This window comes from Catharus ustulatus, chromosome 2 (genome assembly GCF_009819885.2).
Source record: "Catharus ustulatus isolate bCatUst1 chromosome 2, bCatUst1.pri.v2, whole genome shotgun sequence".
In the NCBI taxonomy this organism is placed as follows: Eukaryota; Metazoa; Chordata; class Aves; order Passeriformes; family Turdidae; genus Catharus; species Catharus ustulatus.
Genome location: NC_046222.1, coordinates 93044859 through 93116947, shown reverse-complemented (window position 1 = coordinate 93116947; position 72089 = coordinate 93044859). Strand labels below are relative to the sequence as shown.

The window sequence follows — 72089 nt, the reverse complement described above, 5'->3', positions numbered from 1 at the left end:
ATTTGACTAACTTTTTGGAGGTAGATGTGGGTAAAACAGTGCAATATAATAGGTAAGGGGATGTTTGGCTGCTCTGAAATACGTTCAAAATGGAAAGTTTTGAAATTAAACATAGAAGTAAACAATGCAATCAGTACAGGAATTCTGGAGTACTCAATTTTTTTGGTGTCCATGAAGAGTGCACATAGTGGGTTGTAGAATTCTGAGTGTTTGATGAGTTACAAGATGAAACTAAAAGTTTTGGCAGCTCAAAGCCAAGCAACTGGGTCTGTTGGCCCCTGGGAAAATACAGATAGCAGTCTGGGAGCCAAGTGTAAATGTATTCATAGATGTTTCTGTGAAAACAATCAGTAATGATGCTTCTGGTGAAGCTCAGACTTAAATAATCATTGTCTTAATTTCAAGGGTACCATTTCACTCTGTTCATATCTCTTTTAAGTCCTATTACTCTTGATGCCTGTACTCTACATAGCCTCAAAGGGTCCACAGAATTCCTCTTGGCAGTAGTAGCTTATCCAGTAGTTGCAAGAATGTAACAGAAAAGTGAATTAGAAGTCTTTAAACAGCAGATGATGTATCTGCTTTTGTGCTGCACTTTTGAAACACACTTTGGGAGCAAATTTCGCTGTAGACATTATTCTGTCAAATTTCGAAATAATCTAGAGGAAGATTAAATCAATGACTCAGAAATATGCATCAAAACAGGTATAAGAAATGAAGTGGGACTTTTTAGCAGTTTATCACCATTGGCTCTTAGTGACCTTGAATGAGTCTAGTGAAGTGTAATTACAAGAGTATTTACTTAGGGCAAATGTTTTTTAGCCAGCCTGTTGATGTTCAAAGAGAATGAGATAAAACAGGACACAGATTTCTTTGGTGTTTCTTCCAGTGCATTTTGTTTCTCAGAATTCTCAGGCCTGTGGTTCTCCATGCTCCCAGCTGCTTCAGAGCAGACTTCATCAGTCAGCTCCAGGAGAATGGGAAACCTACACGTGTATAAGCTGGCACATACATTCAGTGGTGTCCTCTGCCAGCTGGTTCTCTGGTGAAGTTTGTTGCTAAGTTAAGACAGAAGCAGCTTTCAAAAGAGTCCTTCAGGGAAAATTTCTTGACAGTACTTGACAGCACAACTTTTTCTTTTATGGAAACACTACATGATTTTAGGGATAATGTCTGAGTTTACAGGCAAGACACTCCTGAGAGTACACAGTTATAAAAGGTGCTTCAGCTCGCACTGCTAAGATACAGGCCCCATTAACAGTTTGTTTGTTCTATGTATAAAAATACACAATAGGTCTGCTTTTTTTCCTTTTTTTTAACAGGAGGGTGTTTTTTTTAAAGTAAATTTATTTTTAATGACATTCTTTAGTGTTGCATCCCTGAAAAGCTAAAAACTCAGTGTGTTTTAGTTTATTTTTTATCTGCAGCACATACAAGTTCTGGGCAAAGGAGACAGGTTGCATTTTTACTGCTTTGTATCTTAAAGTGGTGAGTGAGATGGGAAGATTACACAGTTCTTATTCTCCATGTCATTCTTCTTTTATCACATCAGCTTTGGCAACTCTTGCTATTTAAAGCAGAGGAGAATATAACAAAGGAACTGCTTCATCTTCTAAGTCATTGTCTAATACAATACAATCAGCTGCCTGTATTTTAGAATTATGGGGTTTGTTTGATTCTACACTTGAGAAGATTTCTTTCCTTCCTAAAATGGAAAATATTCTAGAACTGAACAAAGAAGCTATAAATACAATATAATGGGCAACTTAAAGGACTCAGGGCACTGTATGCCATCAAAATTAGTACCTCTTTTAATCTTAAAATTGTGACATTCTTTCCTTAATAGTGGAATCAGCATCACTGAGGTTTTTTTCAAGGTACTGGGAGGTTGGGCAGATGCAGGAGTTGCACTGCAGCAGCTGACCATGGAAACATGCAAAAGTTTCCATAGGTAATTGGACAAATTGGAGGTTAAGGAGGGACAGACACATGATCTGTCTATCTGTCCTTCTGACTAATTCCATCCCTAAAAGAAAAACAGATTGCTCATTTCTGCAGCTACAGGCCTTTTGAGTTGGTGTAGTGTTTAATGAATCACCATTGAGTTGACAGTTTTATAGGTAGCAACACTGTGCAAAACATCCCCTGTGGCTTAGGTCTCAGCTGATAAGACTACAGGATGGAGAGATTCCAGATCTACATCACCTTGTGTGTTGCTCTGCAGTGGAAGGCATCTATGTCTGGTCTATTTGAGGTCTGATTTTTATTTAATTATAAGTTAGCTTCAGAAAACTATACGACAGAAAAACATCAGGAGAGGAAGATAATTAATGTCTCTGCTTACATGTCCTAATCAGAGTACAGAAGTGGAGCATGACTAAAGTATATATGGCAGTATCTGGTGAGAATTCTCCATTAGGTCTTATAGAAACTTCAGATCTGGTTTCCATCCTGTTTACTGCACTGTAGAATAGTTGTGTAGTGTGTTCTGGCTCGCACTCTGGTGTTTGGAAGGAACTATTCATTGTGGTTTGGTAGATATTCACCTCAGAGTCACCCATTCTTCTCAGACCTTCTGAAAGCAGCCTCTTCATCAGAGAACATCAGATTATCCAAAACTGGGGAGATTGCTTGGTGGGGCTGGAAATCACAGAGGAAAGATAACAAAAGTGTGTCCTCCCCAAACATTTCATTTGACATTTTCCATGCTGGATGGGGTGATGTTGAAAGTTTTGGCAGAAGATAAACAATGCAATTTTTAGAAATTTAAATGCATATCAAAACTGTGCAGAAGTGGTGTGGTGTTCAGAAAGACTATAGGTGGCAGCATCATAATAAAATAGAGTTTATTTGATGTCATTAGTCAAACAGAAATCAACCCCTTCAACAGCATGTCATGAGCAAATATATAAAAAAAGAGCAGATGAGAAACCTGGAGTTGGTCATCATTTAAGCAAACAGTTAAAATACACCAATCAGTCTCTTAATCTGTGTGATGTCTATTTTTGTAAACATGAATGAACATGGAGACTTGCAGAGATCCTTCTCCATGTCTTGCTTGGTGCATTCAAGCTATCAGTGGTGACTGAATTTTGCCACACTGACGCATAATCCAAACAAGGGGGAAAAAAAAAAGGTATTCTCATTAGGATTGTTGTCTCAGGATTTTAAGAAGGAGCATTTGAAGAAAGACAAGTTGGTGTATTTCAGTGAAGTGTCCCAAATTTTCCTAGGTGGCTAATATCTTTGAGACATTGAAGATGGATGAACTAAAAGTTGATTTTTTTCATGGAAAGGAGTACACAACATTTTATGAAAATGGAGCCCATTTCATTTATTTTAGATTTAGCTTCCAAATTTAATTCTGAAAAAGAATTCTGTTGTTAAAATAAGGAGGACAACATTTTTTACTTTTGTCCCTCTTACTTGCCATTAAGGTTTATAGGAACTGTTAATGAGGAGCATTTACTTGTGTCAGTGCATGCTATAATTTCCTCCTAGTACTGGTTTATGGGAGAAATGAGAATTTTTTCCCCTGCAGCCCAGGGAGAACTGTCAGACCCATTTGGCAGGGCACAGATTCACTTTCTTTCTTGTCCTAATGCATTCCCCTCTAATCACTCAGTCCAAAATTATCCAAGTGAAGTCATATACTGAATCTGGTCTGTGAGTTTCTTGCTCCTCAGCAGCCTGCTTTATAAGATACTGTAGAGGTTACTGCTCTCAAATATTCAATTAAATATGTACTTCTCTCCAAAGTTATTTGATACAAAATCATGGGAGCACAGGTATAGATTTTTAAAAAAATTTAATCTTGCAGCCTAGCTCCTTTTCAAATCTTTTTGTGAGATGAAAGTATGGTGCAGACTGTAAACTCAGTTTGTCTAATTGCTACTGAACTGGCTGATGAAGAGTGCTGTGTTTCTTTGTTGGTTTATTTTTTAAAGTGAAGTGCTAACTGTACATCAGTGTTTTAAACCAGTTGTGCAGATTATAGAGTTCTGGGTAACTTGCATCAGTGAAAGGATGCTAGGGAAAAAAAAGTCAAATCACTGTGAAAATTGTTTGTTCTTTCTAATGACTTATGGTTCCCTTTTTCTGATTCTGTTTACAAAACATCTTTGACCAAATGCCAAACCAGTGTGAATTAAGCTACTTAACTATTTCTGCCTGTCTTGTGTCTCACACTACCAGGCAGTGTTGAAATTTACCTGAGCAGCTTCCACAGGACTTCAATTTGTTTGCTCAGAGATAGACAAGAAGCAAGATTGCAAAGCTGAAATATGCAGGTGTTATTTATTTTTACCCACAAGAGGGAGGAAAACACTTGCCTGTACTATTAGTCCTGTATATTTCTTTCTTTCATAAGCCAGTGTAATGGATTAGAGACATTGTACTTTCATGTAAAGCGATAACAAGGCATCACACTCAACACAGAGGCTTTTAACATCTTCAGGGATAAATCACAGTCAACTGCAATAGGAAGGAGACACCTAACCTCAAAATCCTACTGTGCATCTAATTGGATAGTAATTCCTATTCACTGTAAGAAGTGATTGCTCCTATCTCTGTTTAGGTATTTAATCACTGTGAAAATTTGACCCTCAATAACTACAAGAATTATAGTTATAAAGCACTATAAAGAGTGGGTGCTCACAGGGAGTGCTTCTGAACTTGTGAGCATTGGGTGTGCCCTGTCTGTAGTATAGCTCTGTCTGCACAGTAGCTGTATATGTGTGATTTTCACCTCTTTCCTTGTTCACATACCTTGAAAGGAAATTTGACTCTGTGAGCAAAGAAGGCAGCTGTCATGTACCTTGAACCATGCCTCAGATCTGAACAGGGTAAGTGGACAGAGATGATGCATGACTACTGAACAGTGCAGGAAATGTTCCTGGGTCAGGCTGCCATTGATCTTGGGTTATTGGAACAGCCCTGGACACAATTGTGGTTGGATAGGCTGGTGATGGTTTGCAACAAGCGGAAGGGATGTAGTCAGCCTCTTTTGAAGATCATGAGAGTTTAGCAGTCTGGTTTCAAGCATTGTCTCCAGTACCACAGAACAGTCTTGAGAGTGTTTCACATACAAGAGCAGATGCAGCCCAAGGCAGAAGCTCCTGGATATGGGCTAGGCTGTGTTAACTACATCAAGCAAAGTGATTTTGTTCTTACCCTGGCAGGTGTCAGTAGGTGAGCATTTAGGTACATTGAGGAGGAGGGTATATTGTGTCTTCTGTTTTGATGATTTTTTTTAAAACCACTGCTCTATTTTCTGTGCTAGCCTGCAGACTTTTTATAGCATGGTATGAATGATTTCTGTTTGATCCCACAGCTAGAGAGAGCACTTCCAGTCTGTAGGGCAAAGGAGGTCATTTATGTGTTGCTGTGAAAGGCTGTGGGAGCAAATGCCAATTTTCTCACAGTCACAGCTCACACTTCTCTTTACACTTTGGAGCTGGAGGTAAGGTCAGTGGGCAGCAGGGTGCTGACAAGAGTAGGAGTTCACTGGAACAAATGAGTATTCACCCAGCTAACACTTATTTCTGTCTTTTTTGCCATAAGATAGGCTCTAACTCAAAGATGGTCTAGTACAATGCTGTTCCAACAGCTGCTGTAAGCAGAAGATATTCTGGGTATAGTTGGAATTTGTACACTGATGACTGATCACACAAATCTGATAAATTCTTATGACAGGATCTGTGGCTTTGAGGTTCATTGTAGAAGCCAGATTGTGCCTTATTTGCTGTTAAGGCTTAATAGAATTGCCCATTGATTTCTCTGCAGCCACGTCCCCCAAGGGATTTATTCATTCAGGGATTAAAATTGTTCCACGGTTGTCTGATTTGTTTAAAGCTCATGCGTTTCTCTTAATTGGAGACAGTGACCTCAAAAATAGCCAAAACCTTTCATTATCCTTACGTGGAAGAGAAAGGTGTACCCAAAAAAAAAAAAAAGTCATATTCTAATTAATGAAGGCTCCTACATCTTTACTTTTGTACCTTCCTACTTCTGCTTGCTTAAGTAAAAAATGACTTGAAATATCTGTCTGATGAATTTGTTTGGAGTGGAAGGAAGCCAAGAATTATTTTAACAAATGTTTTAGCTTGACACTGAGTATGGAGGCTTAGTTTGTCAAGCTGGAAAAGTGAATAACTAGGCAGTTTTTGTGAGGCTTATATAGGGTGTGGGTCATCTTGAATGTCAGTTCCAATCTGTGTTACATATTTGTAGAGGAGCGTATATCGTGAATGAATTGACATGTTCTCCTCGTAAGTTTCATGTTTCTCTGAAACAGCAGATTAGTTTTGAGAAACTCTGGCACATAGTGCAGTTAGCTGAGAAGCTGAAAGGACTTCAGGAGATGGGCTTCTTCTATGTGCTGGACAAAATTTCTGAGGTACCTGCAAGTGTGTCTGGAGGAGCATCGTGTTGGCTGCCATGATGGTGCAAAAGGAACGTGTCTGGTAAGCTGGGGTGCAGAATACAGTGAGGAGCATTGGGAAAGGCTCCTGGATAAGGTGGATCAGCACAGGAGAAGGGAGCCTTCTAGCACAGATCCTGTAAGCTCCTGTGAGTGTGAGGTCCCATTGGTTGGTGTGGTGCAGAGCTGCTGTCCTGTCTGTGGCCTCTTGGCTGTAGAACAGGCTCACTTGCTTCTTTTGGCAAGTGTGGCAGTATTAATCCTTGCCACAGCTGTGAAAGAATTCAAAAAAAGCCACCTGAAATTCAAACTACTGCTGGTGCTGCTTCCACTTTTGCATGGATATTTGAGATCACAGTGTAGTGTGTATGAATAAAGCCATATGTAGGCAAGACAGAACAAGGATCTGCTGCAAGGTCAGAATTTGGTTGTGTCCCTGGATTCACTAGAGATCTGAGACTATCAAAACTTAGGTCAAAAACAGGTTTTTAGCTAATGTTAATCTGATGATGAAGCCAGATCTAATCCTAGCAGTTAAAAAGCCCTAAACAAACCTTGATTCCATGGATGAAGTAGAGTTCATTGAAGAGGAAGGAGGCTTCTCTGAGCATCACTCCCTACTTTTTCCTGCCACCAGCAAAGTACTCTTAGTCATAAGCCCTTTTCAGGAATTTTTTTTCAGTAACTCTTCTTGCTTTCCCCCAGAATTTCTACTGCCTTTACTATTGTTTTTTTCTACAGTATTTCACCTTCATTGCTTTCTCCTTTTGCACAGAAACATTTCTGCCTTACAAATATCTGCATTTATGATAGCAATCTTAAGGGACACCTCTTCTATCTATGGATGATGGTTCTGTTGCTTTCATTATGTTCTTGGATAAGGAAGCTCTGTTGCATTTTGCTTTGAATTCTTTCAGTAATGTTTAAATCAGTCACAACAATGGGTTATTAACTTGAAATTTAACAATGGAAGATGATAGAAGAAAACTTATATTTCTTTCCTAGAAGCAAGTTGAAATAATGGATTTGTAATAATATACTACTGCATATCTGATATTCCAGGATCCCCAAGTGGGCTTCAATCCTTGAAGAGACAAAGTTCAAAGTTTTATGACACTGAAGGTTAGTCCATTTCAGAGATACCTGAACTGAGTAAACAGTCTGGCTCTTCTGACATTTGCATTGAGTCTGCACTATACAGAAGGATAATAGTAGTTGGCCTGCTGTTTTGACAAAATTATGCTCTTTAAACTGGTTACCGATGCTTGTGTAACTCAACACTGTTAGCACAAGCATATGAGTGTTTCTATTTGGACTCTGATGGAGTGCTTTAAGGAAGTGCTGCCTGTTCTAGACTAAAGGGGTTGTTTCCATGACCTTTCTCACAGTGAGAGGATTTTTTTTGTAATTGCTAATCCTGTGAATCTGATATGAAGTGATTCTGTGAGCAGAGAGCACTGTAAATTGTAAAGTGTACACAAAAGATTTTTGGTCCATTTTCTTGAAACATTCTCTGCAATTCTTGCAATGAGCCTGATGTAGCAGGTTTCTTAGTCAAAGCAAAATACTGACTGTAACTTTTAAATCATATTCTGTAGTTTTTACTTATGTTGCTTCAACAGTGGTTTAATAACCAGCTCAGCTGCTTTGCAGTCTTACTCTGAATGAAAGTTGCAAGCTGTAGCTCAATCACAACAAGATAAGAGGACCTATAGGTACATCTCAACTTCTTGTTGAACTCCTAGATACTTTGGATCTGTGGATGATGGTGTGGGAATCTCCAGCAAGGGCTTCCGTGTTCCACCTCCACAAAACAAACTTGCAAATTCTGCTGAAGAGTATTTAATTGTTTTTTTCAACCACATCTGCTCCTATACAGCACTACATTTGTCAGCTGTATTTCCATAATATAAAGTCTAATTTCCTCCTAGCTTTTTGTATCTGACTAGTTGTTATTTTAATAGCCTCTATTTCTGAAGCATAGGGCAAAATAAAAGTGACCAATCTAGTTTTCTTCATAGTATTTATGAGTGATTACACCATTTTCTTTTCTCCATCCATTCTTCAGTATGGAATGTGGCTGGAATTTACAATAGCTCTGAGCATCATCCTAACTCTGTTTGTTTGGCTATTAGAATTGGACTGAGGCTGAGTGCTTGTATTAGCTCAGCCCAAGACTCTGCTGTGATGTTATTAAAACTTTTTACTCCCCAACAGTCTGTACAGCTTTTAGTGATCTGGAGACAATATCTGCTTTAAAGGGTTAAGGTAAGGAAGGAAAAGCCATTTACTAGTGAAGGTAAGAGTGCTACTGTGATAGGAAAATGCAAATGATCTAAGTTTTGTTATCAAAATGATCTTTAACTTTTAGCTAGTCGTTGTGATGCTTCTTATTACTCAGCCCCTGTTCTTAGGAACAGGAAATTGCCAAATACCGGGTGAAACCACTTAAGTTTTTAAATGTCTTAATTAATTGCATTGGATGTGTAATGCCTGATAACATACTGTGTGTTAAACCAGAACGCCCTGGTAATTTTGTGCAGACTGCTTGTAAAGAATATTATTTATTTTGCTGAGTCAAAGCACAAGGTTGAGTGTGTCAGAACCAAAGTTCATTGTGCAGCTGTAACCTGCCTCTTGTATGTGGGGTGGACTCCAATTACTCCAAATACACAAGTTATTCGTCATTTTGTCCCCCCATTCAAAGGACCTAAAAGTTACACCCCCTGCCAAAGTTATGAGGGACTGAGTATAATGAAGGAAATTAATGCAAGTATTGCTGTTATAGCTAATAAAACATCACTGGCTTACAGTGAAAACCGGGAGGGAAGTTAATGAAGAAATAAAGACATTGCATAGTGCATAAATCAATGCCAATTTCATGTAGCTGTAAAAGTGAAGGTGTAAATTGTTTACATGCAGCTGTCAATTCTAAGAGTTTCAAAACCAACTTAAATAGTAAATTAATTTTTCTTGGGCTTACATGTCATTGGAAAAAATAAAAGGTCCTTAAGTCCCATTTTCTTAAAGGTGCTGTAGAATTTTATGTCTTATTCCAGATTAGGAAAGTACTTTGCTCTGCTGTGTAATTATCAAATCATGCAATATTTAGTAACTAGATCACACCCAAATTATTTTAAAACAGACTATTTAAAAGCATACCATGTAGTTAGTATAGCATGGAAACAAGATATATTTTAAAAGAAGGAACTTTCTGGGTATGTAAAGGCTTTCTTTTCCTTAGTTTTCTTTCTATTCTTCTTTCTTTTTGATATCAGTCTTTCTTGCCTCTAGTAAAACCCCAGAAATAAGCTGGAGAATTGGACCATGTGCAGAGACTCATGTATCTAAAACTAGAGATCATGGCAGGGGCAGGATAATAAGAAAAATAGATTATTAAAAGAAATTGTATTTGTAGAAAATTTTCATCCTTTTGCTTCAGACATTATGTACAGCAGCTTGGAAGATAGTGCTTATTTCTTCTGTTCTGACTTCTGCCTGGCAGGTCCACATGCAGGCATCCAGAATCCAATCCAGATGGGCTTAGCTCAGTGCTGGTGGTAATACTGCCCTCCTGCTCCAATGATGGCTGTAAGGAAATGGAGATAGATGGCAGTTCTGTGAGTGTTGTTTGAGGAATGCAGAGCAGTTGGGAACTGAAGTGTTTGCCCTTTGAATCATTAGAGTAATGGAGTAGGCACATGTATGAGGACACTGGTATCACTCTGTGTTGCACAGAGTCTTTTGGCTTTCTGATTCTTCTGAAATTACTAATACTTTCTCTGGACATTGTCCTTCAATAGCAATAGAACTTTTATGACTAGTAATGAAACAGTAAAGATTGTTAAACGAGACCTAGAGGGGATGCAGCTGTATCATCATAAATCTATTCAGAACATGCTCATACACACAGAGGGAAATGAGCTACACTGGTACTTCACAATGCTAGATTAAAGGTTGGACTTGGTGACCTCTAAGATGTTTTCCAGCCTAAATGGTTCTATGATTCTGCCTAAATGCTGTATACTGAGAGGTGTATAAAAGGCCATTGTTCTTTCTTTAGTCTTCATATCCCAACCACCAGTATATGTCTTGTGTACTGTACTATATTATGTATATTTTAATGGGTTATTTGTACAGCCACTGGGTATGTTGTATCAGCTTCAGCCTAGATGGAACAAGAGCTGTGAATATGCAGAGACATGGACTGCAGTGCAGACTAGACAAGCCCCCTGAGGCCTGAAGATGCCATGTTCTCTTTTTCTTGTTGCTGTTATAGTCTGGAGGTGCACATGTCCCCAGCCTAAATAATTTCACTAGATAGTGGGAGCTATTTAGCCCTCAAAGATGAAAAGAATTCTTTGTTCCCCATCTCACAGCTCCTTTTCTCAGGAGGTCCTCTCTTAGTCACCATGGATATGCAAACTGGTGGTACAGTCTTCCTATTCTTTATTCATACACCTACTAACATCTGTACCAGTGTAGCTTTCAAATATAGACATGGCTTGTGCTGGATCTGGCTAAATCTGGAGCTGTTTTACACATTTCTTTGACACATTGGTTTTGGCTGGTCGTTCTACTTTTTTGAGCAGATGTAACATTTCATAACTTGTCACTGAATTTTTATCTTTCCATTCATGATGGTGACAACCAGAAATCTGATTGTGAACCACCAACATGAAATATATAAAGCAGCCTGAGAATTTCAAGAAATCTTTTTCTCAGAATCCCTCCCTTGAACATTGGGTGGTGTACAAAGTATCAGGTTACATGGAGACCTGGAGCAGGTGGGTCAGTTCCATACAGTTCAGCAGCAAAGGAATTTGCATTGCAAAAGAATTTATACATCTTATTCTTCAGTGGCACTCGAGCCTAATTGTGCTTGATGTGACACTAACTGGCTAATTAAGGAATCTCTTTTTAGGCTTCAATGGGCATTGGATGAGAGCTGCTGAGACCAAGGCTGCCCGAAGCACCAGGTTAGGTTTGTTACCTTCATAACTGAGGTAGGGAGCTCTGGAAAACTAGGACCAGCTCTGTAGTATCAGCATTTATCTAAGCCTTAAGATATCAAGACACTGCAAACCTCACACTGTTCCCATTTACTTGACCATGTAATGCATGGAGAAAATGAAAAGTAGACAGGCTACTGGATGTCAGCTAAACCACCAAAACCACGGGAGAAACAGAAAGAGACAAGTGTATTTGCAAATTTAAGTATACAGAGAAGCACTGAAGTAGGAGTTCTCAAGCTTTTCTTCACTTACACTGTTTGGATAAACTGTTAGTCTTTTGTGGCATTCAGATATGAAATACAGTTAATATTTTTTCATGTCATTTTTTCTGTCTTTGCCTTTAAAAGAAAGCCACAACGGTGATGAGAGGATGAGCAAATGTTTGTTGAGAGTATTTCTGTGGCTGTGATTTTTCCAGAGCCATGTGAGATCTTCTCAAGTATGAATAGCATCGAGCTTATTACTGCTCTTATTATTTAATTGTATTCTTACAGTATTCAAAGGACTCAGCCAGCACAAGAAGCTATTGTGCTTGGAACTGTGCAAACATTCAAGTGACAGAATCGTCTCTAAAACATTCTGAGTTTAATGTAGCAAGACAGGTAAAACATGCGCATTCAGGCAGCTCAGTAATAACTTGCTGTTATGCATTTAGGTGGGGTCACAACAAGATTTTTTGGCACCTTTCCCTTCCTCCTCCTCTCATGCTGCTTCTGTCCTCCTCCTGACACCCTTCTTAGCCAGCTGCTGTTGCAGTTTTACCATTGTTCTGGCACTGCCCCTGTAGCGCAGCTCAGGCTGGGTAGCCTGCAGGATGCAGGCATGGTCCCATATCCACATCAGTTATTTCACAAGAGTCCTCATACATTTTCACTGAAAAGAGCAAGGCAGTTGCTGAAGGCTCTGGAAAATTATTCTAAGGTTCCAAGTCAAGTTTTTTCCCCACACAGCATTTTTTTGTTTTGTTTTCTTTCACTTTCCATCGTTGAGACAACTTGGTTCAGAATTCTTCTTGGTACCTGTCTTTCGCTCTGGCTTTGAACTTTGTTCCCTCTTAAAAATTTTCCTCCTACACTAATAACTCTCAAAGGGACAAAGGAGAAAATTCCTGTTGGTGGAGCAAGGCCTTACCCAGACCTGCCAATCTGCCTGCCATACTATTTTGGATGCCAAATTGACAGCAAGAATGAATTTATGCTATGAGGTTGAAAAGGAAGTGTATCATTCAGCTGTTTGGACCAGCAGATGGCAAATGTAAAGAAAAAAAAAAAGTCTATCTAAGAGCCAATCCAGAGAATAGACATTAAATAAAGCCATCTGGCAAACATGAAGGAAAAGAAGATGATGAGACCAAGTTCTGCTTTAAATATCTGCTCACATTGAGAGGAAGTTGGTGGGAACTCATAGCATGGGAGAGCAGGCTTTGAGCCTGTAAGGAGTCCTGTGTAGTGTCAAAGCCTGTGGCAGTGTTAAGGACTTATAAGAAGGACCCTAAGCTATCAAGCAGGCAGAGCCTAAGCAGCAGCATTTCTGCCTGTGTGAGATCCTGATGATACTTCACATAGAAATACATATATTACATATACATATATTACAGAACTTCTTGGTCCCCCATAATGGGGTTGAAAAGACCACATCTAGGAACCTCGTTTGTAGAGAAGGACTAGAAGGATAAGCATGGAAGTAAGCAAAGAGGGTGATCTAATATAAATTGTGGATGCCCCATCCCTGGAAGTATTCAAGGCCAGGTTGGATGGGTCTTTGAGCAGCCTGATCTAATGGAAGATGCCCCTGCCCATGGCAGTGGAGTTGGAACTAGATGATCTTTAGAGTCCCTTCCTAACCACACCATTCTATGTTTGTATGATACCACAAATCCTGAAAGACATTGATAAATCTATTTTTATGCCAATGCCATGGCATTTTGCTTCTTTGCCCTACTGCATTAATTTCTGGAGAAGAAAGATGCGTGTGGTTTTAAACTCAGGCTTTTACGTAAAATTTCAAAAGAGAAACATTGTCCATTGAAAAGGAAATTGGTATCTTACATAAGTGCCCAGCCTTTCTTTTGGAAACTTGCTCTCAGGGAATGTGATTTCAGAGCCCAGAAGTCTAGCAGATGTTATTACTATTTCTGTTTTACAGGTCAGTGCTTTTGGTTTTTATGCTCTTGAGAAATGCCTACAGCTGCTAGCCTGTCTTTTATGCTATAAAAACAAGCAAATTCTGTATCCTATTCTTAATTTATACATGATTTTTTTTCTGGTAAGATGGGGATACTGTTGAACATTGCAAAACCATCTAGTAACCAACAATTTTGTTGGCAGACTGTGTTTTCTTCTTATTTCTATAAAGGGAAACAGTAGATAATTTTGCAGTGAATTTTTTTATATCCAGGCCCATGGCATTAAACAGGACAAATAATCCCACCATTAACTGCAATAAAAGGAAAATATTTCAATATTGTAACCTAATTTTTAATGCTTCTGTTGATAATAGGGTTCACATGCATGATGATGTAGTAGCAGTATTTTGTGCGTTTCAAACATTTACATGGAAAAAAGTTGCCAAGTCTCATTGAACAGAATTTTCAAATATCTATTTCCTTTACATTTCATCTGTGTTGTTACTGCATCTGAGAAAGTTTTCTTTAGTTTCCCTCAGCATCTAATAGCCATACTAACAAAAAGGCAGTATTCCTGTCCTTCTGCTCAGATGAATAATTCATTGCAGTGCATTTTTTGTGTAAAGTAAATTTCAACTCTTTCTTTTGTAAAGATGATTTGCAAGAGGTCCTGGACATACAGAAATCAATTTGCTGCCTTCAGGCATGTCATTATCTTTACTGAGAGGGAAGTAACAGGTTATTTCTGTTAAATTTTGGTTAAAAAATTTACTATGCCTAGTGTTAGAGCGATGGTATCCTTTAATTGAAGTTGGAGTTTGGCAGTTTTTTCAGTGCTGTTCTACTGCTATTCTCCCCAGCTCAGCTGAACAATGGGCTGGAGAGATGCTGGCAGTGTTGCTTGGTTACAATTCATCAGCGTGAATCACTGCTTCACGCAGCTCCTTCTGAACAACCGGGAGACTTCTCGGCACTGTGTCACTGATTCGAGTGGAGATGTGAGCAGATTATGGACCATCTCAATTGCTGTAATACTACACCTTTGCAAAGCGATTTGGACAGCAGTGTTTGACTTTTAATAGTTGAAGTCAGGCAATTTGGAGCCATCTGTTTTACATGGTTTTACAAGTATATAGCCAAGTAAAGCAAATTTTTAACAGTGTTTTGTTGCAAGGTATGTTTGACAAGTTTGGCACTTTGGCATCTTTCTGTGTTCATCAGGAAGATTAAATTCTTTATTAAGTATGTCCCCCTGGAGTAGACAGGCCATTTGCTGAAGCCTGCCTGCAGGCAAAGTGAAATATGTAAGAGGAACTTCCTCTAACTGCATTTGACCTAGTCTTAAGCTGGCATAAAATGAAGCTGGTGGAGTTATGCCCGTTTAGACAATAGGAAGATATGACCGGTTTTTCTTAACACTATGGAGTGAATTTTCTCTACCCCAGTCAAATCTGTTTTACCACTTACCTGTTCTTGCTGTTCAAGACATGACTGGAAGAAATGTTAAAAGAGAGAAGAGTTGTCCAGTTTGTGCTCTCAGTGGAATCAGCATTTTCAACGGCATTGTTCCCATCTACATCTTTTTTCTAACTTTTACATGAATCCTGTAATGACTTCCTTCTTCCTCTCTCTTTTCAGCTCACCAGTTGTCCATTTCTTCTCATATCTACCATACTCATTTAATTTCTCTTGGCCTCTATTAAGGGCCTCGCTAGAAAAAGCTTATATTTGTCACACCTTTCCTCTTGCCAAGCTTTCTGAAATCTTATATTTAAAGCTTGTTGCATGGCTGAACATTAAGACCATTTGGAAGAATCTGTAGGAAAAGATGCATTGAAGTGCCATCCACTTCACTTGGTTTGCAAAAGCTGGATTTATAGTTAAAAAAATAGTCTAGTGCTATCTAAAACATTTCCATGAGTAGATTCTTTGGACTGTTTTGCCTTCTGGTGATGGTATCTGTAAGATGGCCTTTCACCAGAGAATTGTTTCAGAGTATCTGCACTGCTTAAAAATCATTTGCACTGCACAGAGCTGTGATTTCTGATTTGTGCTGTGTTGTTACGTTTTTCAGTTTTTCTTTAGCAACAGGTGAGTATATAGTTAATATCTTAAATTTTCAGTCCAAATGTGTATTGGTTATCTATAGGGTTTTTATATTTTGACTCTGTTTAAAATCTGGCTTAATTTGCTCCTGCTGAATTCAGACTCTGTCATCCATAACTATTTTGTCTGGAAATGTAAGTGCTTATGGGATAGGACTTAACTCTGAGCTCTTCCTGTTTCTGCAATAAAATGACAAAAGGAAATGAACAAAAGAGCTATAATTTTCCTATCAATATGAAGCTTTGGCTCCTGTTCAGAAAGGTACTTGAAGCACCATAATACTCGTCTGGTTTTGGGTAGTTATAACTGCTGCAGGGATAGACTGATTCCCTGGATAAATAGGGACATTTATGGGGAGGGAGAGATCTCAAGCATAGCTAAGAGACTGCTTCCTGACCTTGGGCTTGTGCTGAACACAGATTTATCGGGCCACTGAACCTGGCCATGGTGCAAGGAGAGCCTTTTAGGGGACACACTACATGCATTAGGTGTTTTTCACATTCATTGCACAGCTGAGCAGGGCTGGTGTTCTGCAAGTACACTTGTGTGCCTTTCCCTTCCAATAAAGCATTGCTTTGTTTCTACCATTGTGGAGTTATTCCCTTTTAAGGTCATAGCTGAGCTTTTCTAGACATGAAAGGCTAGTTCTCCTGTCTGTGAGACCCTTCTTTAAGAGAGCAGTTGCCTGTGTGGTGGTTGGCCGGTAGGAACACCCACTGCAAACAGAGGTAGGTACACCCATTGCAAACTCATGCAGAGATAGGGGAGCTACTGCCCTGGCTGAGCTGGAGTCCTCACAGATATTCCTGTCTGGGACTGGCAGAATCTACTTGAGCAATGAGGGAGCTGCTCACATGTGAGAATGTGCTCAGATGTGATGGGGAAGCAGCTGGCTGGAATGAAAGGACTTGTTTCTGCACCGATACCCCTCTGCTCTCCCAGCCTCACATGCTCATCCAGCCTGTGGGAGCCATGCCACATGTGGTATGCTCAGCACTGCTTTCATGCCATTTTTGCCAAGATATTCCTTGGAGCAACTAGAAAGCAAACAGGCATCTTTTCCACATAATTTGGTCTTTGATATTTGTGTTATGTTGCATATGAGGAGGCATTATTTCCTTTTGCTTTACAGGATGATAGGGTTGGGGTATACCCCATCCAAGGGGCTCAGAGACACTTTACCTCTTCAGGTCTGGCTGAGTGTTTACTTTTCATCTTTTAGAAAATACATTCTGAGGAATTTACAAGCTAAATAGAGTAATTAATACAATGGCATGGCAATAACTTAAAATATTACATGGCCAGAAAATGCAGAGTTCTTGTGTCATCATAAACTTCCCTGATTTACTTCCTTTCATTTTTCTATATTCAGTTTGGCTGTAGATTATGCTTCACAGTATGGTGTATGGGATAACATTAATTTTTAAACTTTCATATGCTTAGTATTCTCTCATTGCATTTGTTAATGTTGAGGCTGTGAACATGGTGGGTGGTTTTTTCTGCTTTATGTAATGGCCAGATTTGAAATAGATCATATTTTAAGGTTAAAACTTTCTGGTTTCATTGGCATGAAAAGCAGAAAATACCACCCTTATGTGTGCTTCCTATTTTCACAACAGGTGCCTTTTTATCATAAAAATAGCTCAGCAGCTGTCCCTTTGTCCTGCGTGCTACGCAGTGGCCTTTACAAAGCCAGGAGTAACTTTTTGGCATGGCCCTCCCTATGCAGGAGGGAACCAGCTAAGCTTCCTGAGTAACATCAGCCTCCACTAAGAATTCAGGTCAGGATCTCCCTGCTTGTTACCTAGCAACTGGGGGATACTGGTGCTTTCTCCTCTGACCGACTCCTTCCGCGTTAGAAACAGGGATCACTTGGGGAAAGGTTCAAGGCAGTGCTCATAACTCATGCTTTGGGAAGACAGAGTAGCCCCCATGCTGAGTATCTGATGAGATGTAGGGTGCGCCTGTCCAAGTCGAACTGAATTGAGACTTTCAGAATTCTCTGTGCAAACTTGAAAGTGCCTCTGCTGGTTTTGCTACCACTTAAATGTTTGGCAAGGTGACAGATCCCTTCTGAAACACCAGTAGCCTTTTGTGGTGTGTTGAATCTGACAAACAGGAACCTACGCAGGTAAGCAGCTGAAGAAAGTTTATGTCTGAGTTACTTTATGGGTTGTTTTCCTCCAGGTGAAATGTGTTTCTTGGTTACACAGGTGCACAACATTCAATTCTGGGACTATTGACCTGCCTTTGTACTTGCTAAAGTTTCACTGAACGGTAAGTAAAAAGGTTAAGTAGAAAGATGGACTGTATTCCCTTGTTCTTTGTGGTGTGTGTTTATACATAAATAGTTGAAAACAACCTTTAAACTTCTCTAGTTAATTTATTGTAGAACTGGCTAATGAAAAATCTTTAAGTGATCAAGAGTTATTGGTTGCCATGCTCTCACTGCAATTCGCTGCTTGTGGCATAATTGCCACAGCAAATAGAAAGCAGCAAGTTCCTCTGGCTATGTATTGTTTGCAGAGGCCAGCAATCATTGCCTCTGGTTAGTAACACAATGGGATTTGTTACTGCTTTTTGTTTCCTTTTAATAGATTACAAGAAGAGGCCCTTTGTCAAATGTAAAAATCAGAGCAATGTGCTATTCTAAGAAAAATACTTACCAAAAAATTTTGTCTTCCTTGTGTTGTAGCTTCTCTTCTCTACTCACAGATAGTAGAGATGGTGGGAATCAAACCAGAAGATGTTCATATCTAGTGCTGGTACAGGGCTGGCATGATAGTTTTCTGAAGGACTACTCCTCACAGAAAGTACAGTTTTCATATTTTGGAAAACATGGAAATTAATGTTTCTAGGTGCATGCAAGGTGCTTAACTTGTCTTTTTCGGATGTCTATACATATAATTTTTTCAGAAATATGAATTGATACAGCTCCAATTAACTTGAGCAAAGGCCTGCTAAGTGACATCAGCCAAAGATCTGGCTGCACATCTCTAGGACAGGTAAACTGTAAACATGTTTATATGGTTTTTGCACAGAAGATTATTGAATATGGACATAAAATACCAGATTACTTTTTAGCAATATATTTTAATTAGCTCTAATATGGAGCTGTTTAATATGAGTGCTGATTCTAAGGTGTTCAGAAGCTGATTTCTTCAGAGATACAAAATGTTCCTTCAATTGATATTTTCCACATTTAGTATTCAAGAAAGCAATTCCCAGAGTCTCACATTGCATACTTGATACAGCAGCTGCTTTGTAAGTGTGCATGTCCAATTTGGTATCCCAGACTTTTTGTCTCTATCATACTTATGGGAGAGCTCATACATTCATTCCTAGGACTCACAAGGTATGTGTCCACATAAGAAGAGAGAAAAAATATATACCAGGTCAATATCCTCATGCAGTTCAGGATGTCTTTTATTACAAAAAAGCTCTCCCACGTGTGTAACTTCATACTACTGTCTGATTAGGTGATGTAGGACAGAGTAGGAGAAATATCTGTTTGAGGAGGTGCTTCACATTTCATTTAATTGTTCTGGTCTCTAGGTCAACCACTTTCAGGAGACTGTTAACAGAAGAAACCCCTTCAGTAGCTTTAATCTAGCTCTTTCTTTCAGTAAAATAGTGCCCTCAGAGCATAGCGTGGGACCAGTGAGATTAAGTCACCAGCACCTCCTGATCTTTCCCCTGTTCACAAAGCCTGGTAGTATCCTCTTAGTAATACTCTCCTGGCACAGCTAGGAGCTCTGCTAGATATCTCATTCCCTACCCATTGCTGTGACTCACAAATATTTCAAAATGTTTAAAATAAAGGAGGCCCCTAAGCAAAGAGAATCAGAATTTCCTCAGGCTTGAGCCTGAGTATATTTGCCAACTGCATGTAAAAGGCTAAATATTTTCCCATTATACCTGCACCAGAGACACTCTGTAGATACGCAGATGGCTGGGCCCTTGCAAATTCAGCCAAGGGAGCGTATGCTGGCACTTTGGCATTTGAAAAGAAGCTGGAATGGGTCCTGTAGTCTGGTATTGGCAGCCAGCATCAGCATCTGGGTGGTTGGACATAGGAAACAGCCAAGTCTGGAAAGACTATTGAAACACTGGCCTTGCACGAACAGTGTTTCTTGATAGTAAATAGCTCAAACATGTACTTGGACTCTGCAGTAGAGTAGTCAAGAGAAGGCAGGTGAATGCTTTCTTTCTATTTGTCTGCCAACATGTGCGAGCCTAACTAAGAGCTGGGAAGCTTAAATCCAAGAGCGATATTTGTATCATTTAGCTATAGAGGCTGCCTGGGACCCAGTGTGTGGTTCTGGGCATCTGGCTGGCAGAAGAGGTGAGCTTGGAGTAGGGCAGGTATAGAGAAGAGTAAGTAAAATGTCAGGACAGTAGAGAGCTTATATCTGTAAGGAGATTAAGATGCCATGACTTACTTGACTTTGCGGAGGAAGACTGAAAGGGGAGATGAACATCTTCTCTAAATATCTGTGGCAAAAGAAAAAGGCTCCTTCAAGGAAAGTATTACATTAGCACAAAAACAAACAGGTATACACCAGTCATTTAGTTTGGGATTTTCTAACCAGAGTTACCAAATTCTGGAATAGCATTTGAATTTTAATAGTTTTCAAAATAAGACTTTAATCAGATTGTGAAGGGATTACATTGAGTGCTTGTACTGAACACTCAGAAAATTCACACTGATAGTATGTTCCCAAATTTTATTCTGAAACATAACGAAGCTGTAAAATAGAGGTGTACCAAAATGTTCTGCAGGATTTTCCTAAGGAATTTTCACCATATGAGAGAACTCAAAAAGTCCAGGCAGTGCATGGAGCTCCTGCAATGAGAAGGGCCTGATAGATGGGATGCATGTTACAGTGATAAGTCTTGCAAAGTCACAGAGCTAAAGAGCCTTTGTGAGCAAAGTGACTCATCAATGCCTTTGGACCTGCTCAAAGGATCAGCAAAGGCCAAGAAGTGCTGGGACCCTTCTAAGATGCCATGAGACTAATTATTTTGGACTTGACTTTCTGATTTGTTGCTGCAACTAGCTCCATACACGCAGAATTTTCACCTACCTCCCTGGGAAAGCAAGCAAAACACAGTAGTTTGAGGCAGGGAGTTCCCTCCCTAGGAGTGATGGGGTAATCCTGGAGGTCTGTGCTGTGCCTGAGAGACAAGTCGGTCCTGACTGAAACCGCATCGGTGGTTTCACTCTGCACCACCTGCCTTTGCAGAAATTATTGCAGACCCAAGGAGGTGGGAGAAAAGCCCACACAAGTAGGTTTTGTTTGCACATTTTTCGAGCTTTGATTAGGAACACTGCTCTGCCAGCCTCTCTCCCAGTGGTGTCCCCTTTGCTGCCCATGGGGATATTGTCTGCTTCTCTGTTTCTCTTCCTACATCTGGACTCTTTCTAGCATGTGAATGTCAATGGCATTTAATTTATGAATGCTGCAGTACATTTTGTTGTGCTTATGTAAAGCAGGCAGAGATCAAGCATTGTACAGTCACATGTAAAGGTGATGGCAGATGAGTGCTCTTTGTCGTGATGGATTTCTGCTGCATACTTGCATTTATATTTGTCAAATTACAGGCAGGAATTTTTTGAATTAATGGCAAATATTTCCCAACAGTAGTTACTTAAGTGCCTGCACATGTTAAATTAACCATAATAATCTTGTCATAGTCATGAATTAATAACCTGCATGTCATTGGGCTTTTGAGAATTGAAGTAAAACATTTGTGGTATATTCAAAGAAGGCAGCCTGGGGACAAAGGGAATGTTTCCAAATGGCTTTACATCCCTGTCCCCACCATCCTATCCCCCCTGCCATGTAAGCCCCAAAGGATATACAGGAACCTGAAAAATAGGTTTAGAAGGGGCAGAAAGGAAGAGATCTCCTCTGCAGAGAGGTGTCTCTTTCAGGTAAAGTGAGTTAGACTTATTCACTCCTCACATGTCTTCCTCTCTCCATTGCTGAGAGGGAGGTGCTGCCAGAGGCAAACGTGCATGCAAGAGATTTCTGACAGAGATCTTAAGCATCGAGGAGCTTAACAAAAAAGGTGCTTATCATGTCAGAAGGAAATGGGGAGAACTGTCCCAGTGGCAGAAAGAAGAGGCTCAGAGCAAGTGTTGATGTGGGAAAAGGGAGATATTTCTCACAGTGTATTCCTTACCTGTCGCCAATGGAACCCCTTCCAGCAGAGACCTGGGGAGCATGATCAGGTTCCCTTTGCCTCCTGAGTTTCACTACCCCACAAAGTGCCAAGGGGAGCTGGGCCCTAGGCTGGAGAGGGCACCTCAGTCTATGCCACTGGCTCCAGCAAAGCTGGACCAAGGAACAGGCCTGGAGCTGAGCATTGCTTCTGCATGACAGACTCACTTTGGTCCCTGCTCTGAGAGTTGCAGCTTGAAGAACATCAGGAGAAGTATTTAACCTTTCTTGTGAGGAGAGGCTGCAGGAGCTGGGCCTATTTAGTCTAGAGAAGAGAAGAGTGAGAGGGAATCTTATTAATGGATATAAATGTCTCAAAGGCAGGTGTCAGGAGGATGGTGCCAGACTCTTTCCAGTGGTGCCCAGTGACAGGATGAGAGCAAAGGCTATAAACTAAACCACAAGAAGTTTCACCTCAACATGAAAAACTCTTCCTTATGTTTGAGGATGACAGTGCAGTGGAACAGGTTGCCCAGGGAGGTTGTAGAGTTTCTCTCTCTGGAGACATTCAAAAACCCACCTGGACATGTTCCTATTTCATCTGATTCAGGTGACCCCATCTTGGCAGGGGGCTTGAGCCAGATAATCTCCAAGGGTCCCTTTCAACCCTAAAAATACTGCGATTCTGTGATATGCTTTCTACTTCCCAGTCCAAAGGAGTGAGTGGGCTTGTGCAAGTGGCACACTAGAGACTTGCCTTTGGATTTCTGACAAGGTGACAGTGAAAACTAATAGGCTGCATTCAGGATTTTGACTTTCAGAAGTCTGCAAGTCTGAAGCAGCAGCTGGAGGTGATACATACAGAATGACTCGCCAGAGGTTATATTTGCTGAGATTATTGCTGCAGGAAAGGAGCAAAGGAGAAAACAAGAATCTGAGCTAGTGGCAGTTATTTCCATTTGCTCATATCCTTGCTTTGGAGCACAGTGTGGTTTGGAGCATAGACCTGCAAGTAAATGAGATAAGAGCTACAGAAAAAGGTTTCCTCTCTTTCAAATATAAAGAACAATTATATCCTGAATGGACAATAAGAATGAAAAGTTTTCAAGTTCATGTCATGAAGGGCGTAAATTACAAATAATGATGGCTCTTACATTGGTGAAATCCTGGCTGTTTTTCTCATAGACTGTGGAGAAAGGTTCCAAACAGAGATGAAAAAACTCAGCCGTGGTGTTTATTGTGGCAGGGACAGAAAGCAACATTCCAGTCTTTTTGTGTAGGAAATTATTTGGATTATGAAGTCCAACTTAACTGGACTCCTACCTGAAACCTCTGAGGAAGTAATGTATTACAGTGACCTTGTGTTAAAAATCTCATGCTCTTTTTTCTAGAAGTGATCTGAATGTTACTGGTGTGGAGGAAAGATAAAGGAGCCCGTGGCTCATCTGTCTCCCATCAATGATCAAGAAAATAATTATCATTTGAAGGCTGAGAGGGCCTAAATGGGAAGGGCCAAAAGAGGCTAAATAAGGTCCTTTCCAAGTAAAAGCCTGCCACATGTACTACCTCAGAGCAAGCCTTGTACAACAGTTAGACAAGAAGCTGTTCAGCTTTGCATTTGACCTGTGGGGTTTAATGCAACAGGAATGTGGAATGTGTTTACAAGGTAGCAGTTATTGCTGAAGTATGTGAGTGCTGTTGCCTGGGGAAGTTTCAGAGGATTGTGACTGTGCTGACAGTGGCTGTACCTCTTGAATGGACTGTGTGGATGTTGGGGAAGAAACTGTCCCCAGAGTCTGCAATCTACAGAGGGAATGCAGGGCATGATGCTCCCCTTCTCCACCACGTCCCACTGCCATCCCATGGCTTCAGCTGGATCTCACTCCATTCCTGCCGCTCCTTCGTGCTAGGATGACCCAGGGGGGTGAAGTGGCCCTTGTGCTGGAAATATGGCTTCTTGTTATCCCTGCATCCGAGGGGATTCCAGGTTAGCACGCGGCTGCAGTCGGTTCAGCAGAGCAGTCTGGTCTGGAATGAGGTATAGCTGAGGACTGAGAGCCTCTGATGGCACCTTTCCTGAGCAGGTCCTGGAAATCAGCCTGCTTATGTTCTGGCTAATCTCAGCTGGTACGCTGGTGTTTCTCTGCCTGGAAGGGCTCAGGCTTCTCCTAGAAATATCTATTTTGTTTTCTTTGCATTTCCAACTTTTTTTTTTTTTTCTATTTTAAATGTCCAATATTAAAACTATTCTGCACATGGTTTGTGGATGATTTCAATAATTACTTCATCCTTCCAGCACAGGAATTCTCAAGGAAGCTGGTAAAGCCCAGCTCTTTATTTCATTCACTTTCCTTCTTACATAACTTTGCCTAATTTTCATTGCACTAATGGTAAAATATTTGGAAGTAGGTCTAGGATATAACTATATTCTATATTCAGTTGAATCCAACATTTTAAAAGATTTGTCATTAACTTTTAAAGAAACTTAATAAAACTGTTGAAATTACACTGTTGACTATTCCACACATTATGGACCTGTGAAAATTGGGCCAAATTCAACTCTAGATGTTAGCAATTGATCTCCTTGTCTGGTTAACTTGGCCCACCAAGTCTCCTTCAGAATAATAGATAAAGATGAAGAAGGATCTCATTCCAGGTACTGCTAAACACTTTCTGCATCTTAAACTCCCATTAACCTCTGCACTGTACAAGAACACCCTTACATTAGGCTAATTGATGGGGCAGCAGGTGTCAGTGAGCCATTGCTCAGGGCTTGCTGTGCTTCCAGGGCAGATTTACTCTTTCTTCACCACAAAGGAAGTGTGTGTGTGTGTGTATGTGTGTGAGGTGAATAGACAATTTATTGTATTCATGGTTCCAAAAAAGCAAGGAAGGATCAATGGAAGACCTGTTATATTTCTGTGAATTTAAAGGCATGGAGACCTTATAACACTTGTTGATATTTCTACTCGTTCTGAATACCAAAAGACCTGGTATAATTATTTTTGTGAAATAGCTTCAGGAATGTTCCTAGTGCTGAATGCAACAGTAATTGCAATTGCAATATGTAGAATCAAATGTAATTTTGTTCTAGCTAAAGAAAGACACTTTATTTTCTATTGCTTTTCGAGGAGAGGCACGGTGAATTTTTAATTCTTCACTGACCCTTGATTCCAAGTAATGTTAGCCTGCTATTGTCAAAAAAGTATGACCTTCTTCAGAACATTACTAGCAAAATACTGTATGTGAATACTCGATATTATTTATGTTAAAAATACAGATTGCACTTCTATCAGTAAAAATGGCTGGTACAAACCTAAAAGTCTGGTAGTGTATTGAGCTGTTTGTGCTCATAAATATGGCAAAGGATCTCTGGTAGGCAGTTTGCAGGGGAAGGTCTTGTGTCTTTGTGTAAAACAGCTATGCCCTTATTATCCCTGAATGCTCAGGAAGGAAAACCAATGTGTCTCCTTAACAGTTCTCTTTTTAGTCATGCTTTCCATGTTGGTGGAATAAATCTCTTGGCCCTTCTATCCAAATCAAGAAGGAAAGTTACTGCATAGGAATAAGACATTTCACATGAGTTTGCTTTATTCTTTTGCCTATGCAGACCCCTCCCTCCACCCCCCTTGCTATAATTCTTTTATATGGTTGTTTGCTTTGCTTTGGTTTTGGCTTGTTGGGGTTTTTTGTTTGTTTAAAGAAAACATGCAAGTCAAGAAAAAGCTTTTCCTGTGAACGAAATGCGACCTTTGTGAAGTTGTATACCCTCATGTTACTGGGCTCTATCAGGCAAGGAAGTTCCCTTCACCCTTCTGGAACAGCTTATTCCCTGCACTATCCAGGACACCAGACAGACAGTCCTAGTAATGCCTTCTGACCTCTTTTGTTTATGTGTTCTGTAGCAATGCACTGTTTTAAAAAAACAAATCTCACTCCTCCCAAGCTGCTTTGGAGGACAGTTTATTTTATGGAATGTTTCTCACCTCTCTCAGAAGGAAGGTCTATTAATTCTTGGGGGAGAAAAGGAGATAGGAAGGGAAGATTTTTACCTCTCCCTCCCATCTCTTGGAAAAGCACTGTGATTGTAATAGAGAAAGGAATGTGCTGTTGGCAGGGGCATGGCAGAAGGGCTGATGAGGCTCTGATGAGAATCTGCACAGCGTTTGGAATAACAGGGGCAGGTGCATCAGAGGATAGTTTGGGCTGGTTAGGCAAAGGAAAACACACACTGCCCAACAGCAGTAGAAGACTGAAAACAACTGAATGCCCAGAAAACTCTTCAAGGTTTGGGAAGATTCCTCAGTTGTAGCCCCTAAAGCCTCACTTGCTATTCATGGCAGGCCTTGCCCTGTTTGCACAAAGGCTCGGGCTTGAAGCCCAGCAAATTCTATCCTATCTCCCTGTCCAATCTTCCTTTTAGCAGGTATTTTATTACATGACATCCCTTGATGTCTCTTCTCAGTGATCACAGGGACGTCCAGTACCACCTTATGTTTACATCTTATGCAGCAGGAATTTGAGTGATAGATGTGAGTACTCTAAAGGCAAGGGCTGATGCAAAGGGGCATTAGTGTGTCCATAGTTACACACTGCTGGTCCGTGTGGTACAGCACCCTGTGTTGGGGGTGTAAGAATAGTAAACTCTGCAAGGAACAGCATCAGAAGAGGTATGTGCTGGTGCAGCTGACTTTTATTAGTTATTTCTGAGAGAAAGGGCAAATCACTCACAGCTAGCTCTATTCATTTTGACGGTGAGTGGGAAGAGGATTAGAGGATCCTGAACTGGCAGTTTTAAAAGAGAAAGACATTGACTTTGTGTTCAGACTGTGTGTTCTCACCTGGATACTGGCTTAGGACCTGTGCAGCCATGGAGAGAATTCTGGCAGCAAAGACACTTGAGCCAGCCTTGCTCTGAGCACAAGGAGTGGCTCATAGACTCACTGCACCAATGTGGTTGTGCAATATGCAAATTTTCTTTTAACGTAAAAGCATGCTACAAACATGACATCAGCTGGAGATAAACGTTAGCCACAAGCAAGGAAACAAAACTTTTTATTATCCAATAATGCAGATAAGAAAAGATGGGTAAAGTGTAGCAGCTTCAGTGCGAGACAGATTAAAATGGATAGCAAACTATCATTTAGACTGCCAACCATTTGTGAAAATGGTTTTTTTTTGTTTACTGATACACACCATTTGAACAAAATGGAAGGAGAAGCTTGTCTGTCCAATTTTCAAAACAAAAGGCAAAGTTGTATACAAAAAGTGCAAGGATGTATTTTCTTCATGGTTTGGCATGAAGTTTATTTTTTTATGTAGACTTGGTAGTAGAATCCAGTGCAGTTTTCTCAGAAAATGTCCTCTCTGAATAATTATCTTTAATAATACAAAAATTATGAAGATGAAGCTAGAATATGTACAGATACTGTATAGATCCTGACATATGGTAGAAAGGCAAAATGACCCTTCAGTCCCAGTGTTGGCACTCTGGATAAAGCTTCTAGGATGGCTGAGTGTATGTAAACATGCACTCAGGTGCATTTGTTCACTTGGTTAAAAATTTGGAGGCCAAATAAAAATGAAAAGTGAAACTCCTTTGACCTAATGAGAGGTCTGGAGCAGGAAAATGTATGGCTTTGGAAATGGGGTTGCAGTTATGAAATTCTCCTGGTCCTTTTTAGGAGCTTTTTGGATTTGTTTGTACAGACTAATCAGATTCCCAGAGACACTCCTAATACTTGGGCTCATATGTGCTGTGCTAGCTCAGGGGGAGCACTTCACTCCATGCTTCTTAGACCTCCTGTTGCCGGTAGTTTATCTTAGAAACAAAAGCTCAAGATGATGGCTGCCCTTTGGAAATGATTCTGTAATTGAACCTACAGTGAGAGATTTAGTTTTGGCTAGGCTCAAGCATTATCACTTGGTTGCACTTAAAATTTAGAGTTTGAAAGGAGTGGACAATGATCTCTGTTAGCAGGAGGAGTTCTGAGCAGAGAGGTGTGTTGAACAGCAGGGTTTCTTGAGCTGTGTGAATACCTGCTTACTGCCTGGCACTTCCTTCTGCCACACCCTGCACAATGTTTTCAACACAAAGTCTCCCCTGGCTGCACAGATAAACCTTTGCTTGGGAGGCAGGTGATCACAACACACTTTTGAACCTGTGCTATGCCAAGGCATGGCACCCTGGGGCTGTGTGCAGGTGGTGCTCTTGCTAATGCACATGCTGGAGAGCTGGAGTGTCTCCAGGGCTGTGAAAGCACTGCTGACGTGCCTGGGATGGCAGAGGACCATGGCAGGCACTCTGAGCTTGCTCCCTCTGGAAATTTTTGGGCTGTCCCATTTCTGCAGTCCAAGTGACAGGAGAAGAGGCTGTGGGGCCTCTGGATGGTGCCTTCATTTCAGGTTTGACTCTTCAGAGAGGGCGAGAATGAGAAAAGGCTGCCTCAGTCTTTGCTCCTGGCATTTGAGATGATTTTGGGTTGCTTACTCTCTCAGCTAGAGAACTATCTCTGAGTATTTGGGTTTTCCCCAGAATCCCTGCTTAGTTTTCTTCTTTACTTCCCCCCCTGCCAAGTCTTCAAGGCTGTGTAATATCAGTAGGAATATTAGAATATGGAGGTGTTCAGAGAAAAGGGCAGCTCTTACTCTCATGTGAAATAATTTTCCTAAATTCAGATTTTTTTACCTCCTTACGTTTCTACTAGAAAAGGGATATTCTTATACAAAAGAGAAATGAAAGATGTAAATTACTGTTGTTTGGTTTTTGGATACACACTTTTGCCATTTGGAAGGGATAAGAAGGGGAATAAAAACCTATTGTGCTGCTATATTCCATCTCTATTCTCTGCAATGGCATAGTCTCAGATGTATTTCTTGTATCACAGTCTCTCAAAGGACCTAGGGAGGACGAAGGAAAGTGAAAAAAGTCTGCTGGGGAAAGTCCAATATAGCAAAAATACTGTTATAAACAGGTAATATTTAGCAATTCATCAGCAGACATTATATTTGGCTTATAAAAGCTCATAATAAATTCATAACCCAAGTACCTCTAGTATTCCATTGTGAAAAGAACCACACATACAGTGGGGGGGGAAAAAGGGGGAAAAGGGTGTGGCTTCCAGTGGTGTGGTAAATCTCGCCCTTGCTTACAAGGGAGAACCAATGCAGGTTGCTTCTTTAGGACGAAAATCCTGCTGAATTTTCAGATCACAGGATGATTTAATTAAGTGATGGACTTCAGTAAATCCTTGGGGAAAATGGAAATGAGAAAGCTCAGCAGCCAAGCCTCTAGATCCAAGCATAAGTGCACAATGAATGCCACCAGTCCCAGTGGGTGCCAAATTCAAAGCTGCTGGATTTCATCAGTGTTTCATTGCACAGCTCTTAAGCTTGTAGGCCATTGTAGATTTTAAACAAAGCTTTGAGGGTGAAAAAATTTGGCTCCAGAGCAAAAACTGCAATCTCTGTTTACATCAGGGAAATGACAAGCAGTTGCAGTCATACCAAGGGTAAACTGGATTTTTTTGTTTCTCCTCTTAGATATCATATTTTAATCAAATCTTTCCTATGATGAATATATTAATACTGGAGGCTTTGTTGCAGATGCTGAGGAGAAGGCTTGAAAGATTGCAAATCTGCCTAAAGATACTGTTAAAATACATTATAAGGAAAGAAAAAGGATTTTGGGGAAGATATAGAGAGTATGGTTCTCCAAGTTTATATGTTTGGGAAAAAAAATAGGATTATCTCTTGGTGGTGAAAACCTGTGTTTCTCTGACAGTGCAAAGGAAGCATTTAAAAGGAAACCCAGCTTCCCCCATGTTAGTAAAACCAACATAGTAAATTTTAAGGTAGAAATGAATGGGATTGTCTGCAGCTGGGTTTGGTGAGACACTAAGGCAGGCAGAGCATCACAGAGGGATCTCTGGCAGCTGCTGGATGCTTAGCAAGGACCAGTATTTCTTCACACTGTCTTGGGATACTGCTCCAATGCAAACCATCACTTGGCAGAGTGCTCAAGTAAGTGGCTACGTGTCAGCTTCAGCATTTGCTCAAAACCAGGGTTGGCTAAAAATTAATCTGTTGACTTTTGAGCATTTTTCTGAAAACCTGAACACATCACACTGCCCAGAAGCATTTTGCAACTTCTTCCAGTCCTCTCTGCTGCCTGCTAATTCCCCACCCCTCCGTGCCAGTCTCAGGTTAAGGAAGCAGGTGTCCCTTCATCCTTTGATGCAAACAAATCTGCCTTTGGTAATAGAAGGCACAAAACTCTTCCTTTATCCTTGGTATGGGGCGGGTGACTGCACCTCGCTGCTCTTGTCATAGTGTGTGTTTGCACAACATAGTGATTGCTGCAAGGGCTGCTGCCACCTCCTACTCTGTGTCAGCCACCATTGGCCTGGGACAGTCACACCGCACCCTAGGTTTGGGCTGGAAACTTGTCTTTTGAACTGAAAACCAAATCCTTATAATTGCATGACGAATTGAGAGGCAGTTTTTATTAAAAGCCTTACAGTCGCCCCACTGCAAACCCAGTGTTGCTTACCTGACCTAAACTTAGAGTATTTATTTACCATAATTTAAAATAAGCATTTCCTTGGTGAGGGTAAGAGAGTCTCTGGGCTTCTGGACAGGAGGTTGAGGTCGCTGGTATTTGTGCTCAGTGTCTCCTGTATCCCGGTGCCTCTGACCCATGCGTTGGGTTGCTTTCTGTCTCACTCCAAAGTTACCTTACCTGGAGAACCTTCCTCCCTGCACACAGCCTGGGTCTCTTGGTAACTGTCCCACAGCAAAGCAGCCAGGTTTTTCCCCAGGTGACACTGAGCTGTCATGGGATGACTCCAGCAGCAGTGGTGGGACCTGGTGTTATGGAAATTACACATGCCAGCCACAATAATAGTGTTTGATTAGGTTTCTGCTGAATCAATAAGCAGAAAGACAGAGTCTTCTGTAAAAGTATTTTAAAAGTACAGTAATTTCACGACTATAAGGCGCACCCTTTTGACTAAAATTTTCCCCGGAACCTGGAAGTGTGCCTTATAGTCCGGTGCGCCTTATCTGATGGACAAAGTTCAAAAAATTTGCCTACCTGGAAGTGAGAGCTGCGAGCCGCGGGGGGAGCTGGCAGCGCCATGGCTGCCAGGTGGAGGCGGGGCGGAGTGGCGGCGGGCACACCCCGGCCCCGTGGAGGCGGGACGGCCCCTCCAGAGGCACTCCCCGGACCCGTGGAGGCAGCACGGCCCCTACACAGGCACCCCCCGGCCCCGGTGAGGCGGCATGGAGGGGTGGCGGCCATGCCCTGGCCCCGCTGGATACAGGCAGGCCTGGGGGCCCATGGCACCGCCCCTGCTGGGTACAGGCAGGCCCAGGGGCCAATGGCTGCCAGGTTGAGGTGGGGCCTCGGCCAGAAACCGCGCGGGGGGAGCTGGGGGTGGAGCCTCACTGCAAAAAAAAAGTGCGCCTTATAGTCCGGTGCGCCTTATCTGATCTACAAAGTTGCGAGTTTTGCCGACTCCCGGGGGGTGCACCTTATGGTCGTGAAATTACTGTACTTTTTATTAATAACATTACAGCCTGAGTTGGGCATCTCTCAAGAAGGTCCTTAAACAAAGAAGTCCCTGGATGACCTGCTAAAACAGTACATGGAAAAATAGTATCTTTCAAGCAATCTTTGTGTGTTTTGCTGGCAAGTAACAAACCAAGTTTAGAACCACCCTCAAATCTTTCTGATTTTCTTTTTGTCACTCTGACATGTGATCCTTAAAATAGTTGCAGATGTCAGAGGCAGCTGGATCCACAAATACACTTGCTACTATATTTTATTATAATAAATAATAATAAAATATTATTAAGTTTCTGGAGAGTCATTCCCCTGTACCTCAACAAAACCCATTACTATATTTTCTAGTAGTCATTATATGTTACTCTGGTCTCTATCTACATTCCTATACTTTAGTTCAATTCACTTGTCTCCTCACAAGCTCTAATCACATTTTGGAAGTTATCTCTGTCTAATTATAACAGTCCCAACCAGGATCAATCTGAGCCCAGACAGCCCAACAGGGCAACTCCACATTTTTTTTCCAATTGTTTTATCTTGCTCTTGTCCTTCAGTGACAGGCCAGCACTGGCCCAGGATGGGTCGTATCCAGGACAAATAATATAAAATAATGATGCACATTGATCTGTATCTTCCCTTAAACTAGGAATTTATTTCCCTACATAACCAAATCCCCAGGATTCCAGGGGTGGTGGAATGTGAGTACCACATACACACATATGGTGGCTAAGCACCTCCGTCCTTCTTGCAAGCCAGGGCACCAGCCCTGTACTCTTGCAGAGACACAGTAGTGGAGGGCTGCCTTCCTCTGGGTAAGACCCACTGATTCTTAAATAATGTTAGGAATCAGCAAAAACATGTTGGCCTAAAGAGTTGCTGTGTAAGGAAAGAAAGAGAGTGAGGATCTTACTTTAAAATGCGCAACTGGCAAGGAGAGAGCCCATCAAAGTTCAGTGTCCTTCTGTTTCCTCTAAGTGAGGAGATTTATGCTGCACCCTTAGTCACATATTAGTGTCCCTCAATGTTTGAGGCAACCAGTGGAAACTATCTTTGTGACCTCAGGTGTCACAAAATAAATCACACTAATCTTTGCACGCATTATGATGGAACTAGCTTGTTTTTTTAAATTGGTTTTATTCTCTAGAAATTTGGCTGCCAAGATTTGGGACAGGAACATAATTCCGGTTTGTCAGGAATATAATGTATTACCTGATTGAATTTTGCCAGAGGGAACATGTTCATACTTGCCTGCATGTTACCAACAAACATTGTCACTGTGTGTGGGTTTGTCCCCCAGTGGCTTTGCTATTGAGAGCTAGTGAAGTATGGCATACAAACATTTGGATAAAAAAAATAGCCTCACCTGAGTGCAGCTGGATGCAGCAGGGTGATGCCAGTCAACCACAGATGGGAATGTGAGTTATGCCATCCACAATTTATATAGAGACTGTAGAATCCCACTTCTGGATGTGTGTAGCTTATAGATGCTACAGGGCATGGATATGACAACTAGAGCTTTAAAGGTATTGATTTACATTGCTACTGCAATGTGACAGCAGGAATCTGAGACACCCTGTTTAACAATTGACTAGGTATGCCACAGCCCACAATACATACTTATCTGTCACCTCCCAGTGGACATTTACTTTAAAAATAAAGGTATCTTAGAATCACAGAATTGTTTGTGTTGAAATGGACCTTAAGGAACACATTGTTCCAACCTCTCTGGCATAGATAGGGACACCTTCCACTGGACCAGGTTGCTCAAAGTCCCATCCAGCCCGACCTTGAACATTTCCAGCAGTGGGGCATCCACAGCTTCTCTCAGCAACCTATTCCAGTGCCTCACCACCCTCATCCATGTTTTTTCCTAGGGTAGGTTCCTTATTAATTCTCCATATTTCAGGCAGATGCCCTTGACCAAAAGTTTCTCGCTCTCGTGTTTGTGTTAATTCTGATTTGGTTCCTGGGTGGTGGCAGGGGGTGTTCCACACCCAAGCTCTGGGTCTGTGTGCTGCAGCAGCCCTGGAGCAGTAGAGGTGCCTTTGCTATGGCTGTCCTGCAGCCGTGCTCTGTGGCCCAGCTGAAGTGGCTGCAGATGGTTCAGGTGATGTGTTGTGGTTTAGACTCGAGTAATAAAGGTTTCATTTCCATTTCACTAGCTCGTTGGATTTATGAGCCTTATTTCTTAAGTCTCCTGCTACTTCAGTGGATGAAAGCAGCCACAGTCTACTCACCCTCCCATCCAGGCTGGGACATGAGCATCTGCCACCATTACAGCCCAAAGAGTGACTCTACAGCACTTCACTCACTATCCAATCAATGGCTTTCCATGACTTTCTTCTCCCTTGACCATGAAATTATGGCTCTCCAGATGAAGAAAAGAGAGCACAAACAGACTACTGCACCAGAAATATAATTTAAATTAGAGTTATAATGTCTTCAGGCTTTGGACATGTGCAGTTTTGCAATTATTTTTTAGTTTAGGAACCTTAGTAAGCAAAGTAATATTTTGCATCCAAAAAGTAGAGAAGAGAGAAGAAAATAAGAAAAGCAGTTATTTTCTTTTTACTTGTATTTTTCTGTTACTAATTCTCCCTAACTTTGTTATCTGTGCAAAAAGAAAGGAATAGAAAGAATCACTAACTTGTCCCAAGTTTCTTTAGAAAGAAGAAAAACCACAATCTGTAGAATACTTCAGATTGGATATAAATAAGGGAAAAAACATGGAGTTCTCTATTGTTGTTAATTGTACACTTATTCAAATGCTGTAATTTTGTCATTTTGTCTCTGATCCTGAATGGGCTGAGAAAGGGAGAATCAAAGAAGCCCACCTCCTCTGATACATGTTTTTTAGAAGCATTCAAGAATTCACCAGTCAGTCTTCAGACAGGAGAGGCTGGTCAACTAAACTGTCAAGTACTATTGTTTTCTCAAAGTCAAATAATCTGTGTAATCTATTATACTTTAGCCTAGTAAGTACTATATGGGATAGTTTTATATATTATGTATGTTTTATGTATATTTATATATAATATATGCACATATGTTTAGATGCGTATGGAGACATATATAATGTAAGCATACACATAATATTCTATTCTATATTTTTATATTTTAGTAACCTGCCTGTATGTATGTGTACACATATATAGCAAAGTTATTTTGTTGATGCAACTAACACTTTTTGTACCTCCTTTAGTGATTGCCACATGAGTTCCTCAAGGATAATGGACCCTAAGATGAGAGAGGCTGAAGGAGATGGAGAGGACAATTCAGGTATAATTTCTCACTTCCCCAGTGTAGCAAAAGTGCTGTCACTTCTTGAGCTTCTGTGCCTTATCTCTGTCACAGAAGTGAATTTGTTTGTTTAGAGAATGCATTCTGCCTTTCTCTTCCCCTGTCTCCAAGAGCTGTTACATGTTTTCAGCATTTTCAGAGGCTTGAGATAAGATTTTTATAGCATCTTGGGACCAAGCTAACTTTTTTACCCAACAAGATCCAAGAGTGAGTGAAATGCTGACAGGGTTGCCTTGCAGTGCTGTCATGCCAACTTAAACAGGCCAAGCACAAGTTGTTGGAATTCTTGTGCAAAACACTGATTTAATTTGAAATAGTTTCCTTCACAGAGCTGCGACTGATCCTAATTCAGGTGTTTCTTCACTGAGCAGACTAGAATTGTTTTTCAAAGTTTTTGCTTGATTCCTAGATGAATACTTTGTGATCCATTGAATCTTGTAATTAGCATTCAAAATATTCTCAGTGAATTATAAACCCAACATTTTAAAAGCATTAGCCTCCTGACACCTGTGCATATTCACCTATGTATGCCTTTTCTATATTTAAATTGGTTTTGGTATCATTGGTCTTATCATCCCTATTTAGCTTGCTGAACAAAGGCAGTGGGTTTCCAAGTAATAATTTCTTTTTCGTAATACCAGGCAGTTGAGACCAAATTTTTCCTTCACAGTTTAATTACCTCAAGAGGCAACTAGAAACTCTATTAAGAATAATTCTACACCACTGGTTATTTCTTATGTCTCAAAAACACTGCAATCCATTCTCCAAGATAAAAGTAATTTCATACTATCAGTACAGTCTTGAAAGAAATTAAGGCAACAGTGGACTGTGTTGCATTTTCCAGGAAAAAACTTCACTTATGCAAAAAAATTATAAACAAATATTATTGTTCAAAAATTTGCATGTGCTGCTGTTTGCATCTTCTTGATGTTTCTTCACTTAGGAAAGAAAAAATCAAAGTTCAAATCTTTCAAGAAGTTTTTTGGCAAAAAGAAAAGGAAAGAGACGTCATCTTCTGTAAGCAGCAGTCTGAAGTTGTGCCAGTCAACAAGTGATGTCGCAGCCTCTCATGACATGCGCATTAGTTATGATTCTGAAGATGAACTTGAGTAAGTCTTTGGACTCTGTCTGGTAAACAAATACAAAATTACTACAATGTTTGTAGATCAAAGGCACACCAAAATTTCCACCTCCCCTTGTTCATAGTGATGTATTTTCAAATAGATGCTTTTCCTAGGAAAGTACAAATTAAAATGGTTGATGCAAGGCAAATAAGAAGGGAATTGGATGGGATGTAGCAAGAAATATGAATGAAAAAAAGATTTCATTTAATCATAAATAAGCCTTGGGTTATAATTTCAAAAGAATGTAATTCCCATCTTCAAAAATGAATTAGATAACCAATTTATATCCTACCAGGATTGTCTTATGCCCCTAAAATGTAACTACTAAGGATTGTTAGAGAAATTTAGATGACTAACCATTTATGGCAGGGTTTGAAAAAAAGGAAGGAGTAATGGAATGACTGCAACTGAAACCAGCAGAATCCAGAGGTTCTGAAGCCTTTTTTTCCTCTGTATATATGGGGTACATCTGACCAAAGGAAAAATGTCTGCATTTGAGTTATAGAACCACAGATTCATAGAATGGTTTGAGTTGGAAGGGTCTTTAGAGATCATCCAGTTCCAACCTCTCTGCCATGGACAGGAATAGTTGGTTGCCAGCTGCCTTTTATAATCAGGGAGAAGTCAGCATTACTAACAGATTGTGTCATACTTATGCATGAAATAGGCTCTGGAGGTGCCTATATCTCCCCACTGAATGTAAACAGGAGTCTGGGATAACCACCTCCAATGTAAACAAATGCGATCTGATGTCTGAAGTTAGACCAGATGAGTCCCATCCTGTGTACCTTTTCGCCTCTGAAAACCCCGTGTTCATCCAGATTTTGCAAAAGTGTTACCCACCATGAAAAGTAAACATGAGAAACTTGGTCCAAATATTCAGATATGTCTCTGGATGGAGAGACAGACTGAAGAGCCCCTTGGATAACTAAAAAGCAAGTCTTTGCATTGGTGGATGTTGTGCCTCTCAGAACAAGCCTCCTGGTGCTCAAGCAGGGGGTATTGCTGTGCCCAGGAAGGGGAAAGGAAACCATCCCGACCATTTAAAACGACATTATTCGATGTGGCCACCAGGCAGCGCCAAACAACCAAAATAAATTATTAACAATTACTTTTCTTTTTTCTTTGATGGTTTGGTTTTGTTTGTTTTTTTCTTTTTGCTTTCATGGCATTGGCAATAGTAATGTTAGTTAGTCCAGCCTGAAGCCCTCGAAGTTCTGGGCTGGCAGCACTAGGTGGTGTGTACTGCTCTTGTTTGACAGCTTATTTACAAGACGTGGATTGTGAGATTTTCTTTCCCCATGCATGGTTTAACAAGGTTGTGTCTGAGTGGGTGCCATCTCTGGCTGTTTTAGCCATATTCCTGTGCTGTAACCTGAAGGGTTGTTACATTATTGTTTCTTAATATTTAGTTAGACAGACAAGGATCAGGAAATTATTTGAAAGGAAGGAAAATTAATTTGAAGACTCTTAATCTGAGGAGACACGTAGGATACCTCCATTATGTGTCTAGGAGGGAGGCATCTGCCAGAAAGAGGATATGAGGATGGAATGCTGGGATAAATGTGCCCATGCAATGACACTGCCTGTGTGGCTGCTGCCCTTGTTGAATGTTGGAGTGTGGGGCACCACTGCAGCCCTGACTGGCACCTACTCTGCAAATTGCTGTAAATCTGTCTGACCTTGGAAGCATTGCAGAGAGCACATTTTCACTTAGATAAATTGCTCTTCTAATGTCTCTAATGCATTAAGCACAAGTATCAGGCTTTCCTTCCTTCTGCAGCAAGAATGTAGATCAACTCTTTCCTGCTATTGTTTTATCAAACATATTTATAGCAGCCACTGTGAGGGAAAATGTTACTGTCTGCCATGATTGTTTGTTTGTCTTCAATGTCTCTACAACAGTATCTAGGATCCAGAAATACAGTTCTTTTGTCTTTTCTGCTCAATTAACTTAATAGTTACATAAACCCAAACAATTCTCTGTTCTGCACTCATTTGCCATCTCATAGCTCCCTGATTTTAAAAATTTGAAAAAGGTACTCTTGCAAAAAATGCTGTGTGCACATGTTTCTTCTCCCTGCTCAGTCAGGGTATGAGCTAAACTGAGGAAATGAGCACAAGAAACCTCCTAGCAGCTAGCTGTCTGTGAGCCTCCTCTACCTTTCCCATAAAGAAGCAAGGTGCTCATATCCCATATGCACCATTTGCAAAAGAAAATTACGTAAGACATGCATCAGAAGTAAGAATATGACAGAAACTGCCCACAAAGCATCTCCCACTTCCTCTAACTAGACCACAAAGATTGTCCATGAAAAAATGTTTCCCACAGGCTCATAAGAGAAAATCTGAGGAATCTTGATGTAGAGCACAGCACCTTTTAAGGATTTTTGCAAAGGATTCTGCATGAGGACTACATTGCCTGAAATGTTTCTACTAATGATCTATATGGCAGAGATATATTAAATGCTGTACCACTTTTAGATAGTACAAGGTACTTATTCTTCCTATGGTAATGTTCACTCATTTGCAAGACATGGTCTTACATTAGCAAGAAGTCTCAGTACAGACTCATTTATGTGAACTCCATTTTGCACCTGGCCATAAGACATAACTCATCATCTGGAGTTAAACTGTCTTTAACCTGGATTCAGTTTGTCAACATGACATATAACAGCATTTACTTTATTTTTTTTGTTTGTTTGTTTCGTTTGGGTTTTTTTTTGTGGTTTTTTGTGGAGTTTTTTTTGTTTGTTTGGGTTTTTTTAAAGGTGTTACTTAGATTACCCGATTCCCCTGAATGACTGTATTCATGGAGAAGTCTGGAATCTTGTTTTTGATGTATGCTGTGCATCTGTCTCCCATTCCACATTCAGTAGACCACTTGAGTTAAGAGAAATGGCAAAAAAGTTGGCACGTTTTCACTAATTTGTTATATTATTCTAGGACACATAAAGGCATTATGGGAAGCAGAGCTTTGTCACATGATAGCATTTTCATCCTTGAGACTGGGCAAGAGCCTGCAAGGCCAGTAAGAGTGTTTTCTCAAGAAAACGTTTCTGATCGGATTAGAGCTTTACAGGTAATTTACACAACATCATTTTTTTTCAAATGCAAGAAGTGGAATGTCTTTCCAGGCTTGATTTTTTTAAAATAGTATTTGTTATTAGTAAGTAATATCTGTCTGCAGTTTACATGAAATGTTGCATTTGTTAATTAGACAGCAGTATCCTGTCTTGGTTCTACATAAATGATAGCTGAAAAACTGGTAGCTTATTTGGCTCCCTAAGATAATATGTAAAGTCAGATGTCCTGGGCCCTGGATCATTCACTTGTGAAGTTAAAATAATGGCAACTCATTGACCTCAGCTAGAAAAAATGTTCTGGGGAATCCTCCATCACTATCATAAGCTAATGTATTTTATGCCACACTGAAGCTGAAACTCCAGCCTACCATGAAATTGGGGCCTCCGCCTCCATTTGGGCTTCATGCAAAGCGAACAGAGGACGCTGGGACCAGTTCTGAAGATGATGGATTACCCAGGAGCCCTCCAGAAATGTCTTTGCTCCATGAAAGCTTAAACTCAGGCATGAGAACAAGAGTGAGTAGTTACAGTGTTGACAAAAATGAGTGTTTAATGACTTGTTTTGCCTATATGTGGATGGCAGAATAAAGTATTGGTTTTAGGTATCCGTATTTTACCTCTGAGCAATTCAGAAATACCTTACTCAAACTGGGAAAACACACTCTCTCTGTAAACAGCTACTTAGAATCTGTGTTCCTGTTAAAACATAAATATCACAACAGAAAATGCCGAACTAGGAAAAAGAGTGTGTGATTGTGTGCATGCATGGGAATGCTGTGTTTTTTATGGAGACTATAAAGAGCTGCCAGGCATTAAAAAAGGCTGAAAAATCTGTATTCCACCTTGAGTGTGTTGATAAGAGAACTCTCTAATGTTCTTCTAGGTTATAATTGGAAAAAAGAAACATGAAATAATCTGATTTTTTTAAATGATAGTTTTGTTAGACATAATTTCATTCTTTATCTGCATGTCTTACACTTTATGTTTGCGGTGCCCTTGCTAATCCTTAAGATTATAGAGCAAAATAACTTACATTGTCAGTACTTTTGTGCACTTTGTGTAGATGGTTTTTGCAATTATATCCACCTTGTTTGTCATCTTTTACTGAATTTCTTCCTCATTCCATCCCACAGTTCTCTGATTCTCACAAGCACCTTAGCTCTTTGAGTTTAGCTGGAACAGGCAGTGAAGAAGAAGAACAGGTAACTTCTGCCAAATGTATTGTGGGACAAATAATTACCCATAGTAATTTTTAAAAGAAATATAAAAGAATATTATTTTATTGCTTGTCTGCTGCAAAAAACAACTTTGTATGCATGTAATTGCCTGCCTGTCTGTTTGCTGCTTTAATGTCTGTCTGTCTAATATAAAAACTATGATTATTTATCACCATAATTCTGATACAAAATAATCATCCATTGATAATAATTGTCTCTAGAAAAGCTCATATTCTTTAGTAAACTTTAGAGACATGTTTTAATCTTCAAGCACAACCAACCAGATTTAGACACTTTTTCAAAGATGGAAAATTGCAGTAAAGGCTACTTGCGTTACATGCATGGGATAAGGGAGAAAGCTTATTGAAGAGATGGGAACAAGCTCTAGATTCTCTGAAATCTGCCCAGATCCTGCTTTAGTTGTGAAGTTACTTTCCACTGACACAGAAAGTGTTTGCCTGATGATAGTGCCTGACTTACTGCTTAGGAGTCTGAGTTCAGCCTTCAGTCAGATTCTGGCTATGAATTTTGCTGAAGTGATGTTTTTCAGAGCTCAAGTATAGGCGCATGGATGGCTTTCTTCAATCAGCAGCCAGCCGTTCTGGCTGATTAAAGGGCTGTTTTGAAAAGCTCTGAAGAGTCCCTTTTAGCTGTCCGCAGCTGGAGTCATCATGGAAACAACACAGGGGGTAGAGGGAAGAGCATTTTCTAGAAATAGGAGGAGGGGTGGAGGGAAATTGCAGAAATGAAATAGTGAAAACTAGTCCCGAGCTGACCATTTCTTGGTAATTATGCAAAATGTATTTCAGGAACAGCTGCAGCAGGGCTCAGCAAAGATTTCTGGCCTTACTTCTTAGATTCCACATGAAGCTGTTTGAAAAAACTGCTTATATACAGTGCAATATTAATATTTTGTAAATGAAACCAACAGAACTCATGAAGGAAGTATTTCTTGATAGCTGTTATGGGCTGACTGTAATTGTGCCCAGTCCAGATGCATGTTTGCTGAAAGAGGATTTATGTCTCCCTGTTGTTCCATTAACATTACTTTGTGACTCACTTGCTGACTCCTGAGTCGTGGCAGTGACTACACACTTCCACATGCCCTATCATTTAGCTCAAAGTTCTCTTCATCCCATGCCAGTTTGAGTGTGCAGCCAGAACACAGCTCCATCCCAAACCACAGGATCTACTACCTGGCATTTCTGAGAAATTAGCCCTGCTTCTAGAAGTCAGAAGAGACCAGTTCACAGGGCTGAGGAATTTTGCACAACCCAGTCCTGAGGTTTTGGGCAGCAGTGACACCTTGCTGTGTCTTGGCAGCTTTTCTGTACTGAAGAAAGGAATCATAACTCTCTTGTCTGGGCTTTGGGGATGGGGTTTCCTTCTGGCCCCCCACCTTGTGCCACCCAGCATGACCAGCTGAAGGATGACTGAGCCATGTGCAAATGAGATTTGGAGAAAGGGGTCTGCCAGCTCTTACTTTCTCAAGTGGGCTTTGTCAAAGCCAGACTTCGTGGGACAAGCAACTTCTGCAGCCGGCTCAGAGCTGGCATTCACTAAGGCTGCTGAAATTTAAGTAAAAAACCAGATTTTGGATTTTCCAGTGTAATGGCCAACACTGAGCACTGCCAAGGAGAAGACATGCAAAGTTCTCAAGGAAAAGCAGAAGCCCAAAGAAAGGCAGGCAAATAATGACGTGCTTTGAAATAGAACATGTGCTGTGTCTTCATCATGGAGCTGAAATGTCAATGTATTCACTGTTAGGTACTAATGTATAATGCAGCCACCTATCGTTTGTTGTACATTAGTCATGTCTGACTACTAGACTGCAGATACTGTAGAGTTAAAATTAATGAGCGCATCCATTATTCAGCATGTCTGAGCTACCTGCTTTTTCTTAAGTAGAAAGTATGATTAGAAGGTGTGGATCCAGCCTCTGCTAAAATCAATGGGAGTTTTCCCCTGGCCATTGAGCAAGTTGTAGCAGGCCCTCACTACACTACACTACAGAATATCTTTGGGTTGCAGTGCATATTCAGAATTCTACTTACACAAAATGCTGATACGCTTTCCCTCCCAAAATAAAATGAACCTGCCCTGCCCTTCTCCCATCTAACCTCCTTAGCAAAATACCACTTCCAGAAAAAGAGAAAGAAAAAGAAAGAAGAATGCCCACAGAAGAAAGTGTGATAAAGGGGGAAATCTCCTCCAAAGAAATCTACCAGAATTTCAAGCCTACAAAGGTGGTGCTGTCATGAGTTGTCAGAGGTCATGTTAGTGCTGAGACAGATAGTTTGGAAATTTCATTTTGCCTATTTGCAAAGCTGAATCTGAGAGAAAGGAGGTATTCTTTTAAGAGTAATTTTAAATAATTTTTCCAGTGTTCTTTTTTGCATCATCCCTGGAACTAGGGTAGTTTTTGGTGAAGCTCACAGGCAAGCTGAATCCCAGCTTCATGAAAGTATGACACCCCTTGCAGCATTCAGAAGCTGTTTCTGGATGAGTTATTGGCCTCTAGTAGGAATTATTCATCACTTCCTTCCCCAGAATAGTCGACTAATGAAACTTTACATTTCCAGTAAATGCAGATATAAAAACATGAGGTAAAAGCACAAGCTGACTTAAGTGTCAATGCCACTAATTCTTACTTCTTTTGTCTTTGGGAGAGTATTGAAGAGTTGGAAGGGGCCTGTTGACATATAGGAAGTTAAACTACTGTGTGTAGGAGCCTAGACAAAGATGCTGGAGGACAGATCCAGAAAGGAAAATCACCCTTTAAGTTCTGTAACTGACTGGTCTTCATAAATTTGTCTTCTAAAATGTGCTGGCCATGTATTTGTGTGCTTTAGATCTTCCAGCTAGGTGGGATTTGCTCCTTCGCACTGGACAGTATATCATAATATTCAAGCAGCTAAAAATGCAGGATTGCTAACACCAGTAGATCACATGCAACATTAGGAAATGCAATGTATTTTAAAGAAATGTCAAAAAGAAAAAAAGGCAAACTTAAAATGGTAATAAATATAGCTACTTAATTGTAGAATTGTTTTTCTGTCTTTGTTTCTTTGTTTGATTCTCCATTTGGAGTTTTGTTGGGTTTTTTTTCCCCCAGATTACATTAGGTTCTTCATCTAGATCTCGCTCTACAGATGGTCAGCTGTTCACTAGGCACAGAAGTACCAACACTGAGTCTCCCCGGACATCATCTGACAGCACCATCTCCCCGACAGCCAATTTTGACACTCCACCTGAGCTTTCTGCTTTCCTGGATAATTCTGCTGCTAAACACAAGCTTTTAATAAAACCCCGGAACCAGAGATCCAGTAGAATAAGAAAATTTTCTCAGGTATGTGTGAAAATAAACAGTGCCACTTTTGACACAAACCCAGAAAGTTCTTACTGGATTTTGCACTTCAAACTCAGACATGACATAAAGTCATTTTGTTGCATGGATATTTCATTGGGTTTAATAGCTGTTAATAACAAGTATCTGAAGTAGACACTAGGAACAGATTAAATATTACAAGTTTACCTGCTAGCTTTTGATGCAGTGCTTTATGGAACAATTTCTTCTTAAATTCACTGTGCAATACAATTTAGTATCCTGTTTGTGATGCAGAAGTTGGATTGATTGCTGCATTTCTTACTTAAAAGATTTTTTTTAAGTGTTATGATGAACTTGTGTACTTTTCCTAGTCTGGAATATCCTGTAAAATCTTGAGTCTTTGGGAGACTACGCATGGCGAACTGTTTTAACTTCCAAAATATAATTGGTCTTATATTTTCAAAAAGTACAGCAAGAGTAAGTTTTGGCCTATTAATTGGAACCAAATTCTGTACATTTAGACTGTTCTAAATTCAGACCTCTCCCTGCCCCAAAACCTGTAAATCCTTTACATGCCCTATAGAGATTTAAAGTAAGTCTTAAACAGAAAAAAAACAAATGAACCCACAATAAAAAAGAAAGTGCGTGCTATTTTAAAAAGGCTATTAAAAAGTGTATAGTACTAAAAAAAATATTTTTTTCTAAACACCATTTATCTGATCCTTTGTCATATTTTGTGAAGGCATAGCTTAGTTTTTCTTCTTTCTTTCTTTCCTTCCTCTCTTTTAGACCTAAAGTTGTCAGCTTTTACTGCAGTATTTTACTTTATTGTTCATGGTTTTTTTCAATGTTTTAAATACCATAAAACCATTAATTTGGCTTGCTTGTTAGCAGAAATATTATTCCCTCTGTCTCAAAATATTACTAGCTGATACTCTGTATTTCTCCAAATCTGTGAGTGACCTTTCAGCTCGGTAGAGCACCGCTGTGAGCAGCACAATGATGAGGCCAGTTATTTTGAAAAACACATAAAGCAGTAATTCACTGATCAATGCTTCTCTTCCATTCTGACATTGTTACTAAAATACAAGTGCTTTGTCCAGATTCCCTATAAACTGCCAGCTGACTGAGCCCTTCTGGATTCCCACAGACAGTGTTCACATGTTTTGATAATACAATTTTTAATATTTCCTTGCCCAACTCTGCCTGCTTGCCTTGCTTCTGGCTAACTGGTATCTTCTGCTTTTATATTCTTGTGTATATGGATTGTGAATGCAAGTGGCATTGCATCTGGCTTTTTTTTTGCAATTGCATTTACAAAACAAGAAGTCGTAGGCACCTTAAAATATCTTTTACATGCAGTCTTTGTGTTCTTAGAATTAGGGCCTACATCCAAAGTATATATTTACTCAGCAAGCTATGGTGAAACAGTGAGCTAATACAGGCACCATATGAAAAGGCATATTCAGCAGCTCAGTACTGTGCTTTCAAATAATCCTGTGTATTTAGCCAGTCCTCATATCAAGTTTAATCGCAAGACCTCACAGATAACTACATATGAATTTGCCAACTTTTTAACTAAATATGAATTTATAAACTTTTATCAAACAGTTTCCCTCTTGAAAGAAAAAGAAGGCTTTTACACAAAGGAGGCAAGGCTGTAAGGCTGTATGACAGTAGGTTGGACACAAGACTGCTGTATGGGGCAGATACTCAGCTGGAATGTAGTGTCATAACCAGATGGATTTGTTAGGCTTTTGCTCTTGCTTCTATGTACCCTTTCCTCTTCAGAGTCATACTTCAGGAAGAATGGGTTGTTTTATTTTTAATGCTATTATGGAGTAGCAAAATACAAAGGGACCGATTTTTCTCTTTCAAGTGTTTCTTTTTGACTAAGAGCAGCACAACATAGGCAGTATGCTCTGGAGAATCGATTGCCAAGGACAGTCCAATGGCCATTTTTCTGATAGGCTTCCCATCTACAAAGCCATGAAAGCACTAGTTGTGCATAAGGAAATGTCATGTATTGCTTTTATATTGGTTAAATACATTATTCCAGGATCTGCTTAATTAAAAAATCATCCAGCCTGTAGGTTAAGAAAACTGCAAGCTTAGCACTGGAGGCTTAAGTATTGCCTTCCTCTCTACGATCTCAGCTGTAAATGTAATAATGAATAAGAAAAAAAATGAAGCTGTACATGATGATGGGGCTTTCTGAATTTCTTTTTTACAGAAGACCCAGTCTGAATCTCTGACTGATTTGAGCTGTACCCCAGAGGAAGAAGAAGAGGATGATGCTGTATTCAAGCCCAGCAATCAAGAACTGCCATGCAGCACAGCTGCAATACAGAATGTGGCTTCCTGGACAAAACCCAGAATGCCTGAGGACCTCCCCCCTGCTTTGAGACCTGTGATGACTCAGCCTGCTTCCGAGTCTGCTGTAGGACAGGAAACCCTGCTACCAGAGAATAAGCCGGAGGACTGCCAACCAACACTGGAAATGACATGTGAGGAGTCTGAGCCCTCATTTCTGTCAGAAGGCAAAGACTCTGCAACTTCTTTCTATTCCAGTTCAGACAGAGAAGTACAAAAGCAAGAAGATTCCTCAGAAACACTGGTTCTATTGTCTGGGGATGTGTCAAATCAAGAAAATAAGGAGCTTCCTACTGTGTTTCCATTAAATAAATTACCTTCTGAAGAAAATATTTCAATTAGTAAAAATAGCATTGTTTCCTTGGGAAGGTCAGAAGAAAATAAACAGAAGGATGATCAAGTATCTGTGGAAATGCCCTGTAATAAAGGGGCAAACAAAGAGTTTACGCTGTTGACAGAGTCCAGCAAGGAGTTTTTCATGGATTCTTCTCAGCCTACAGACTCATTCCCTGTTTCACATCCTGCTTCCTCAACGCAAATGGGATCATCTACTTTCTGCTCTCTAGAGAAAATAAAGACTGCACAGGAGGCAGCTGCTTCTGATAAGGAGAACAGCCAGTCACTGGTCCACAAGGAGGAACAGTTGGGGAAGAAAGCTGAAAAGGCAGTCAATGAACTCAATGCCTTCAAAAAATTTTCTGTTTCCTCTGCACGGGAGAGACCAAGCACCAGAAGCCTGTATTTCCCAGAAAGATCAGAGTTGGAAACCCCATTAAATACTGGATTCTTCCTGTCCAAAGCAAAGGTCTCCTCAAGAAATGAGAGGCAGCAAGACAACTTCCAGAAGGGATTAGAAATGGATGAGGAAAAAAGTGGTAGCAAAAAGGAGACTTTGCTGCCAGAGTCCTACTCTGACAACACAGGCAAACCCACAGAAATTTTGGCCAGTTATGTTTCCCCAGCTGTTGATGCAGTACCAATGCCAAGCAGTTCTTCAGTGGTATCTCAGAATCAGCCAAGTTGTAAAGATAAAAGTCCTTTTCAAGTGAAACTTAGATCCACCTCACTGTCCTTGAACTATGGAGACAACTCACCACCAGAATCAAAAGGGATTAAAAGATACAGTGCAGAATTTAATTTAGAAAATGAGGGATTGACTTCCTTTCTAAGAGGTGATAAGGCAGAGATCAGAAAAAGAGCCAATACAAATACTGGTGATTCTTTAAATGAAAAGATCAAGCCCAAAGCAAAGTCCTCTGAACAGCTTAGTAGCAAACCTCCATTGCCTAAAAAGCCAGTGTTGCAAAGCATAACCATTCCGAACACTACTGCAAGCAAGGAGAAGCAGGACAAAGCTATTCACTCTCCTGAATCCAGAAATGAAGACAGAGACTTGGAGAAACAGTCAACTGCTTGTAAAGTGCCTGGTAAGACTCCCAAATTTTATAAAGTTACCTTCACTTGCAAAGAGTGACCTTACCTGTGAGAGAACATGAGGCTGCACTGTTGTGTCTGCCTGGTGAGTGTGAGCTGATGGCTCTGCCTTCAGTGATGTTGCTCCCTTATTTTCCCTTGCTGGAAAGATTGTCAAAAAGACAGCAGGGAAGAAACAGCAGACAGAAAAAGATATTTTTACCTCTGATTTTGAATTTCAGGGTATTGTTTAAAGGATGTTCAAAGTGACACTCAAAAAAAAAAAAATACACTAACACGTATTGCAAAACAGAAATAGCAAGCCACTAAGTGTCCCCATTTAGAGCTGCTGCATGGCAATTCAAACCCAAGACCAAATATTAAATGTGGTGCCCTGTGCAGGATGAGTGACTCAGACCTCTAGACCTTCTTTTTCCCCATGGCATTGAGGCAGAAACGCAATGAGGCCCTGTCACTGCCTGCCATGGTAAACAAACCATTTATTTATTGCCTCCTGTGAGCTTTTCTTATTCATTTATCTATCTTTATCATTACTCATTCCTTGTTTAAAACAAAAATTAACAACCCTGAAGCTTCCTGGAGTTCAAAGCTACGAGACACCACAAGATCATATCTACTGCAGATTGTTATATTTCACCCTTTTCTCTGTATTATATAATTGGGTTAGAGATTAAAAAAAAAAAAGTCAGACCTCTGGAGACTAATATACTGTGGGCTACAGGCAGAGAACAGAAAAGTCTGGAAGAAGCACCTCTGTCTGAGATCTTTGCAATGACAGTAAACAAGCTATGTGAAGCACACTCAAGCAGTTCTAACAGGAGACCTCTGCTTTTCAGAGAACAGCCAAGAGGGGAGAAAATAAATCTTTAGGTCTTCTGATGTGTGGAAGAAAAATCTTGCCTGTCCTGGACCTGTCTGGGCATGGTTTATTGTTGAGAATGTGAGAAGATGCTGGCCAAACAAATAATAGGCTCTCACTATGTCATTGCAGAGCTTCTCCACATTGGGTTTCTCTTCTCTGTTTGGGGTCTGGCTCTGAGCTTTGGAGTAGGGAAACACCAACACAGAAGAAGATCTTAGAACATGGGAGGCCACTTGTCCCCTAGGGTGACCAAAGTCTCTTCCTAGCCCCAGAGACAACTTGCTGATGCTCTGAGTGACATCTGATTCCAGTTGTCCTCTGCTGCGGCATCACAGACATTTTTGCAGGACTTTGGCCACATTCAGTTTCCTGTTCTCCCTGCCTTCATAAAGGAAGGGATTCATTAAGATCCATAGCTTCATGAGATCCCCACAGCCATCCAGCCAGAGCCTCCCCACCATCTGCAGGCAAGGCAGGATGTAGCTATACCGATATATAGATACGTATATAATCCAAATACTTCCTTTAAAGGCGTTTCCCCCTCTGTGCTGCCCTGAGAAGTTGATGATTTGTAGTGATGCCCACATCTCTGATGGACTGAGATTTTGGAGAGGGTCATAAGGGGCAAGAGAGGAGAAGACAGCATAGCAGGGTTATTCTGGCAGGGTATGGAGGACAGCAGTGGGAATGCTCCCTCACACAGCCCTTTATCACATCCCTATTGCTGAGTCCTAGATGGACTGGAATGTCTTCCTGTAGTGAAAGACAATGAGTGTTGGAGAAGGAAGAGGGGGAAGAAATGAAGGCAGGGAGCACATTTTCCCTCCAGGCTTCTCCTGTGGCTGCTCAGCCCTGGGATGAAGGAGACTCTGCCCTGAGACGCAGGACTGCCCTCTGCAAAATAGTTTCTGTGGGTGAGAGTTGTGCCTTGGTTTCCCTGATAGAGATGTAAGCAATTGGAGTTTAAGGGTTAAGAAATCCTGCTCTGTTCCCCTCCACCTGAGAGTATTACACCAAATCTGTACAGCATGAGGCTGTTTAAAATTATGGTTCAGATTGGTCTGTGATGGCAATTCGTTTTTTTCCTTATCTACTGTCTTCTTTAGAACCTGACCAAGTACCTCCTTGTGCTAAGTTGCCACATCAGCCTGACCTGGCCACCTAAGTCGTGGGTGAATGAGGTGTGCCCACCTCCTCTGAGTGCCTTGGAACCACACCAGCTTTATTGGGAAAAATTGGACAGTAACCTCAAAAATGATGTCCCTCCGTGCTGCATAGGAGAATTATGGGATGTAATGTGGACCTAGCAGGGTAATAGCTTTGCCCAAACAATTTATAGCTCTTTGAAAAGTTTCCCTCAGCTCAGTGAGTGGACCTTATCTTTGCAACTGCAAACAGGAGAAATCTGACAAACACAATCAACACAGCCCCTCATGGATCTATGTATCTTATCAGGCATCTCTGGCCTCCAGATCTGCCTGGACACTCCTGTTTTTTCCTTACACCCACTCAGCCCTCTACTAGCCCTTGAGTTCATCAGCCTTTTCAAAGACCTGTGGTCACCATCAGGAGAAAATTTATGCTGTCAGGGAGTTTCTTTCCACTGCATGTTAGGAAATCTGTGTGCTGAACAAGAAGACAAGTTGTGAAATGCTGATGCAAGGGGATGCAGTTCCCTTCTCATGTATGCTCATTTCAGAAAAGTCAGTTTGCTGCATTACTGAGGTCAGCAGGAGCAATGTGGTTCATTCAGTTCATATTTTAGCTTTTCAGCATTCTCAGTACCAAAGGAACAGGAGAGCTGATGGGATGCTGGTTTACCACACCAGGTGAAAGCAGCACTCCTGCTCCCCAGAGCTTTCTGTGCAACTTTCTGAGGAACTAGTGAGGGATTGCTTTACCTCTCTCAGGTAAGCAAGGAAGCTTAAAGTAAGCTCTTTAAGGTCTGTGTGAAATTAGTCACCCCAGGAGGAGTAATTTTTAGTCTTTGGAGCTAAAGGCACAAGTCCTTGAAAGATTAAAAGGTTAAGCTGTTGTTTGGAGTTGATACATTTTGCTGTAAATCCTGTAAAGGGCAGAAATAATTACTATATGCTAACAGGTTATTACAACAGCAAAACCATAAGCAACACTTGCCTGAATCTACATATTAAGATAAACAAAAATCAGCAACTGAGGAGCTGTAGTGGGGAGACAACCTCTGAAAAGAGAAAAAGAGCTCAGGGAAGAACGATGGATGTTATGGTGAATGAAATTGGTGTGTATAGTCTGGAAAATACAGGCTCTGGAATGACAAGAGAAGTGTTTTTCTGTACATCAAAAAGTCATTGCTTTAATGCTGTCCTGGCTACAGCTGAAAAACAAGCTGTCTCTCTTTTTTTTCCCAAAAGAAGTTGCTTTGTCAGTTGTGTCAGGCTATTTTGTAACGTGGCTGTTTTCCAGCAGTGAAATAGACTTTGATGCAAACATTTTCTTGTGTAGAAAAGACTCTTCTGGCATCAGTGGTATAGATCCAATCAAAAGTCAAATATCTCTCAGAGCAACTTAGGGAAGAAAAGAAATGTCAGAAATACATAACCAAATCTTTAGAATAGCTTTGTCTTAAATTAAGGAATTGGGTGTGTATACTGAAATCACCATGTTGTGATTTAATAAACAAAAGGAAATATGTAGGCCAGGATATTCTAAATGCTATATTTATTTGTAAAGCCCTTCTTAAAATAAGTTTTATAAAGGAGCAAAGATACAACAGTGTGGAATTAAATATGCATGCATAAGCAGTGTTATAAAACAATGGCAGTTATATACAGAGGGTGTTATCTCCCTGTGTAAAGTTGTTTAGATTAGTTTTGAGTATGTTTGCTTTTAAAACACTCAGGGAATCCACAAGCTAGCTTTGCTTGCTGTTAGTGGTTTGACTTTCAAAAGATTCTAAATTCTGTCTCTGACCTTTTGCCTGCACACATGTACAGCAAGAATAACCACTCTTTGCAGTCCTTGCAGGCAGAAGATTTCCAAGTATGAGACTTGTATGTCATAAAGAACCTCTGCTACAATTTGTGTGCAATGAAGCTTTTGGATGTAAAGAAAACAGGTCTCAGATTTAAGGAAATCTGAGGCCATCTCTAAAAAAGACAAAATTAATCCCTAAATCTCAGGGTAATAGTTTAATATGTCTTTGCTGTGTTTATCCATATAAGCAGCAGACACAGAGACGTACATTTGAATACATGAAGTCTGTCTTTCTCTTTCTGTGTGTTTATAAACCCATGCACAATAACAAGTCAATCATAGTTCTTTTTGTACATTAAGATTAATATCTTCATCTTATTGTTCATACCTGCATTAAATGGGGTTGCAGCAGGGGAGTTTCTCCCACTAGAGGACCACTAAGGCAACCAGCCCTGATGCTTTTAGACTCAGTGGAGGAGAGCTCAGGGGATTCTCATCTGCAGGAGGGAATTGAGAAGGTGGCTATGGTTCACTTGGCTTCAGAGCTATCCTCAGTGCTTGGTCTGGAAGCTGTGGAAGTGGTGAAGAATACAGACAGAACAGCTGACCTTGTGACTGTCCCGTGTGTGTTTGCTGGCTGTGGGGAAGACATGAAGGGAAGGCTTCAGCAGCCCCTGGGTGTGGTTTCAAGTGGAAGCAGAGGATCTCAGAAGCTTACATTAATTGCAGGCTTTAATACATGGTGGCATTATGCACAGACTGGCTTGACATGTTCTGACCCGGTATCTTTCCATTGTTGGTGGCTTATCCCAAGGGGAAGAAGGGGCTCCTCTCTTTCAAAAAAGCCTGAGGCCAAGCCAGCTCCAAGGAAACCAAGGAAAGATGCAATCACGAGGTTAAAGCTGTGAATGAATGAGAGACAAATTGCTGCCAGCAATATCCTTTATTAGCTTATGAAGTTACTAAGGAATGAGTTGAATAGCACATTGTTTAAAATAACATGTTGTAATATGAAATGAAGAATATTATTTAGATTTTAGTTTTATTCTGCAAATCTCTCAAGTGTTACATGGAAAGAAGAGGCTCAGCCCTGCTTCAACAAAGGAGGAGTGAAACACAGAGCATTTGTCGTGGCCTGTCTGTCAAAACTGACTAAGCTTTGCATGGATGATGCCACTGCTTGCATTTTGTACTTCTTTGTTGTCTCCCTAAGAGTGATGTTTACCAGCTGGGAGTTTCTGTGCCACCTGCTGTGCATGTGACATGCAGCAGAAGCAGGAATTAAAATCGTCCTTTTGAGTACTTTTGGTTTCACTACGGCTACCCAGTTCCTTAAACGCTGTGCTTTGCCGCGTGGTGAACCATAAAAGCACATGGACTATCCCATGACTAGATAAGACAAAGCTTGTTCAAGGTGATCCGTCATGAACACAGAAAGATGTGTAAGGAGCACTCCCCTTGAGAACAGTCACTTCCTTGGAAAGCTTTTTGTCTCCTTGTGTCCCTTAGGGTACCAAGAGCTTCACAGGACAGTCTCAGGTCACCTTAAACTGGTAGCTCTCTTCATCATGCTATCTCCTGGGTTACTTCACCACCTTTCATCCTTCTGGCTGGAACAATGGTGCATATATACTGCCAAGAAACCTTATCTAATTGGAGGTGGGAGGATGTAAAGGACCTCTGGGCAATGGGAAAGATAAAAAATAGTAAATATACCTTTTCTACCCCTTACAGTAATTCTGGCTGATGGATGTGGTAGCAAATCCTGTGTGAGTTGCATCTGATTTTTTTTCTGAAGATAAGGCACTCCCCCTGCCTTGTCTGCCTGACTGGCTTTCTGCAGCAAAGACTCTCACAGGAACAAGGGCAGAATGTAATTGCTTAAAAATACAATAAAGCCTCTCCCTGCAGCAGATCAGTTCTTGATCCTCTGTAGGTGATTCTCCTCTGCTGTCCTAAGTTGGCCTGCACAAATACGTAGAAAATCTTCAGTATTATGATAAAGAGCTTCTGTTCCTTACTATCAAAGGGTCATTTGGATACCATCTCTTATGGAATGATACCTAGCTCTAATTTGGTTGCCTTCTAATTGGCATGACTAGGATGTCTGGCATCTCATCAGGAAGAATTGCCTGAAGAGTAAGGGTGCTTGGTGCCTTCATTAGAGAGTCTGCCTTATGAAAAACATTGTTATAACACCAGCCTCCAGACACAGCACTGCAGGACTGGGAACCCTATTGTGTCAGGCAATGCAGAGTGAAATAACATCAGGATGAATCCTAAGTTCATGAGGATGACAGAGAAATGGAAGCACAGGTAGCAGTAAGACCATTACATGTAGTTCAGTAAATAGAGCATGGGAATAGCATTCATTTTGTCAGTGTGGATTGTGTGGTGGAAGCAGAGGAGAAACAACCCTGATATTTACATAAAGCCCCTGTGGCGTGACAGGGAAAATGGGACAAAACACAAAGGGGGATTTGGAGTATGTATTCAGCAACTAAGATGTATATCACTGGCAGCATCAAGGCAGAAGCCAGGTTCCCAGTATCATCAAAAGTGTGGATGGATTGAAAAGCACCTTCAGGATAAAGACATTGGAGTTTTTGAGCTCCAAGACATTACAAACAGTGAAGGAAGTTAGAAAGGTGATGGAAGAGCATGCATGTTGTGGTGTGTCTGCAGCTGTACAGCCAGAGAGCTGCTCCTCAGCTCTGAGGAACACGGGACATCACCTTCAGTGGTGGCAGCTCATCTGTGTGCCACAGGAGCGCTTTGGGAGCTGATGAAGCATAGCACGTGGTTTTACTGGGCAGTGCACTAATAAGTCCTGCCCAAATTGCCCACCACCTGAAAAGGTGCAGATGACTGCAAGCAAAGGAGGGAATGTGATGACAGATGCATTAGCAGACATCACATCATTTCAACTGTGTGGTTTTACCTATGAAGATCCTAATGAGGTTTGTCCTAAGATACTGAGAGTAGATGGGCTAGCAGACTTTGACTTGCTGGTGGTTATCTTGGAGAGCTGTGGGAGTTAAGGGGCACTGAGTGAAGTGTACAGAAAACCATTCCGGATGAAGTGGGGTAGTCCTTCCATGTCAGCTGATACTAACACTGTTGCATCTCAAGTGCCAGTTCTGACCATCATATTTGAAGGAGATTTGAGCAAAGTAGGACAATTCCTACAAAAGAAAGAGTAATCTAGAGAATATGATTAATCAGAGAAGTTAAAAAAATAGGGAAAATGTGGTCTAAGTCTTCAAATGCATAACAGGCTGTTGCAAGGAGACTATGAGTAATCTGCTCGTGTCCATAGTGTGTAGGAGAAATAGTTAAGGATTTAAATTAGAACAAGGAAGATTTAACTTACCTAATAGACCAAAAAGAAGAAAAAAAAAAAAGTAGAAAGAAAAGAACCATGCCATAGGAGAGGTTGCCTAGGGAGACTCTGAGACCTGTCCTGTTTTTGGAGAATTAGATACCTATTTGTGAGGAAACAGTTTTTATTAAACTGATCTTTCAGCTGATCTTGTCTTGGAGTTGAAGGATAGACTACATGACATATTGAGATCTCTCCTAGCCTTATTCTTTATCGTCCTGTAAAATGAGATAAAAATGAAGCAAAGAGAGCCAGTGGAAGGCAAAAAAAGACAGCTGTTGTCATGCAAAGATGGAGGTTAGGTGGGATGTAGAGAATTGGAGTAACATACTGTGCAAGAGGGAGGGAAGCTCTTTCAGTGTTCAGGGGCCCAGTTTTATCTGTCCAGAGGTTTTCCTGCAAGATTTCACGAGGTGAATGTGAAGGGAAATGCAAGCATCAGCTGGCAAAACATCTTGCTTTGGCATTAAAGCATGTGTTTTTTTCTCTTTTTCATTTTTTAGCTGACACAGGCTTTATAATGTTCTCTTGTTCAAATAACTACTTTCTCTCTGGTGAGGTATAAAAATGACTTGAGAAAATCCCTGAGCAAAGCAAGTTTGTGGGCTTTCATAATCTGCCTGTGTTGGCAGACTCCAGCTCTTGGGAGTGCATCATCCCTTTTATCTTCCATGCCTTCATGAGGCATCTCAAATGTGCCTTCAGAGACGTTTGCCTACTTTCCTTTTCAGGGCCACATTCCGCCAAGCTAGACCACAGTGCTCCCACAGGGTCCCACGGCTGGCTCTACATCAGCAGAGCACCTGAGCCCCCCAGGGACCCTAGGGCAGTGATCCTTTCTGGCTGGGTCTGCCTCCTCCCAGGAACCTGAACAGGATGCTGACTAGGTAACAAACTTTTCCAAAGAGCAGGACCACACCTGATTTGAGGACAAGAAGCTTAACTTCTGCTCTGAAAAAGCCTTCTGTAAATTTTGATACATCAGTGGGCAGAACTGGCTGGGAAAGGTGAAATCAACCTTCTTCTGTCTAAGGTTTTTAGTCCTGTTCTTGTTCCTCATTTAAACTACACAGAAACTCTACCATTTGTTGGGAAACTCAGTTTTGTCTTCAGTATGAGTCAAAAAATGGAGAACGAGGGGAATGGAGCTGATGGAGCTGCTGAGGTTTTTCTCTTGACCAAGTTCTGTTCAGCGAATAGACAGGATTTCCCTTCTCATAATATTTGAATACAGGGTATTTCTCTTTCCCGTAACGTTGGACTCTGCATGTCCTTAGGTAGCAGTTGTGAGATCAGCAGGTTAGTAGTTTTGACTTTCTTCTCCAGAAATTATCTTTTTCTTTTTTTTTTTTTTTTTGTTGTTGCTCAAGTCTCATTTCTGGTAGAGCCCAGCAAAAGTTACTGGCCTCAGTGAAGACCATGGTCAATATCAGCAGGAATAAGTCAAAGTAACCTCACATCAAAAGACCAGAAAGTCCGTCTGATTTTAACAGCACTTCTGTGTGCTCAGACACCACAGACTGCTGTGCACAGGCACCCATGGCACCTGCAGACTCCACGGAGCTGGGTGGGGGGGTTGCTTCTAAAGGGATGGAAGAAAAGCAGGAAACAACTAAGGCATGGGTTGCTTCTGCATGGGAGGAAGCTGCTCCTAAAGGGGTGGAAGAAAGGCAGGAGCCAGTCTAAAGCATGGGCTGCTGCTGCATGGACATCAGAAGAGTGGGAGCTGAGGGCAGCCACAGTGGGGAAAAGGTTTACCTTTACAACACTGCAGCCCCTCTATGTCCACCTTTGAATTGTCTGCTGCTTGTCTCTAAGATACTGTGGAAGAGGAAGCAGAAGGGGCAGACCTTGGGAAATGGGTATACTAGTGAAGTTTGATTCATGTTCATCTCCCTCACGTGAGGGCAGTGACACTGTGACTCCAGCTGAACAAAGATGCAAAGTTTCTCACAGTAGAACGACAACTTAAACCTGTGAGCACGGGAAAATTGCTCTCTGGAGACCAAACTAAACAGAATTCCTTTTTATCCAGGCTGGTTTCATATCCTGGAACCAATCAGTATATTGAGAAAGTATAAGCTGAAGCTTATTACAATACTTTTTCCTATAACCATGTACATAAATAATCTATCAACAGAGAAAAGCGTGCCTTCCCTCGTGGCTGCTGAAGACTCTGGAAGAGATCCCGACACTCCTACAGAGCCAGTCTGGATTTCCATTGCAAGGCAAAAGCAGAGGGGCATGCATCAGGAGAAGGAACTCGACAGAGAAAAGCTTGTGGCTCCAGATAACAAGTCAAATACAGAGAAAGAGAATAAAGGAAATGAACAGACAGAGGTACTTGCAGTACAAGTTTGTAATGCTTTTGTATCACCTTCTGTAGTATTCTTTGGATCTACTGCTATGTTAACAGTCATGCCATAATGATTACAGATACTTAATGAGTGTAACTTTAACTAACAAAGACACTGCTTTCCTAAATGTGTTAGAGATTCAAAGTTCTCTGATTGCTCAGATAGGTAATTTTGTGTCTCTGAGAAATCCTGGAACTACGTGAAGTGTGTAAAATTTCTTGGCATACCTACCAGATCTGACATGTGTATTGCATGCTAAAATATCCAAAATAAAGTGCTCAACTGTAGTCTTTGATTCTCCTCAATGCAGAGAAAATATGTTCTCTCTAACTATTCTTTTAAGCACAGCCTTTAATTGAACTTCTTATACCTCCTGACTGATTTAACACTGAATGAACAGCTTGGTCCGAGAAACTTCTAGGTAACAATTTTTAGAGCCCTGAGAAATAGGATAGCCCTGAAACAGGATAAAAATAACTTTTGCATTTGCAGAGAGTGCCAATATATAAATTCTGGTTCCCTGTATATGGGTAGTTCAGAAGCCTTTGTGGTGCCATGGAATATGGGCTGACACTGCTTCTTCAGAGATCCCATGCAAAACAGGGCAAACCTGTGTTTGGCATGGATCCAGAATATTAACCTGCTGCCTATTTTATATCCTGCACATGTAAGAACCCTGCTCTGATGCAGGAGCATGTGTGTCCTATACTAGTATGGCATTCCCAGTGCAAATGACCTACTTCCTTGCTTCAGGTGGTACTGCTAGAACCCCAGACAAGTGTATAACACCCTGGAATAAGAGATGATTTCTAGATGATGAAAAATAGAAGTGGTTAGATTAACAAGAAATAGTACCTGATAAGATGTCTAGGTCAAGTTCTGAACTGCAGTAATGCCCAACATGATCCCAAAATACAGTTTCTATGTCAGAACAGGAAACTCCAGATTTTAGCTGGCAATGATCTCTGAAATTCATGCCATGAATTTTATTTCCCTATAGCAGCTAGCAGAGAAACATGCCAAGATGCTTCTGACTGCAGCATGTGAGGCTTGGTGCCACTGTACTACTCCCACTTTCTCTTTCTCCCACATGGCACCAGGCACTATCACTTCAGAGTAGTTTTTGATACTGGCAAGAAAATCTGTCAGAGGATGTGTTTGACTTATTTTTTATGAAAAATCCATTTACCATCAACTGTCCAAAAATACAGTTCCCTAGCCCACAAAATTTGGGAGATGGAAGGAAAATATGAGAGAATGGGGCCATTTCCAAATCCATTTCCAAATCCTGTGTATGCTTGTAGAGATGTGCAAAGGACTTGGAATACATTTTGTAGTGAAGACTGTAATTATCTACTCATACCATTATGAATAAAAGATATGGAGGGAAAATTTTAATTTGTAAAATTGAGTATAATGGATGTTCCATGAAAACACTGTGACTTTCTGAACAGGTATCAGCTCAAGAAGGGAGAGGATTGGGACCAATGTCTGCTTAATTGTGGCAGGCTCCCCAGCCACTACTTTGCTACTTCATGTTCTTCCAAACTGAGCTCATTCTCCTTGAATTACTTGGATTTTATCCCTCTGTGTGCCTAGGGGCCAGTGAAGCAACAATGGAGCAAACCTTCACACTCGGCACCTAAAAACACTTCTGAAGAGCAGAGGAAAGACACCAAGCCTGAAGCGAAGTCCCTGCTGAGAACTAACTCATTGTCACATGGTAAGAAACAAAATGCTTAAAATGTAGGCTGTTACCTCACAACCTTGTCAAAAGAAATCCTGCTTGAGTGTGCTGCGAAAGGAGAAGGGGCTAGATCCTAATCTCTTCCTCAGCCCCGCATCAGCCAGAGCAAAGAGTTTTCTCAGCACTCATGTCTGGGGTTTCATTTGGTGTTTTATTTATTTATTATTTGAGGTTTTATTTATTTATATTATTTTGACCAGTTTGATTACAAACAAAAGAGTAAAAAGGGGTAGCCAAAAGAAAGAAAGAAGTGTGAATCAAGAACTTCAGGCCCTTTCAAAGGCCCAAATACAGTAATTTCACGAATACAAGCCGCACCAATTTGACCAAAATTTTGGTGGAAACCCGGAAGTGCGGCTAATATTCCGGGGCGGCTAATCTATTAACAAAATTCTAAAAGCTGCCAACACGGAAGTGAGAGCCCGCGGCAGCCCCAAGCCAAACTGGAGCCCGGCCGGCCCCGGCAGAGGTGGGAAAGCCTGGCAGAGGCGGGGCCAGCAGTGTGGGGGCGGGCGGCAGAGCCTGAGCCAGCAGGGCGGGGGAGCCCGGGAGAACTGGGGCTAGCAGCGCAGGGGAGCATGGCAGAAGCAGGAAGGCCGGCGGGTGGGGCTGCCTGGCAGCGGGGGAAGCCCAGCATAATCGGGGCCAGCAGCGTGGGGGAGCCCGGCGGTGCGGGGGCCTGCAGTGCCGGCCAGGGCGAGGAAACGCGGCGGCGGTGCAGACGGGAGGGGGCGGCCGGCGAGCCTGGTGGCGGCGGCGGCAGCCCTGCCGGCGGGGCGAGCGAAAGCGGCGCTCGCGAAAGCGCCGCCGCGAGCCGCGAACCGCGAGCCGCGAACCGCGAGCCGCGAGCCGCGAGCCGCGAGCCGCGAGCCGCGAGCCGCGAGCCGCGAAAGCGCCGCCGCGAACCGCGAGCCGCGAACCGCGAACCGCGAGCCGCGAAAGCGCCGCCGCGAACCGCGAACCGCGAGCCGCGAAAGCGCCGCCGCGAACCGCGAGCCGCGAACCGCGAGCCGCGAACCGCGAGCCGCGAGCCGCGAGCCGCGAGCCGCGAGCCGCGAGCCGCGGAAAGCGCCGCCGCGAACCGCGAGCCGCGAGCCGCGAACCGCGAGCCGCGAACCGCGAGCCGCGAACCGCGAGCCGCGAAAGCGCCGCCGCGAACCGCGAGCCGCGAACCGCGAGCCGCGAAAGCGCCGCCGCGAACCGCGAACCGCGAGCCGCGAAAGCGCCGCCGCGAACCGCGAGCCGCGAACCGCGAGCCGCGAACCGCGAGCCGCGAGCCGCGAGCCGCGAGCCGCGAAAGCGCCGCCGCGAACCGCGAGCCGCGAACCGCGAGCCGCGAGCCGCGAGCCGCGAAAGCGCCGCCGCGAACCGCGAGCCGCGAACCGCGAGCCGCGAGCCGCGAACCGCGAGCCGCGAGCCGCGAACCGCGAGCCGCGAACCGCGAGCCGCGAAAGCGCCGCCGCGAGCCGCGAACCGCGAGCCGCGAAAGCGCCGCCGCGAGCCGCGAAAGCGCCGCGGGGCGGGCGCGGCGCTCGCGAGGCGCGGCGCGGGGCGAGCGAAAGCGGCAGCGGGGCGGACGGCGAGCCCGGCGGCGGCAGCCCTGCCAGCCGGGCGAGCGAACGCGGCAGCGAGGCGGTGCTGACGGGAGAGGGGGGCCAGCGAGCCCGGTGGCGGCGGCAGCACCACCCGGCCAGCCCCGCCGAGCCGTGGCGCTGAGCTGGGCCACCCGGCCCCGTCGGCAACCATGAGCGGGCCGAGCCTGCCTGGCCCCGCCCCGAGCCAGTAAAGCCCGCTATGCCGCGATCCTCTTACTAATTGGCCAATTTGTGAAAGCTGCGCACGGATTCTCGCGACGAACGAAAGTGCGGCTAATATTCGGGGTGCGGCTTATCTATTGACAAAGACAGCAACATTGTCGAGGCACCGGGGGTGCGGCTTATAATCCGTGCGGCTTGTATTCGTGAAACTACTGTACTCTATCCGAGTGTAAAATGTAAACAAAAATATTTACAATAGCATTCAATTTAAAATGTGGCTTCCTCAGCAAGCTGAAGAATGGTGTGATCACAAACTGTCTGACCATCAGTCCTCCCACAATGAGTTTGTTGTAAATCTCTTTGGTAAATTAAAATTTGAAAGAAGGGCAGAAATTTTTAAGTAATAAAATTCCTGTGAGTTGGGGGCTGAGTAAAGGAGGAATTCACAAGTGAATTCTTTAGCTAATGAAAAGACTCTCTCTTCTTTGGCCTGGGTGTTAACATAGGGCGCAGCAAGGAATCCAGGTCATCATGTTAAGTTTTGGTAAATTTAGGGATCAAAATATATTAGTGATGAGAAAAACATTGTATTATTTAAAGCACAGAATGGTAATTTCCTCAATAACTTATTGCACAAGAAGCTTCCATGTGAAATATAAATATTTTCTACCACAGGGCAAGGCATGGAAAGTATTTAATAAAAGAAGGTGTTTAGTTGCATAGCAAGCGTAAAATCTCCATGTACTTTATTCACAGTAGCTCCATCACCTGCACTGGTGGATAAGGAGGAAATAAGCCACTTGAAGAAAACCAGTAATGCTGCTCCAGATCAGCCATCGTGGATGGAGCTGGCCAAAAAGAAGTCTCAAGCTTGGAGTGATATGCCACAGATTATAAAATAGAATGATGCAAACAAGTAGCATCTTTCATAATTAAGTCACCTACTTAACTGAACTCCTACAGACCAGCTAATCACAGTGAAGAATCTCTTGATACAGAAGGGTTTTATTATACAGCTGTGGAGAAAGCGTGCAATAGGTGCAGTCAAAAAGTTTACCTTCAGTTTTGTAGCAATCAGAATTGCAATGGCAATGGATTACTTAAATTATGCTAAGGACATACTTACACTTTGGAAAATAAAACTTTTGCCTTATGTATTTCCTGCATTTTCTGCTTTTAATGATGTTTGTATCCAAACAGGATCTTTGCTAAACTTTGCTGAACTTCTGTTGTTGCTGGAAATTTCTATTTGTTGTGGTTTTCTCTGTTTACAGTTATAAATTGTGCTCTTACATCCTGATTCTCGTGATGTGTTTCACTGGAATCATGTGACACTTTCTACCAAAGCTGTTCAGCCTGTGGAGGTATTCCTGAACAGCTGCTAGTGAGTGCTCCATTAAAATGTGTTGCTTGAGCTGCAGGTTTGCCTAGATAAGCCAGTGGTACAGTTTCTGGGTTTAGGTTACATTTCAGGGGGCACAAATGTGCACATTTATGTGTGACTATGAAAAAAATTCCTCAGTTCTTTCTGTGAGCAACCTTGGTTGCACAGTGCTTTCAAGCAGGCAAGCAGTAAGGAAATGGAACTGCAGTTGGAAGCTCATCAATGCATTCACAGTTGCCTTCCTATCTGGATTCATCTGGATGCAACTGGCTTTCCTTCCTGTGAAACCTCATGCCCAGTCAGGAGGATGGTATTAGTAACAGTGGTCAATATGAATTTAATTAAAAATTAAGAACTGAAAATCCCGCAGCTAAAGTTCAAACTGAAATGCTGGGGAAAACTGAATTTCATCACAGCACCAGCTTCACATATCCCCCCCACATAATCTTAATTCCTCTCATTAAAAACCAGTAACATACAGATAAGTGTCTGTACTTGACTACCTTTATATAACATCCTCGTGCTCATTGGCCTGAATCTCCCCCACCAGTCTGTGACTCCCACTCATGAAGTCTCCTACGCTCTTCACCTTTGCTGGTTTAGCAAGATTGACAAGATAAATCATTTGCTGCTGATTGACTGAAACTACTCTGAACATATTTTATGACCTCCCTGTGAGTTACAGAAGCAAAGGACAAACCTTGTGATGCCCCACTGCTAAGACAAGCATTTAATTTTGTTTATGCATGGGTGAAGTACTACCTTAGCACTGCAATCCCTAGATTTATTTATGCTTCTATTAGTGGTTTTTGTTTTTATTATCACATTAGGTTCTTTTTGGAAAAATGTGGGAAGACTTTAGGAAACGTAGGATTTTCTAGCACCTGCATTTGCAATTTTGAAATCTTGTCTTCTCTACAGAGATGAGAAGGAAAACCTGAGCTCTTGGTAATGAAAACTGCATTGAGTAATGAATAAAGAAATACAGAATTGAGCACGTGAATATCCAAGATGTTGTTGAAGGTTTTCAGTCAGGTTGTGTTCAGTTGTTAAAACCGGAGGAGGAAAAGCTAGTTTTCTGTTTGTCAGAGCCAGTGAGCCTGCATGGCTGTCAGGGTCAGCCTGCACGGCTGCTGGGGTCCTGAATGGGGCCATGCACAGACCTGCTGCAGCCCATCACAGAGCTGTCAGTAGCCCTGACCCAAACAGGGTTCTGCCAGCTGTCCCAGCATTTTCTCCTTCCTGCAGATGGCCAAAGGTAGTGTGAGATACCTGCTGAAATCACAAGTGGCAAGACAGCTCTCTGTCAAACAGATCCACACCAGAAATGGTAACTTAATTACAGGACATGCAACCTTGGGCTCAACTGCCCAAAGGCTGGTTGTGCAAAAAACTTCCACACTTCTCCCCCGTGAGTAAGCATGCACAGTCCTTAATCTCAAGTGGTATTTTTTCTTTTTTGATATTAATATTCTAGGACCTACAGCAGAAATAGGTAGATTTTTGAGATACAATAGAAAACATCTTAACTCCCTTTCTTTTCAAAATATCCTTTCTAAAATAAATAACTAATTAACATAAAGTGTAATGTTAAGATATGCTATTACCTTTTGTAGCAATCTTGAAAAAAAACCCCAGTTTCTCTATTTAAGGAATATAACATATAAAAAAAGACCAAATGTGTACCCTTTAATTATTGCCGCTCCATGGAAAGGTTTTCTGGAAATGCAGTTAGAGGTATATTCTGTCTTTTTACAATTCCCCCCCTGTTTAAAACAATTAAAACTGCAAGAACTTTTGCAATCAGTGGTCTTCTTCATATTGTCCCACCCCTGAAATGGCCCTGGCCTTTGTGCAAGAGATGCCACTTGGCCACTTGAACCTCTGATATGACAGCCAGGGAAATTTTTATTTTCTCACAGTGTTGTTCTGTCTCCAGATTTCTAAGACAAAGGGTCACGCAAGTAGGGCTTGCTGTAGGTGTCCTGCAGCAGACAGGCAGAAAATAGTTTTAGAACTCAGGTATTTTTCTGTGGTGAAGTGGCTCATTTGTGGAACTAGAAAGATGCAAATAAAAATGTAGTTCTCTCCTCTGTATGAACAGTGAGTTATGTTTCACATGCGATGCCACCAGAAAAGCCTTTCAGATCTGATCAGCTTTCCTGAGGACATCATTATACTTTTCCAGCTGAGAGGCAATATGACTAACTCAGGCTGATCCATTTTGCTCAGGCAGCTGCAACATATATTGCTAGAATGTAACATCTAACAGGGAAATAAAATGTAAAAATTCACCTTTTGTTCATGACTCATGCACATAAACTAACAGAGTTGGTATTACAGTCAAAGAACAACAACAAAATGGACTTGAAAAATAGAAGTTTCCTCTTCCAGAAATACTGCATGAGACATCTTTGGCTTTCTGTTTAATGAGCAAGGTGTCTTCCCAGCAGTGAAGGGCCTCACATAATGCAAATGAAATCATCTATCAGGCATCTTTCAACACAAAACCCCTAAATTTGATTATTTATGCAGTTTAATAGTTGATTTAGCCTAATCAGCTACCTCCCAATGTTTAGTAATTTTATGTAAAAAAAAAAAAGCAACTAAATTATTTTAAATGGATAGTGAAGTGCAATTTTTAACGCCAAAATATCCCTTCAGTCTTTACTTTGATATGGTGTTTTGTATTGTGCTGCCTTTGACAATAAAAACTGTTGCATTTTTTATCAAGATGAAGAGGAACATAAAATCTTGTTGCCAGTGAAAAAATTCAGCAGCAAAGTAGCAAGCAGCTTGCTGTGATTTTGCAATGTTATTAATTCTGTCTTGGTCTCAAGGAGCACAATAAACTTGCCAAAATGTTTGCTTTGTATACATGATGAGCCCTCTGCTGTGAGTAACAAAGGTTTAATTATAGGATTTTGTGTTTGTGGTTAGGAGATAACTTTTGTACTGTTACAGAGTAAAAAAACCAAAACAACAAAACAACAAAAAACAATGTGAAAAACTGGGCAGTGCTGTGTGTCTGTAAAAGCCCCAGGGGGGAATGTAACCCTGTGTGATCCTGCCCAATGGGGCTGCTTGAGATTAACTCTTGTAGGAGAAGACATTTTAGCTCCAGCAGGGCACAGGTCTCACTCAGGCTCACATACACCCAATGGTTGCCAAGATGCTCAACAATCATTCAGATCTCCTTCCTTTGCAGTATCTTCCAGCACCTTTGCTGCAGATTCTAACTCTCTATGTACACTGGCTGTATTCCCAGAAGAAAACCACTCTAGCTCACTTAAGGCAACTTAAATGGAGATCATTCTGGGAAATGCTGAACTATCTCCCTCTCCAGGATCCCAATTCTCTCTCTTAAGGATTGTTAGGAATGCAGCTAAGAGCATTTAAATATTACTGAAGCAAAGTGATTGGAGACAATTTTCCTTCCATCTCACTCACCATCACACTGAATACTTTCACTGTTGATTTCTTTTTGCTTTGTTCATTTACCTCTGCAAATAAATATAAAGTGGTGTATTTTGCAGGTTCAGAATTCCACTGAAGCGTATTCAAGGTTGCTGAGCAAAGTACTGTGGTATCTTAACTCATTGTAACCAGTCGTCTCCACATTTTCCCAAATATGGCTTGATTTCTCAAGTTGAGAATTGACATGCAAATTACTACCCTGCCTTTGAGAGTCAGTTCCTCCTGAGAAACCTCTAATTTTAAAAAGGAAAAAGAAAGAATTCTCTGTTCACTGTCTACTAAAAAATGACACTGCACCAATGGGTCCAGCAACGATTGCCAGCACGTAGCTTTTACACTGGCATTTGTCACCCATGCTGGCAAGACTGGGACAAGGCAAACGGGCCATCCATGCTGCTCTTGGGCCAAGCAGCAGAAAACCATGGTCCCATCAGAGATGGCGAGAAGGCAGAGGAATCCAGCAAGCCCCTCCTTTGCCCAGCACGATCTGTGCTGCCCTCCCCAGCCAGTAGCTGGAACCAGACCATGCTGAGGTGAGCCAACAGTATTTACACATCTCTGGGCTCCTTCTCCAGTAATGGGACTGTTTGTGCAGGTGGCAGTCCAAGGTGCTCTGAAGATTTCAACACTCGTCAGAATTTAGCAGTTTCTGAACTGCAGAGCAAAGTTTGTCCCAAAGTCAGGCTCTGGTGATTATGTCTCCCAAAGAAATCCTATTTCCACATTATTTTTATTCCTCCTGCTCCAGATTTAATGAGACTATCAGTAAATCCCTCCAAGTCATTGCCTACATTGAAGAACCACGAAGAACTGTCTGGAAAAAGCAGAGGAAAACAACCAGAGTTATGACAAGAGAAGAATTCAGTTAATAGCCCTTCAGGAAAATAAAAGCCACCTTTCTCAGCAGAAATAACAGAGACTCCTATTTAATAAGCTGTTGGCTCATCCTCTCTGCACTCAGCACCGGAGATAATTTTGATGGGCAGGCTGCCTGCAGACAAGGCAGCAGAATAAGGTCCTGAGCCTGTCCAGGCAAAACAGACATCATCTTCCCCATCTAGCCACTCCTTGAAACGAGACTTGCCTTCTTTTAACTCCTTTGTCTCTTCCTGCAGGACTCACCTCAAGTACACAGAAGGGATTGCTTTTTGCTTATGAAGCCTATAGGTTGTTTTATGCCTTTATGTTGAACAGTGAGAGTCCCAAGTAAGACAAGTCATGGCACCAGTCACTCTCTGGTCCCCAGCCTTGTGGCACTGCAAAGCTGCTGCAGTAAATGCAGCCCCAGCACTCACAGGACACGCTCCAACACCTGATATGCTGCCTGTGCTTTTGTGCAGCACAGCAATGTGGTGGGCACAGCCTGGCTGTGGTGCTGCTACAATCTTGGAAGAAAGAAAAGCAGTACAAAGTAACGAAGTTTGAGCTAGAGATAACAGAGGGAACCTTTCCACCTCAGCTGGGAATTCCAACTACCCGGTTTCCTTGCTGCTTCCTCTTCTATGATCTTCTTTTTGTTTTTCCTGTCTGCTGAAGCAGACCAGAGGGAGCTGCCTGCCACCCAAGGGTGCCTTGTGTTTCTGCAGCATCAGATCCAGCTATGTAATTTGGCCCAGCAGCAGAGTGCAGGGCACTTTTAATGGTGGATGGTGCTGTCAGAACCTTTGAATTGCCTTTTCATGCCCCAACTTCCCCAATTAAAGAGAGAATATATTTTATCTTACCTTGGGGTCATGGAAAAGAGATTGGGGAGGCAGATTTTGATTTGTGACCTACTTCCCTAAAGCAAGATGGGAAGGAGGGTTTTGCTTTGGCTGAGCACTTGCTGTCAGAGCTTGTTTATGTGGGCCCAGGTTTTCATGTGGTGAAAGCAGAGGGTGGTTATTCCAGCAGATAGACCTGTGCTGGTTTCCCTGATTGCTTTATCCTTTTGCAAAAACAACCCCCCAAATTCACCTACCAAAGTCAGCCATCCCCTCAGCACGTCCTGGGTGACAGGACCCCTGCCACAAAACAGTAATGCTCAGACTGAGCCCTGCAAGTTACACCAACGGTATTGGGGGAGGAGAGGTGGTTTCCTTGGCTGCTTTTATGTAATTGATGGACAAAAAGGGAACCTCTTAACTATATGCATGTTGCAGAAATTGGCTCAAACAGAGTTCTTGTTAGCAAGTAGCAGATGATTTTCAGAGAGGGCAGAAGGAGACAAGCTTAATTTCTTGCATAATATTATTGAAATACAACTGAAGTATAAAGTCATTCTAAAAGAGAGGATAAAAACCTCAATCTTACCCAAATAAAATAAAATAAAATAACTTTTAAATTTTATGCTTCTCTTACATGCAAGCTCATAATTTCAAATTATTAAAATATTTGACTTTAGAGGTGAATACTTGTTCCTAGGACATAAGACATACTTCCTCCTAATTTAAAGGGCAATTGTTCCTTTAATTGAGAAACAATTTGTGTTCTTGAATTCTGCCTTCCTTTCAAACAGCCTAATAGAATTTGGAACTTTTCTGCTTGGGCAAAAGAAATTCTTGATCAATTTGGAGTCCAGTAGCTGACAGACAGGGTCTGTCTCTTCCTCTGTTGTCTGCAAATTTCACTTGCTTGAAAGAACCTCTGGCTTTTGCCTGGTGCTGGGATATCCCAACACATTTGTCAACTTCAGTCTCTACTCGGACCATTCATTTTAGGGGAATTTTTGTATTTAGAGACCAAAATGACTGAGATCCAAACTGGTCACTCTTCCCTCTCAGCAAACAATGGTGCAGAAATGCTGCAGAAGGAACCCCTTTCTTATGCCATCAAGGCAGATGTTTTTATTATGTGTTTTTATTATTATGGGCTACTTTACTAGATCCTGTTTTGCTTTTTTCCAGCCTGTTACGCAACTGCCTACAGGAACCCTATGAAGAAACACCCCCTATCCCAGGTCCCACTGGGGTGGGACAAATGTGGACCTGTCACCTGGTGCATGGGTCCAGGCACCTTCCAATGGGCAGTGTTGTCAGAGCAGGAGCCTGCAGATGCTTTTCCCATGCTCCAGCACCACAGGTAGGCCTCCAGCTGACTCCAAATTTTACCTTTCATGGACAAAAGGCTCACTTCTGCTGGCTCAATATAATTGACCCAGTCTTCTCAAAATGTTATGTATTGATTAAAGAGTGAATTAAGCCATTGAATTCTGGCTCCCTGACCCCTCCAATTTACAGCTGCTGAACTGTTACACTTTTAATTGTCTTCTGCTTGGTTGCACATCAGAGTTCATGGTGGTGTTTGCCTTGCTTGGGGACCAACTTTGGAATGGCATATTTTGATTACTGTAGATGCAATTACTTGCTTTTTTCTGACTAATACATTTCATGAATCTTCCCTGCTGTTAATAAATATAGTGGTGTTTAATTATTGAGACATTTCACAAAAATGCTTTTGAGAGGAAGACAAATTTTATGTTCTGCCTAAATAATTAAACATTATGCAAATGTTTGCAACCCCAGCATTCTGGTTATGCAAAACAATATTTGGATGATAGCCCTGTTTGCATACTGAGTTAGTATTGTTGGGCTGTAATTAGCAGCAGATACACTATTAAAAATATAAACAGGTTCTAATAAAACAGGATGGGCACAATGGTAAGACTCAGAGCCATGCTGCAGACATGCTCTGCAGGAAGAAAGATGCGTTTCTCCCAAGGACCACATACCATCTCAGCTGGGCTTCCTGGCAAGCAAGGCCAGCCCCAGGCACACACTCTTGCACTTGGCAACCTCACCTAAAAGCAGAAGGAAAAGGACACACAGCCTGCAGCATGGGAAAGACAGGGAGGAAAGCCACTGCTTTCCAGACAAATCTACTTAATTTTCACCCAATGTGAAGCTCTCTGTTTTGTCCTTCCAGCCCTTCAGCTCTGTCAGTCAAAGAAAACACCTAGCCCTTGCTGTTTTTAAAGTTTAATTATCCAGTAACAGGAGTCATTCTTGGAAAATGTTGTTACACATGTGCCCTAACTCTTTTCCCTGTAATCACCAGAAAAACCAAAGGACTGCATGTGTCAGTCTTGTCATTTATTACAGCTCTGTTTCTCTCAGGATAGGGATAACAGCAGTATTATGCATGACATGCAATATGCCAGTGATACAGCTGTTGCAGTTATCAAACTCGTCCTCTCCAACATGGTACCAACCTAAGAAAGGGTTTATTAATTGCTCAGTGTGCTCCATCTGCCAGTGGTACTCAACAGCTTTGATTGGAGTCTGCTCCTGACCCCTGTCCCATTCACTCTCATTACCTGCACATTTGGTGGGTGGAATTAGCATTTTCCCACGTGGCTGCACAGCACGTGGGATCACACTAGGAGCTGTCATCATGAAAAGTACTTTTTGGGAATAAAATACAATATCAACACATTGTTCTTAAACTGTTGGCTTCCCTTTGTATTCCAGGAGAGTAATCTGCATGCAATTGAGAGGAGGATGAACACCTACTTGGCAAGTGGAGATGGAAATCTAAAGCTTCATTTAAATCAGTGAAGAAAGGGAATATACTGCTTCATTAAAAAATGTATGTCCTCAGTGCCCTTCCTGAGGGAGGGAGCTGCCTGATAGTCCCACAGTTCCTACGTTATTACCATAATTTTTGGTGCCTGTTGGAGCTGCTTGCCTGGTGCCTAGCTTGTTGCTACTTACATGGTATTACAGCTATACAGTTAGGGCTCCTGTCTGACTGAGGTTCACTTCTTCTCTTCCTAAAATTATGGTCTAAAAAGTCCCAAAACCTAGGAAATTGCACTCATTATTTCTAAATGCCACAAAGAATGCTCCTGTGCTATCTATGTTTTCCTTGGCACCTACCATCCTCCACTACTGCTTGGATAACTACAGGTTTGCTTTACAGGGAGGAGATGGGATTCTAAATTGGCAGAAAGATAACGCTCAAATGAAAGAAACATCACTAAAGCCTTTAAGGCCAGTAAGAATGACTTAATAGAGCCTGGATCCCTGCTGTGATAGGGCAAAGCATGAGATCTTTTCATTACAGCAGAGCAACAGCTTTTCTAGTTTAAATGGAGAGTGGCTTTGATAATTATTTTCAGTGCTGCAGTTCACAGGCTCACAGTGATTATCTTGACACTTGAGGTGTCTTGGAGGAAGAGAAGTTAATGTTAAGATATGCATTAGAGGTTGAACAAGGGGCTCTGAAGGTATAAATTCTCTTCCTCCTTCTCCCCCAACCCCAAATCACCTGCTGACAGAATCACTTGGGCATAAACCTCAGGTTCAAGCAACAGACCACATCCTCTCCAGGCTGGATTTCAGCCTGCTGGTCCATGGCCCAGATGTGGTGTGGAATGACTTGCATGGTAAGTACACTGTTCAGGGTGAAATTTAGAGCAGGCAGATTGATGGGGAGAACAAAAACCCCTTAACAATGATTAGTGATGAACTGGATTTGAACATTTTATCCATATCTGATGGGATGGGGCTGGACAAGATTAGAAGAGTACAAGCTTCAGGGTCATGCTTTGTCAAGGTGCTCATGAATCTGTCTCATCTTCTTCCATTCATACTAATTTTAATGAGATCAAACAGTTCTGCCTCCTCTTCACAATATTGGCACAGCATTATGAAAGCAAAGCAGCTGGAGAACACAGGAGAGTGGCACAGGATCACAGCAGCAGGTGTGGTGAGGAAGGCACAAGAGGAAGGGTTCTGCTGCTTTGCACCTTGAGGTGATGCTGACTCAGGTGCTGATGGGTCACAGGTGATAACTGCTGTTAGTGCAAATCTTCACCTAGCCATCATCTCCAGCATCAGGTTCCACAGAAGCAGTTTGGACTGGGAATTACGTCACTAGGCATGAATGCACATAGCTGGAGTCATTCATGGACATGCAGCCTGCTCCATCCTTGAAAACATCCCATTATTAACTTGTTGCTACCCACCTCCCAGTTGATCTTTTGCTGTGAGAAGGAATCTTCATTCCCTGCCCCGTGATGTCTCTAGTGGCAAAAATGTTCATCCTAGTGCTCTCCATAAAAAAAGAGGTCAAGTCAGCATGAGGAAGCCCAGGAAGCTTTCCTTTGCTCCTCCATCTGTAGAGCTCTTGTCTTAATGACACTTTTCTCAGGCTATTGACCTCTATCAGAAACAGAACATAAAGTGATGTGGCAACAAATGCTTTATTCCAGTTTGGTCTGCAAGAAATATCCAGATCTGCCATTCAGTCAGCAGTGGAAGCAAAAGACAACCACTCTCCAGACATCTCCTGAGTGACAGGGCCAGAGTAGGAGGGAACTGCTTGCCCCAGAGTTAGATTTTAACCAATACCCTGGTGTCTGGTTTTGACTCTTTAATATCTGGTTCTAACAAAGTGGATTGAACCATGTCCTGAATAACCCCACCTTCCAGTGAGAAGAAAGACTGGTGAAGAAGAGGCAGGCTGGGTTAAAAAAGAAGACAAAGGAGCGATGCAAAGACGAATGTGTAATTAGCCCACTCTTTGGCAGGGGAGCCTGTGCCAGAAGTCTGGAGTACAAAGTTTTATAGTTTGTGCCCCTTGGCAGTCAGTTGTTTAGATTGGCATTGTTTTTTCAAATTTTAGATCAGTCTTTACAGATCTTCACACAGAAAATATGCTAGAGCCTTAACTGTGCATTATTCAAGTAGGTATTTGGGCATTTGCAGTGAGTGGAGCTAGAAAATCATTGTAGTTCACAACATTTCTGCACAAAATAATTAAGAGTTATAGAGGAGACACAGACTCTCAAAGCTCGTCTATCAGAGAGACAATATACTGGATTTTGACAGACCCTTCTAAAATATCTTATTTTTGCCAGTGCAAGTTGCCTTGGATTCTTTTATCATGCTGTCTGGATGTATATTCAGTTTTTATAGGAAAGAGAGAA

At 41.6% G+C, this 72089-nt stretch overlaps 1 protein-coding gene across 3 annotated transcripts; it reads left to right on the top strand.

Annotated features, from left to right (window-relative positions):
* The first annotated feature begins 17514 nt into the window (after positions 1-17514).
* Positions 17515-64577, top strand: CRACDL (CRACD like). Of its 3 annotated transcripts, none has more exons than XM_033052727.1 (12): positions 17515-17798; positions 17881-17944; positions 34602-34678; positions 35643-35808; positions 38770-38905; positions 39261-39425; positions 40043-40111; positions 43242-43475; positions 45688-47254; positions 56598-56797; positions 58414-58537; positions 61078-64577. In XM_033052727.1, the coding sequence occupies exons 3-12, from the start codon at positions 34612-34614 to the stop codon at positions 61218-61220; spliced, it is 2871 nt and encodes a 956-aa protein (XP_032908618.1). In that variant the 5' UTR covers positions 17515-17798; positions 17881-17944; positions 34602-34611; the 3' UTR covers positions 61221-64577. The 3 variants fall into 3 exon arrangements, with proteins under 3 accessions (XP_032908618.1, XP_032908616.1, XP_032908617.1); XM_033052725.1 differs by having other exon boundaries at positions 61075-64577; XM_033052726.1 differs by lacking the exon at positions 17881-17944 and having other exon boundaries at positions 61075-64577.
* Positions 64578-72089: the final 7512 nt, after the last annotated feature.

Excerpts from the sequence above, each read along its gene's own strand:
- CRACDL (XM_033052726.1), top strand. The coding sequence starts at position 34,612 with ATGAGTTCCTCAAGGATAATGGACCCTAAGATGAGAGAGGCTGAAGGA. Across the intron at positions 40,112-43,241 it reads GCAGTGAAGAAGAAGAACAG|ATTACATTAGGTTCTTCATC; the intron begins GTAACTTCTGCC and ends TTTTTCCCCCAG. Across the intron at positions 47,255-56,597 it reads AACTGCTTGTAAAGTGCCTG|AGAAAAGCGTGCCTTCCCTC; the intron begins GTAAGACTCCCA and ends ATCTATCAACAG.